Source organism: Rhinolophus ferrumequinum, chromosome 7, assembly GCF_004115265.2.
Source record: "Rhinolophus ferrumequinum isolate MPI-CBG mRhiFer1 chromosome 7, mRhiFer1_v1.p, whole genome shotgun sequence".
Classification (NCBI taxonomy): domain Eukaryota; kingdom Metazoa; phylum Chordata; class Mammalia; order Chiroptera; family Rhinolophidae; genus Rhinolophus; species Rhinolophus ferrumequinum.
In genome coordinates this window covers 65799788-65871876 of record NC_046290.1, presented here as the reverse complement: position 1 = coordinate 65871876, position 72089 = coordinate 65799788, and the positions used below count along the sequence as shown (strand labels likewise).

Genomic DNA, 72089 nt, shown 5'->3' with positions numbered 1-72089 from the left:
GTGTAAATGCGTTATCACACGAAAAACAACAACGGCAACAATAAATACCCATAACGTTGATTGCTTTCACATATACAGTCGAACCTGCAGGTTTCATTTAGCTCTGGAGCATTTCCTCATGTTTTGTTTTAGCATTTAGGTGGAGCCAAAGTTTACACAATAATGTATCATTGATTTCATTCTCTGAAGAATGAAAACGAAAAAATAAAGCATGTGCAAAAAGTCAAACTCAGCAATGCAATAATTTAAACCACAGTTTTGTCTCCTGAGAAAAATTTACACAGTATTTTCAACATAAAAACTTTTGGGGTTTTGGTCTTGAACTGTTAGATCCTGGCAATTCACTAGAAAAACACAACATAATACTAAAAATACTATCTTCACTGATATTTTTGGTGTCATTGTGAAGTGTTTTGATTTCATCTCTTTCAAAAACTCCACAAAGCTGTGGGATGTAACAGCAGAGTCGTTTATTTATGCACTATTCTTCACATAACATGAAGAAAGGAGCTATAGTCATCACCACAATTAAATTATTATTAATAATCTTCACAATTTCATTCAGTGCTAAATCATGATTGAATGTCATATTTTCTACATAACTGTTCTCTGTGAATAAAGCAGTGTGTACACCAGCATTAATGTATAAAGTATTTGCAATATACCTTTTTTCCTTCCTTCACATCAGTTAGAGCATTTTGAGACATATATTTATAGTCGATATCAGGGGATCAGCAAACTTTTCTGTAAATGGCAGAGAGTTAATACTTTAGGCTTTGCACGCCCTACAGTCTCTGCTGCAACAAAGTAGCAATAAATAATACATAAATGAATGTGCCCGTGTTAAAAAAAACAAACTTTATGTATGAATACTGAATTTTAAAATTCATCTAATTTTCACATATCAGAATATTTACTCTTTAAAATGTGTTTTTAATCATTTAAAAATAAAAAAGCTGTTGTTAACTGGTGGACTAACAGATGATGGGTCAGATTTGGCCTATGGGCCATAGTTTTCGAAGCCGTGGCCCATGTTATGGCTCAAAAAAGAAAACCAATTAACAAAAGGAGAAGTCTACTCTCATATAGTCTGGGTTTTCAGTGATAAGCAAAACATACAATAAATCATCAATACTTGTCTAATTTATATGTATTGTGTAGATACCAAAATCTGAATCATACCTTGACCATCAGTGATTAACAATGAAGTCAATTGTCTACTAGCACACAGAAGAAAATGATTGCTATCCCACATATTTATTATAAAATAATGCCATTTATATTGTATAACATAGAACAGTGTGATTTGAAAAAGGAATTTTACCAATGGCTTAATTTTTATTTGTTAACTGACATGCAGATAAGAATATTAAATTGTTGGTATTCAAGTTTCATAATAAATTTGTTCCATCCTAGCCCAGACACTTTTATTCTTTTGATACAAATTGTAGCCCAAAAGATGTCAGCACAAGCTCAATTGCTCTTTAAGAGAAGTGAATATTTGTGAGAATTCACGAGAGGGTGTTTAAATCTTGATTCATGTCTTTCATAAATTTTAGCAATTATTCAGTGATTATTTCTTTGAATATATCACTCGTCTATATGCTCTAGCATTTCCTTCTAGAACTCCTATTTTATATGTGATGGCCCTCACATTCTATCTGCCATGTCTCTTAAACATTCTTCTATTTTTTTTTTACTATAAACTATTGAAGTACAAAATGAAGAAATTATAGAAAACAGCATAATTCACACCAATGCGTCAACTTTGTAAAAAAATAACATTTTGCCATATATGAAGTTATACATATTTTTGAGAGATAAAATATAGATATATTTGAAATCTGCCAGATACCTTCTCTGAATCTATTTCCCTTTTTTCCTCTCCCAAGGTAATGATTCATTTTTTTTGATGTTTTTATATATAAATCTGTCCTAAAATTTCATATCAAAGTTAAATATTTCAGGTGCATCAACCTTTTCCTTCATGTAGTTTGCCTTAGGCTTTTTAAAAAACGTTTTATTAAAATATAGCTAACATACGATATTATATTAGTTTCAGGTGTACACAATAGTTATTCAACATTTATATACCTAAAGAAGTGATCACCATAAGTCCAGCAACCATCTGACACATCATACCACATTATCACAATATTATTCACTATATTCCCTATGCTGTACGTTACATCCCCATGACTTATTTGTTTTATACCTGGAAATTTGGACCTCTTATTCCCCTTCACCTTCTTCCTTTTTTAATTTTCAATTACAGTCAACATTAAATATTATATTAATTTCAGGTGTACAGCATAGTGGTTAGACATTTACATAATTTAAGAAGTGATCCCCCTGACTAGCCTAGTACCCACCTGGCACCATACATAGTTATTACCATATTGTTGACTATATTCCCTATACTTTACTTTACAACCCCATAACTATTTTGTAATTACAAATTTGTACTTCTTAATCCTTTCACCTTTTTCATCCTGTCCCCTAACCCCCTAACCATCTATCACCCCAATAAATGTAGTACCCATCTGACACCATACATAGTTATTACAATATATTAACTATATTCCTTATGCTATACCCTACATCCCCAGGACTACTTTGTAACAACCAATTTGTACTTAATCCTCTCCCCTTTTTCACCAATTCCCAACCCCCTTACCCTCTGGCATATATATGTATATATATACCACTTCTTCTTTATCCATTCATTGATCAATGAATGCACAGGCTTCCTCCACATCTTGGCCATTGTAAACAAAGCTGCAATGAACATGGATGCACACATTCCCTTGAAAGTAGCATTTTGTGTCTCTTTGGGTAATTACCCAGACGTGATTGGATTACTGGATCCTTCTTTGTCACTTGTTATAGCCTTTGTTTTAAAGTTTATTTTGTTTGGTATAAGTATTGCTGCCAAAGCTGTTTTGTTTGTTTCCATTTTCATGAAATATCTTTTTCCTATCCCTTTACTTTCACTCTGTGTGTCTTTCCATCTGAAGTGAGTCTCTTGTAGGCAGCATATGTAAGGGTCTTGTTTTCTCATGCATTCAGAGATTGTTGATAGATAATGTGGTTATTGCCATTTTGATTGATATATATATATATAAAATTATTTATACACACACACACACACACACACACACACATAGTTTTAAATAAGTCCCTCTAACGTTCTTTGTAATAATTGTTTGTTGGTGATGAACTCTTTGAGCTTTTTCTTGTCTGAGAAGCTCTTTATCTGTCCTTCGATTGTAAATGATAGCTTCGTTGGGTAGAGTAATCTTTCCTTTCTTTTTTTTTTTTAATTTTTTTATTAGGGAATATTGGGGAATAGTGTGTTCTTCCAGGGCCCATCAGCTCCAAGTCAAGTCTCTGTCCCTCAATCTAGTTGTGGAGGGTGCAGCTCAGCTCCAAGTCCAGTCGTCATTTTCAACCTTAGTTGCAGGGGGTGCAGCTCACCATCCCATGTGGGAATTGAACCAGCAACCTTGTTGTTAAGAGCTCATGCTCTCACCAACTGAGCCATCTGGCCGTGCCATGTAATCTTGATTGTAGCTCCTTGCTTTTCATCACTTTGAATATTTTCTGGTGATCCCTTCTGGTCTGCAAAGTTTCTGTTGAGAAATCAGCTGACACCCTTATGGGAGCTTCCTTGTAGGGAACTAACTGCTTTTCTCTTGCTGCTTTTAAGGTTCTTTCTTTGTCTTCAACCTTTGGCATTTTAATTATGATGTGTTTTGGTGTGGGACTGTTTGGGTTCATCTTGTTTGGGACTCTCTGCACTACCTGGGCTTCTATATCTATTTCCTTCACCAGGTTAGGGAAGTTCTCAGTCATTATTTCTTCAAATAGGTTTTCAATTCCTTGTTCTCTCTTTTCTCTGTCTGGTACCCCTATAATGCAAATGTTGGTATGCTTGATGTTGTACCAGAGGCCCCTTAAACTCTCCTGTTTTGGGATTTCTTTTTCTTTTTGCTGTTCTGCTCGAGTGTTTTCTGCTACCTTGTCTTTTAAATCATTGATTCGATCCTCTGCTTCATCTAATCTACTGCTGGTTCTTCATTCTACTAATGTATTCTTCATTTCAGTTGTTGTTGACTTTATCTCTGACTGGATCTTTTATATGTTTTCTATCTCCATTTTTATGTTTCCTATCTCTTTGTTGAATTTCTCCCTGAGATCACTGAGCATCCTTATAACCAGTGTTTGGAACTCTGCATCTGGTAGATTCCTTGTCTCCATTTTATTTTAGTTATTTTTCTGGAGCTTTGTTCTGTTCATTTTTATTTGGGAAATGTTACTTGTCTCCCCATTTTGGCTGCCTTCTTGTGTTTGTTTCTATGTAAGAATGCTATACGTTCTGGTCTTAGTAGAGTGTCCTGTGGGACCCAGTCGGGCAGTCTCCCTGGTCACCAGAGCCAGGTGCTCCAGTGTGTTCCTTGTGTGGGTTTTCTGCCTTCCTGTTGTAGTTGAGATGTGATTGTTGTTTGCACATCAATAGGAGGGCTTGATCCTCAGGCTAACTGGTTGGGAAGACTGGCTCTGACTACAGTGGAGGAGCTATTGTGCAGGGGCTGACCCTAAAGAGCAGGGTTCTCTTTAGCAGGGCTCTGGTGCCTGCCCAGTCTTCCCTTTGCATGTGTTGTCCTTGGAAGTGGCTGGCTGATGCTCTGGCTCAGTCTGAAGCTGGCCACTGAGGTGGTCAGACCTGGGGCCTCCTGGGAGGAGACTCGCCACAGACCAAGTTCAGCTGCGGTCTGTGCCCTGCCTGGGGCCACCTGGTGTGAGCCACAAAGCAATCCAGAGAAGCACACCTGTGCTGTGCTTGGAGGTACCTTGAGAGGCCAAGTCACAAACAAAGGCAGGCTGTCATTAGTGCCAGGCTTAGAGCTGCTCAGCCAGAAGTATGAGACACACCAAAGCTAGATGCTGCTTGTTAGAGTTTTGTTAACATTTGAGAGATTTTAGGAAAGTCTGCAGCATGAGCCAAGACAGGCTGTTTATACAGAAAAGCCCCTGGAAGCAGCTTGGTTGTGACTGAAAATTGAGTGGGGCAGGTTTTCCAGGAATCACTAGGGTGGGGCAGTGTTTCCAGTTTGGTGATAGCCAGTTTGATGGAGACCCAGATATGGCGTCTGCATGCATGTGTACGCCGGGAAGGGGAGAGCTCAACACAGAAACAATGGCTTCCGCCAGCTCCTCCATCTGAGAGTAAGCTTCCCCTCCAGCCCTCACCTTGAGGCTAGACAACTCAGTTCCTCTCCATATTTCCCTGGTGCCTTTTGAGCTGCTGCACTATCTGGCTCTCAGAGGGAGTGACTCCATCAGTGAGTAAGTCCATGTGCGGTCCCTTTATGCACCTGGGAATGCAGCTGCCCTCCATCTGACACAGCCAAAATCTCTCCTGATTTTCACAGCCAGAAGTTATGGAGACTTCTCTCCCCAGCACTGAAACCCTGCGCTGGGGAGGGACTGGGACCGCTCTCTTCTTGGGGGGGGGAACTGCCACAGTCAAGATATCTCTCCAGATTTTTAATGGCCACATGGGGGTGTGGGACCATCCTGTTCCAGGTCTCTGCTCCTCCTACCAGTCTTGAGGTGGCTTCTTCTGTACTCGTATATCCTTAGTTGTAGGGCTTTGCTTCAGCTAGACTTCAGGTGATTCTCAACAATGGTTGTTTTGTAGTTTGGTTGTAATTGATGTGGTTCTGAGATGAGGTGAGCACAACATTTACCTACTCCATCATCTTGACCGGAAATCTCTGCCTTTTGCTTTTAGTATATTGTTTAAGAAATTCTTAATTTAAGGTCATAAAAAAATAAATCTATATTTTCTAACATTTAAAGAGGTTTTTCTTTTGACATGTATGTCTTTAGACCATTTGAAATGTGTTTTCACGTATTTTCATGTTAATTTTTTGCATATGAATAAGCAACAGTTTAAGCACACTTTAATAAATACTTCCTTCTTTTCCCACTGATTTGAGTGATTAAGTCCATCACGTATCAAGTTCCTACGCACACTTGAATCAACTTCTGGCTATCACTCCTTTCACTAGCTTATTTTTTTGCATTCTGAGGCAGTATCACATCGTTTCATTGTTATGGTATTCTATTAGTTATTGATACCTGGTAAGACGTTGCTTGAACATGTTTTTCTTCAGAATTATTCTGCTTTCTCTCCAATATAACATATAACATTGACCTTTTTTGGTTTTAAGGGCTTCACAACAATAAAGGGTAGCACCTGCATAAATATGAATAAATATCAATCTGTAATTTGGTCATTTATCTGCTTTCAGAAAAAAATTAAGCAAATAGCATTATTTTGCATAGTTTTATAAAAATTGTGATTGATTTTACAAGAACAGTCACTATGCATAAAATCCTCTAGGGCTATCTGTCGTCATAGACAAGTGTTTTAACAGATAATGCACTGGGACTGGTGACAGTGGATCAATTTTCCAATAAAGTTCATTTATCTTATATTCATCATTGTACTTAATCACACTTTGCTTTATTGGCTGCATGTGCATAATCATTGCAGGTTTAGATGTCCTTGCTCTATCTCCTGCAAATTCACATTCTATAGTCACACTGCGTTCTGCTCCCTATTTATATTTCTACTTTTATTCTGAGCTACAGTATTTATTACCATTTTCATCCCTCCTTTTAAGGTTTAATGAACTACTTTTAAGCTATGGGTGTATTTTCTTTGAATTAGGATGATAACAACGAAAAATGCAAATTTAACAAATTTAAATGATGATGCTCAATTGACTTGAAAAGACCATGAGCAAAAGAGACAATATATCAGTTGAGTTGAATATTAAGCAAGAGTTTCTGATCAACACAGTCTAACTGTACAACCTCTAAAAGCATAGAAATTATTAGGAACTAATGAAATTTTAGCAAAAGTTATAATTAATCTTACATTTCAAATTTATGAAATATATGCAAAGTTGTAAGCTTTCAAAAATGTTTTAGGGGAAAACACTTTGGAAAGAACTGTCCTGAAGTATTTACTTCAGAGTGTAAAAACTTTGTACTGTGTTTCAGAGAAGTAGAACTTTAACAGTCTGAAGACACGTAAGTTGACGAAAGAGCTATACTAACTTCAAATGCAGACAGATCTAGATTCTGACATGTATTACCTTAAATTTCACTCTGTCATCCAGGAAATCCCCTGTGATGTCATCATACTATCCATATGCTTTCAATGAACAACAGCTATTTATCAAAGGATAGTCATTTTTGTGATCTGAGGAGTTAGTGTAGATGTTTTAATCATGTTTTTAATTTTTTGAGTAATCATGCTCCTGGTGTCAAAAATTTTAAAAGTACTAAAAGACTTAAAAACAAACAAACAAACAAAAAACCTACACACAGTTCCCATGACCCTCTCATGCCCAAATCCCACTCCCTAAAAATAACCATTTTAATATTTTAGCTTCTGTTCCTCTGGTATTTACCTCTGTATTTCTATGTACTTATTGTTTTCTCTTAAAATTGATGTTCATCAATTTTAAACATTTACTATTAAATGTTTGTAATAGCAGATAACAGTGTTTGCCCTCTTACATCCTTCCTCCGCTTCTCTTTCTGAATATAGTACAATCACAAGTTTTAGTTAAATTCATATAGTGTTTCCATTACTATATTCAAATCTTTCTCTTCCCTGGGCTAAGCATTGCACACAACTTTTCTTGTACAACTCCCCCACCCCCTCCCCCCGTGCCCACTGTAGGAATTCATTGTCTTACATTTTTATTTGCTTGGCATTCCTCAATTTTCTTTCTCCAAATTGTTTTTCAGTTTTGTCTTTCTGGAACTCCTAAGAGTGGATGTTTACAGGATTGATACTCGAAAAGAAAACAAAAAACACTTTCCTATTGTCTATCACTTCATTTTATTATCATATTTTTTGTTCTACCTCCTTGGACATTTCCTAGACTTATTTTCCAATTCTCCAAGTGATTTCTTAATTCTAGTATCATATTTTTAATTTTCCAGAGCTCCTACTTGTTCTTACAATTTAAAAAAATAGAATTGAATTCCTTTGATTGTGGATGTGACATCTTGTATGTCTGAGGATATCTTCCCTGCACTGTCCCCATTTTCTCCCTCTCTGTGTGTGTGTCTTTCTGTGTGTGTCTCTGTGGGGACAGAGTCCCAGAGAGCAATTTCCAGGCTCTCAGCCTCATGTGGAAAGATGCTGGCTTGATTATTAGATGGCCATCAGCTGTAATCAGATGGTCGGTCATCCGCTGTGGCTAGGTGGCCATCAGCTGTTACCAGTTAGCCATTAGCCACTAATATAACTGCCGTGGCTATGCTAGGGGGTGGGTTGGTTGTCAGAGAAACGGATTGTCTAGCAAGTGGGGTTGCTTGTTGGTTGTAAAGAAACGGATGGCAGATTGTGGATCGTATGGCTCCTGCTTCCTGTGTCTCCAACCCAGCCGCCAGCGAGAATATAGTGGTAGGAACCCCCTATCCATGGCTCCGTGGCTGTTCCTTTTGGGCCTCCCATATTCTGCATTCTTGTGCCGGGAGCGGGACCAGAATCCCTGCATGACAGTTTCTCTCTTTTTAAACTGGGGTGGCAGTGGGGTGGGGATAGAGGGGTGGGCCCCTTGACTTGCTGGTGATCCTAGGTCTCCCATTCACGTGTGGGTGTGGGCACTCAGAGACTCACTGAAATCTGTGTGTAGGTAGTTGGTCTTATTGACCCAGTGGGCAAGCTTCACTGTAGGGTAGTAGAGTGTTCAGTTGTCATTTTTTTTCTATTGGTTTCCCCCAATGATAGTGTCTTTACGTTGTTTCTCCGGGGCAGTTTTTGAGTGGAGACCTAGGGTCTTACTGCTTCACCTGTATCTTCCCTACGTTCAGCTGCCAGAATCACCCAGGCCTTTGTTAGCACCAGATTCCCCCCATTCCAGAGCCTTTCAGAAGGGCTACAGGGCAAATGGGCCTCTTTCCCACCATATCTTCCTTCTCCTTTGCCATCACTGAATGTTTCCTCCCTGTGACGACTCTTCCCCTATTCACGTCTGATTTACATGAGGTTCAGTGATTATGGATTTATTTTAGAATCATCATAAATTGACTTTCTGTTTCTTTACTGTTCTCAATTTTGGGCTGGTTTAAAAGTGATTAAGAAGTCAAAAGGTATTTTGTTTGCCATTTTTGTACCTGGTAGTGAGATTAGTCTTGTCTGAGCTGATAATGACTCCTTCACTCTCTGAAGTGTCCAGAGCCAAACTCAAGGGCGTAACATCAATCCAGGAGAGGAGCACTGTGCATTGGGAGTAAAGGGCTCATTCAAGTTTACCCAGCTAATTAACCCAGGTGTCCCATGATTTTCAATAATTCCAGACACTCTTCACAGCACGTTGCATTGAAAAACCTCAAAAAGAATGCTTGAAAGAATCATGGGTTCCTGGGTTCTCAGGATTTTTGGAGACTTGGATTACTTATTCTCAGGCAGCTAACAGCACTATTAACCAATGAGATGAACAACTGAGGCCATTCATCAAATGGTGGTTACCTCTCATTACATCACACGAGGTGAAAACTGTGTGACTACTGCTGCTGGTGTGTGTTGGAGCACTGTAGATGACTCAATAAAGAAGCGGGAACACATCCCTCAGAAGGCAGGAGGATGTGTACCAGGAGCCATCAAACCACTGCAAAGATTTCCCACCCAGGTGTGTTGGATTAGATCATGGAGTGTCTTAAGGTCTTCAAGAATCCAATAAACACTTTAAAATCACTTGAGTTTAAGCACCTATCTATCTGTATCTATACCTATACCTATATCTATATATCTCTATCCCTAGTTAAGTCTATATCTATTTCTGGTATATTTGACCCTATTAGAAAATAAGGATATACATGTAAGTGAATTTTCTAGTTAACTTTACTAATTAATTATTTATGGATTGCTATATATTTTCTTATTTTTCCAAAAAGATTTCATTTAGATTAAAAGACACACATTGTTGATGTAAGAAACGTCTAAATCTGTAGAGAATTTTTATGAGTTTGTTTGAGCCAAACTGATGACATATGTGGGGGAGCAAGATCTCAAATGCTCCAGGGAATAACAGGTTTGCATCATTTTTTATGCATTTGAAGTTCAGGAAGATTATATGGAGGTGAGAGAGAGCAAGGTGGGGATTGGATTACAGGATAGTTAACAAGATCATGTGCTCTCTTCAGGGGGGTTATGTTATTTCAAAAGATGTGTTGACCTAGATGCACAGAAACAATGGAAAGGGCTTGCTTAAGATAAAGATAAACCTTTCACTAAACAGTAATATGCCTGGGACCTGACTACCCACCATGACCTGCCGAGTTAGGAAAGTATGATCAGATCACCCTGTGAGGTTACTTTCCCTATTTTTGGCCACAGTATGATAATTAATCTCGCAGTGCCTCAGTTTTTAATTATCTATAAATGACCTTCCATTTATGAGAAGTGGATCGCACAGTCTGAGTCTTGAGCTTTCTGGTATCAAGGCAAGATAGGAAAGGTGATCAGTTGTATGATTCATAGAGGCCATAACTTGAAAACAAGATATGGTATTATCCTTTATGTTAAGAACAGTGAGAAACGCTTCCCCCAGGTTCTGATATCTATTATTTCCACTAAGTTTCGCAAAGTTAATGAAGCAGCAGGTTTTATTGGGCTGTGTCTCATCATCCCTTTCAGTCACATCATAAACATCCCACTGAGAGCAATCTGGCAGCAGCTAACCTGCAGACGGAAGAACACTGGGCAGTCACACGCTATCTTTATGGCCTGGCCTCGTCAAGGAGTAACTTAGAGAATGTCGTTAGGAATGAGTAGATAGCTTATCTTCCACGTCTCAGTTATCAAAAATTAAAAACAAAAGGCAGAGAATGGAAATGGAACTTGGCACACAATAAGCACTCTATGTCTATTTAATAAAAGAGTGAATGAAACCCCTTATTTCAGCCATTTTTATTGAGAAAATTCTATAATGGGCAACACGTATTCTGCCTTTTTATTTGGAGGATTTAAAATATAATTTAACCTTTCTCCTGATGACCCAGTTCCACTGTTATGAACGTCAGTGATGGCAGGGGATGTTGAGATGCATAATAAGCTTGTTTGCTCCCAACTCTAACTTAGAATGTTGTGTCTTTTATTCTGATGTATGTTTTGAAGTTCTCGCTCCTGCATCCAAAGCAGCTGTCAGGTTTATTTTTGTTGATTGCCAGTGTGCCTGCTTCTGCCAGCCTTCTTTCTTCCCTCTGCATATTTGTTGCTTTTCTTCTGATGCTGAATAAGAAGTTGGTGGATTAGCATGTAAGAATTGTATCTAAAACAGAAGTAAATAAGCCCTGCGTGATGGCCAGAGAGATTCTCCTGTGAGTAAAATGCACAAGATTTTGTGCACATGTTGTGTAAGTTTCCTTTGTTGGCTCGGATGACTTTTCATCTTCCTATTTATTCTTGGCCGTGTTCTGGGTATTGAATTTGCCAGATATATGATTTTGGGACAAATGCAATATTAATCTACATAGGGTACAATGTTATATTGAGTAAGGTGTCAATGGGAGAGCTTCTTACAAACTATTTCATGATAAAGAAATTGCAGAAGTGTTGCTGGGAAGGTCCTCTTCTTATACATTATATTGCATTGGTGCAAAAGTAATTGCGGTTTAAAAGGTTAAAAATAATGGCAAAAACCTCAATGACTTTTGCACCAACCTAATAGATTAATTAAGCAAGAGCCCCAGGTCAGTGGGGACCAGATAAACTGGGCTGTAAGACTGAGTCATCAGAGTGTTTTGCCAAGAGTCATTGAAGACCCAGGGCTTGGAGCTTGAATGTCCTAAATACCTATCTGCACCCACCTGAAACATCACTTGCCTGTCCTTGTGGAAAGATTTTGGTGGTTAGTCAAGGCCTTTTGTTACCATTTTCACTTTCCATGGGCGGAGTGAAAAGAACACTCCTTTCTTCTCTGAAATTTGAGCGTATTGCATCCAGTTTTCGTTTAGTGATTTCATTGCTTACCTTAAACTTTTTTCAGTACCTAGAGATATTTGGGAATGGCACAATACAATGCATGGACGATGTAACACTATGACCTTCAGGAGTTAATTTTTAACAACATGAGCAGAATAACTGAGGTCAGATTTGTTTTTTAAATAGATCATTGTAGCTCAGTAAACTTGAGAATCAAAGTAGTATGATTTTCAAGAGAACAAGGGATGTATCATCTGTAAAAAAGAAGCAAATCCTTGAGATTTTTCATTCTCACAACAAAAGTGTGATCCAGCATAACACAGAAAAGAATATATTGAGAGTATATTTAAATCTTATAAAGTTTAGCCTACACTCTCTATTTGGGTGTATTCTTCCCATTTTAGATTACACAATTTAATCATTTGCTAGCAATTGAGATTGTTGATGCTGCTGCCAGCTTGATTAATGAAATGGAGTGTTTGGAACACGGATCTATTTATTCTTCTAAAAAACAAATCATTTATCTTTGTTTCTGAAATTTCTTCCCACGTTCGCCACCTTGTTCCCTATAAAGTTCTTTTCAAAGATCTAAATGCATCTCTTTCCTGTAAAAAAAAAAAAGTGCTTCATATTGGGTGATCATTGCATTGTCAATCGGCTTGTTCAATTCATTTTAAGGTCATGTTAGAACGACATTATTCCAACTATAAGTAAATTGCTTAAATTGAGGTCAGAAGTAGCCCAAGGAAGTAAGCTTCTTCAAGGAGCCACCTGAGCCCCCTTCCAGAATTCATTGACCTACGTACCGAACCCATGTTCACAATGGATTCAAAGTGCCCTCCAGTCAACCAGCCTCTCATTACTTTCTTTTTAATCTCCTCATTCAGAGAGCTTGGGAGCCATCAGGACTGTCCATACTGATACATGGCAGCCAGGCTTACACCGGATAGGATCTATGATTGGGGACTGAATCTTTGCTCGTGAGATGAAGAAAGCAATGGAGCATTGTACCAAAAGGTGAGGCAGCACGAAGTTCTTGTCAGAAAAAACTGCAACCTTCTCACACACTTTTCTCTCTGCCTGATGCCAGACCTTGTATATTTACCACCTGGAATTTTCTAAGACCTCACTTAACTAACTTGTTTTTTTAAGAAGACTAAAACATACAAAGAATAAAAATTTTTGAGCATCGGGAAATATTTTGGTGTTTCCAAGCCTACCTAATGACCCTGTTTAAACAAAGAGTTGACAACAGTTTTCCCAATGTTAATTTATGTTAGTTATCATCAAAATTATTCATATTTCTCTTTTATATGGAGCATGAGGGGAAAATGTTGAGACTTTTACGATGATCTTGTCTCTATTGATGGCCAAAAAGAAATGCTTGAATCTCTTTCTAAATTAATGCAAGTTAAAAGACAGTCTACTCAAAGTCAATTCTGTATTTTGTGCAACTAATTCTGGTAGCCATTTTGGGGGAAAAAAAGCCAAAAAACAAACACAGTCAATAATAAGGGACACACAAAACCGCTGCTGAGACTAATCCTGAAGAAGAGATTATTTTTCTGTCCTTTGACATATATTGTAAATTACAGGAAGACATGATTTCTGGATTATAAACTTTGCTACGCTTAACAATATTATATAGATTATTTCAATAAATTAATTTATGTTGAATTGATGAAGAGCTGAAAGGATATGACACTCTAAGATAAGCATTTAGAATTATTACCACTGAAGACTGTGTTGAATTTATTGCTCTGGATATTAAAGACTTGTTTCTGTGCTTTCTGGGGTGTGGGTCTGTATGGTGCACATTATACCAGAAGTAGTACTTGTTTAACTATCTGAAGAAAGTTCCTTTCCAGCTGAGGCATTTCCTTCTTTCCATTAGGAAAGTGTAGATAGAATAAACTTGATAGCAGATAGATAATGCGTGAAATGATTAAAAGTTTTAATACTAGGTTAAAATAATTTGAAATGACCTTTCTATCTGTGGCAGATGGAAGGTTCCAAAGATATCTGAAGATAACTCTAATCCCACAATATCTTCTGCAGTGTGATCTTGATACTCCCTCATCAAGAAATAGAGTTTCTCTAGTTTCTTAAATTTGGATAAGTCCTGTGTCTGCTTTGACTGATAACATACAGTGGAAGCGACATTGTGCTAGTTCCTGGTGGGTCCTTAACTGTGGTTGGTTACTTATACCCCCTTGTTTTGAAGAAACTGCTTTTGAACTATGCTCACTCTTGATATGCTACGCCTCAGAACTGCCATGCTATCTATGAAAAGCCCAAGTTACGTCATAGGGAAGAGCCATATGCAGGTATCCTACCGTGTTTCCCCGAAAATAACACCGGGTTTATATATATATATATATATATATATATATATATATATATATATATATATATAATTTTTTTTCTTCTAGTTAATGTCCATCACCACAAGTGTTTAGAAAAATTATTTCTTCTTGTGATGAGACTTTTAAGATTTACTCTCTTAGCAACTTTAAAATATGCAGTTCAGTATTATTAGCCATAGTCTCTGTGTTGTACATTACATAGTGATGTTAATTTTTTTTTAAAGTTTATTGGGGTGATAATTGTTAGTAAAGTTACATAGACTTTAGGTGTACAATTCTGTAATACATCATCTATAAATCCCATTGTGTGTTCACCACCCAGCGTCAGTTCTCCCTCCATCACCAGATATTTGATCCTCTTTACCCTCATCTACCACCCCCCACCCCCCTTATACTGTGGTAACCACTAAACTGTGGTTGAGTTTTTGTTTTTGTTTGTCTGTGTCTATGAGTTTTTGTTTCTCATTTGTTGTCTTGTTCTTCTGTTGTTTTCGGTTTATATACCTCATATCAGTGAAATCATATGGTTCTCTACTTTTTCTGTCTGACTTATTTAACTTAACATAACCTCAAGATCCATCCATGTTGGCACAAATGGTCCTATTTCATCTTTTCTTACTGCCGAATAGTATTCCACTGTGCATATATACCACAACTTCTTTACGCATTCATCTATCAAAGGACATTTTGATTGTTTCCATGTCTTGGCCACTGTAAATAAAGCTGCAATGAACATTGGAGCACACTTGTCTTTGTGGATAAATGTTTTCAGATTTTTTTGGGGTAGATACCCAGGAGAGGGATTGCTGGGTCATATGGTAATTCTATTCATAATTTTTTGATGAACCTCCACACTGCCTTCCATAGCAGCTGCACCAACCTGCATTCCCACCAACAGTTTATGAGGGTTCCTTTTTCTCCACAGCCTCTCCAACACTTGTTACTCTTCATCTTGTTGATGATAGCCATTCTAACTGGGATGAGGTGATATCTCATTGTGGTTTTTATTTGCATTTCTCTGATGATTAGTGATGTTGAGCATTTTTTCATATGTCTATTTGCCATTTGTATGTCCTCCTTGGAGGAATGTCTCTTCAGGTCCTCTGCCCATTTTTCAATTGGATTGTTTGTTATTTTGTTGCTGAGTTGCATGAGTTCCTTGTATATTTGGATAGTAGCCCCTTGTTGGAGGCACTATTTGCAAAAACCTTCTCCCATTCAGTTGGTTGCCTCTTTATTTTGTTGATGGTTTCTTATACTGTTCAGAAGCTTTAAAGTTTTATATAGTCCCATTCATTTATTTTAGATTTTACTTCCCTTGCCTTTGGAGTCAAATTCATAAAATGCTCTTTGAACCCAAAGCCCATAAGTTTAGTACTTATGTTTTCTTCTATGCAGTTTATTGCTTCAGGTCTTATGCTTAAGTCTTTGATCCATTTTGAATTAATTTTGGTACATGGTGACAGATAGCAGTCCAGTTTCATTCTTTTGCACGTAGCTTTCCAATTCTGCTAGCACCATTTAATGAAGAGGCTGTCTTTTCTCCATTGCATGTTTTTTGCTTCATTGTCAAAAATTATCTGTCCATATTTATATGGGTTTCTTTCTGGGTTCTCAATTCTATTCCATTGGTTTGTGTGTCTGTTGTTGCCCTGTAGTACAAGCTGAAGTCAGGGAGTATGATACCTCCAGCATTGTTCTTTTTTCTTAGGATTGCTTTGGCTATTTGGGATCTTTTGTGGTTCCATACAAATCTGAAGATTTTTTGTTCTATTTCTTTAAAAAACGCCATTGGGATTTTGATGGCATTAAATCTGTACATTGCTTTGGGTAACACGGCCATTTTAATTACGTTGGTTCTTCCAATCCATGAGCACAGAACGTCTTTCCATTTCCTTGTGTCTTCTTCAATTTCTTTTAAAAATGTCTTATAGTTTTCAGCATATAGGTCTTTCACATCCTTGGTTAAGTTTATTCCTAAGTATTTTGCACTTTTTGTTGCAATTGCAAAAGGAATTGCTTTTTTTTACATTTTTTTTGAGATTTCATTGTTAGTAAATAGGAATGTAATGGACTTTTGAACGTTGATTTTGTAGCTGGCAACTGTACTGTATTTGTTTATTGTTTTGAATAGCTTTTCAGTGGAGTCTTTAGGATTTTCTATATATATATATATATAACATCATGTAATCTGCAGAGTGACAATTTAACTTCTTCATTCCCAGTTTGGATGCCTTTTATTTCTTTGTCTTGCCTGATTGCTCTGGCGAGGACTTCCAACACTATGTTGAAAAGCAGAGGTGACAGGAGACAGCCCTGTCGTGTTCCTGAACATAGAGCAAAGGGCTTCAGTTTTTCACCGTTAATTATGACATTAGCTGAGGGTTTGTCATGTATGGCCTTTATTATATTAAGGTATTTTCCTTCTATACCTATTTTATTAAGTGATTTAATCATAAATAGATGTTGTATCTTGTCAAATGCTTTTTCTGCATCAATTGATATAATCATATGATTTTTATCCTTTATTTTGTTTATGTGATGCATCACATTGATGGATTTGAGGATGTTGAACCATCCTTGTGCCCCAGGGATGAACCCCACTTGTTAGGGATGAATAATCTTTTTAATGTATTGTTGCATTCGATTTGCCAGAATTTTGTTTAGGATTTTTGCATCGGTATTCATCAGAGATAATGGTCTGTAGTTTTCTTTTTTGTGTGTTATCCTTATCAGGTTTTGGTATCAGGGTAATCTTGGCCTCATAAAATGATGTAGGGAGTATTGTCTCTTCTTCAATTTTTTGGAAGAGTTTGAGCAGGACAGGTATTAGATCCTCTTTGAAGGTTTGGTAGAATTCACTAGAGAAGCCGTCTGGTCCCGGACTTTTGCTTTTGGGAAGGTTTTGGATGACTGAGCACCAGTAAGGAAATTGAATCAATCTATTTAGATTTTCCAGTTCTTCATGATTCAGCCTAGGGAGGCTATATGTTTCTAAGAACTTGTCCATTTCTTCTAGGTTATTGAATTTGGTGGCATATAGTCCTTCATAGTATTCTTGGATGATCCTTTGTATTTCTGTGGCATCCGTGATAACGTCCCCTCTTTCATTTCTGATTTTGTTTGTGTCTTTTCTCTGTTTATCTTAGTCAGTGTAGCCAAGGGTTTGTCAATTTTATTAATCTTTTCAAAAAAACAGCACTTCGTCATGTTAATTTTTTCTATTGTCTTTTTGTTCTCTATTTCATTTAGTTCTCCTCTGATTTTCATTATTTCCTTTCTTCTGCTGATCCTGGGTTTCATTTGTTCTTTTTCTAGTTCTTTAAGGTACAATGTGAGGTTATTTATTTGGGATTTTTCTTGTTTCTTGAGATAGGCCTGTAATGATCTAAATTTCCCTCTTAAAACTGCTTTTGCTGCATCCCCCAAATTTTGGTAGGATGTATTTTCATTCTCATTTGTTTCTATGTATCTTTTGATCTCTTATTTCTTCTTTGACACGGTTGTTCTTTAAAAGTATGTTGTTTAATGTCCACGTATTTGTAGTTTTTCCTGCTTTCCTTTTGCAGTTGATATCCAATTTCAAATCCTTGTGATCAGAGAATATGCTTGGTATGATTTCAGTCTTCTTAAATTTGCTGAGGCTGGTTTTATGTCCCATTATATGATCTATCCTTGAGAATGTTCTATGTACACTAGAAAAAAATGTATAGTCTGATGTTTTAGGGTGAAGTGCTCTGTATGTGTCAATTATGTCCATTTCATCTAATGTGACATTTAGGGCTGCTATTTCTTTCCTTATTTTCTGTTTGGATGATCTATCCATAGCTGTCAATGACGTATTCAGGTCCCCCTACTATAATTCTGTTCTGATCAATTTCTCCCTTTAGTTCTGTTAGTAGTTACTTGGTATATTGCGGTGCTCCCTGATTGGGGGCATAAATATTGATGACTGTTATTTTTCTTGTTGTATAATCCCCTTTATCATTATGAAATGTCCATCTTTGTCTCTTGTTACCATTTTATCCTGAAGTCTTTTTCGTCTGATATCAGTATATGGCTACACCTGATTTTCTCTGGGTACCATTTGCTTGGAGTGTCAATTTCCACCATTTCCCTTTGAGTTTATGTTTGTCCTTGTAGCTGAGATGTGTCTCTTGGAGGCAGCATATGGTTGGGTTTAGTTTTTTTATCCAATCTTCGACTTTGTGCCTTTTTATTGGCGAATTCAGTCCATTTACATTTAGGGTGATTATTGACATGTGAGGATTTCCTATCATTCTATCTTTGGTTTTCTGCTAAGACTGGGTCTCCATTGTTTCTTTGCATTTTTGTTGTTGTCTATTATTTCTCTGTGTGGTATTCTATGATGTTTCCCTCTGTTTCTTCTTTTATTATGTTATATATTTCTGTTCTGGATTTTTTTTTTGAGTAGTTACCATTAAGTCTATGTAAAAGAAAGTTTGATATTTAGAGTATTCCCTTTTATTCAGAACGCTTACTTTCTCCATCCCCATATTCCAGTTCAGACCTTTACTCTCCCTCATTTTATGTTTTAGTTGCCACAATTATCCCTATTGATGCTGGTTGAATATCCTCCTTCAGTATTTCTTGTTGTGCATGTCATGTGTTAGAAAATTCCCTCAACTTCTGTAGGACTGGAAAGGTCTTTATTCCTCCTTTATATCTAAAGGTTGTCTTTGCTGGACATATTATTCTTGGCTCATAATTTCTCTCTTTCAATAGTTTGAATATTTGGTTCCACTCCCTCCTGGCTTGTAGAGTTTCTGCTGAAAAATCTGATGATATTCCAATGGGCTTTCCATTGAAGGTTACTGTCTTCTTTAACCTTGCTGCCTTGAGAATGCTTTCTTTGTCGTTGATTTTTGACAGCTTCAATACAATGTGCCTTGGAGTAGGCCTGTTGGGGTTGAGGTAATTAGGTATTCTATTTGCTTCTTGGATTCGAGGATCCAGTTCTTTCCATAAGTTTGGGAATTTCTGATTGACTGTTTGTTTGAATATACTCTCTTTCTTCTCCTTCTGGTATGCCCATTATTCTTATATTGCTCTTTCTGATGGAGTCAGAAAGTTCTTGTAGAGTTCTTTCAATTCTTTTAAGTCTCAAGTCTCTACTTCCATCTGTGTCATTTCCAGATTTCTATCTTTGATGTCACTGATTCTTTCCTCCATCTGGTCAACTTTAATACCTAAGCTGGCTATTTCATTCTTAATTTCTTCTATTGAGTTCTTAATCTCCAGAAATTCTATTTGGTTGTTTTTAAAAATTTCAATCTCTTTGGTAATACATTCATGTTGTTCTTTCATTGTGTTTCTGAGTTCATTAAACTGCCTTTCTGTGATTTCTTGCATCTTGTTGAGGTTTTTCAGAACTGCAATCTTTTATTCTCTGTCATTTAAGTCACATATTTCCATATTTTAAAGTTCATTTTCTGGAGACTTTTCATTTTCTTCTGAGCTGTGTTATTGCCTTGATTATTCATGGCAATTAATGATTTATCAGTTCTCTTCCTAGACATCTCCAGGAGTGGGTTCTGTAACAGTTTGATGGAAAGAGGTCTTTCTTTTGTTTTCCAGTAGGTGTTGGTAGAATGTTTTATTTTCTCTCCGAGTGCAGCCTTTTATTCTCTCTCACAGTGTAGTGTTATGTTTTCTCTGCACTATTCCAGCTTCTCACACAATGGGGGGATTCCCTGGAATGCGGGCTTCTCCTCTGTGAACAGTTCACCTGGGTCATATGGCATCACCTCCATGGGGGGATATGGAGAACTTGTGAAGTTCCAAAGCAATTCCTGCACCAGATTCAGAGCCCATGTGTTTCAGCAGTTCTGTTTACTCCTGCAGGGATCCACCCAGATAGGTGGGGATAGGGGAGGGGTGGGTTGTGAGAGATGGCCCAGAGCAATGGAGGCGACCACCACCACAGCCAGTCCTGCTTCCACAGCTCCCTCCCCTTTTCCGGAACTAGTTGGGCTGCAAATATTTGTCTGTGGACCACAGTTTTCAGAACTGCAAATATTCTGTTCTTTTGATCTGACACCACTACTGTTCCGCTTCTAGCACTGGACAGGTGGGGGCGGGGTGAGCTCTGGGAGGGTAGGGAGGGGGCGGCTAGTCTCAGTGCCTACAGCTTCTGTTCTCTGCTTGGCAGCGAGGGCTTAAACCACTGTTTTCAGCCTTCTTCCCTCAGTCTTTGCTCCGAGGTCTCTGCCATGAGCGTTGGGTTCAGCCGTGTTATATGCTGTTCCCTCAGCCCTGTGGGCCATAAGCAGAGCACTAGCAGTCTGAGTTCTTCCCTCTCCTACAGCTGCGGTAGTTCCAGAATGCAGTGAGCTCAGAGCACTGAGGTAGGATACATCCTGCGACCGCGCGGCCCTGTGTACGTACTTCTCGGTTCCCTCCTCCTGTGCTCATGCAATTTGCCCACCTTTAGGTGATTTCAGTAGTGTGCCTCTTAGTCTTGCCTGTCTGCTGCGCCGGGAGTCCTTTGTGGAGTTATAGTTGTTCAATTTGTTGTAAATTGCAGGAGAGAGCTCAAAAAGCTCACCTCACACCGCCATTTTTATCCGGGTCTTATATTAATTTTCTCTCCAAAAGACACATTAGGGCTTATGTCCAGGGGATGTCATCCTGAAAAATCATGCTAGGGCTTATTTTCTGGTTATGTCTTATTTTCGAGGAAACACGGTAGTTCACAGCCCTAGCAGACCTCCTAGCAACAGTCACCATTGACTGTCAGACATTTGAGTGAGCCTTTTTAGATGTCCAGCCCAAATGATCCTTCAGGTCACTGCATACCCAAGTGACTTGTGACCACCACGGCATGACAGATCCCAAGGAAGAACCACCCAGCTAAACTCAGCCAATCCATGGAACCATGAAAAAGTACTTTATTATTGAAATCGTGGATAGATACTATAGAATGAATTACACTTGATATATGAAAACCATATTAGCCCATTTAAAAACATTTCCTTTCAGAGTTGAGCATTGAGGGTTGACTATATGCTAGACAATAAATTCCTCTGGGTAAGGAAATATGACTATTCAGCTTTGTATCTCTAACATCCAATAGTGTTTGGTGCTTAGAAGGTACTCAATAGACAGTTATTAAATGAATACATTTTCCCTTTCATATTGCATTCAGTCCAGTTTTCCTACTCATTGAAATCCCTGTTCAAAAAACTCATAGACACAGACAATAGTTTAGTGGTTACCAGAGGGTAAGGGGGCAGTAAGTGGGGTGGTAGAAGAGGGTAAATGGGATCAAATATATGGTGATGGAAAGAGAACTGACTCTGGATGGTGAACACACAATGTGATATATAGACAATGTGTTACAGAATTGTACACCTGAATCCTATGTATCTTTACTAACCATTGTCATCCCAATAAACTTTAATTAAAACAAAAGAAAGCAAAAAAACAAACAAACCCCTGTTCAATTGCAATGAGTTATTTTATAAATTGAATCCATAATCTTATCCCATGATTGCCAAAGAATGCAGTTCTGATAAGTTCACAAGTTTCAGTACATATTTGGGAGGTGATTAGTAATGTTGAAATGTATATAAGGTTTTATCAATGTTTTATATATGTATATATACATATATGTATATGTATATGTATATATACATATATGTATATGTTTATATAAGTATTTATACATAAAACAGATTAAACATTCTTCAATGTTTGACCCCACTGACTCAAACAAGGATAATGAGGTTTATTTTTATAACAACTAAACAGAGTTTGTTAAGTAAGATTACAGATGCACTATTTACCTTTTTATGACAATATTCTCAAATATTTTAAACGCCTGTTAGTAAACAATTAAAATGGTAATTTGTAGTATTTACTCATTCATAAAAGAAAGTCTGTTTAGTAGGGCTATTTATCCAGACTTTGTTAGCATTTTTTTTTTCCAATTTTGTACTCTAATGTAAACCATACAGCAATAGTAAAACATTACTGAGCTGGAGAATAATTTCACATAGCAAGCATGACTTTTACAAGTCCCAGTGAGCCTTGATTTAATGTAAGCTCCACCCCTCACTGCTTGATGATCACAGTCTACCTCTCTGCTCAATTTCCAAACTCAAATCTCAGAGATTGTAAGGTGCCTGCATTGTATCTGGGACATAATAGATGATCAATAAATATTAAATCCCTTTGCTTCCCCTCTGTTGGATGCAGGGTCAGTCCAGTTCTAGAATCAACTCATTTCCTTGCACACAGCTTCCATTTTATTTATTTATGTATTTATTTAATTTTTTATTAAATATTAGGGTGACATTGGTTAGTTAAATTATATAGGTTTCAAGTGTACATTTCTATAATACATCATCTATATATTGCATTGTGTGTTCACCACCCAGAGTCAGTTCTCCTTCCATCACCATATTTGACCCCAAGAAAACTCTTCTACCACCATTTTAATAATGCTAATAGATGTGTCAGAAAAAGTGGCTATCCTAAGCTTGAAGTCTTCCTGATTATAGTAATCACCTCTGTCAGCTTATTCTTGACTCTTCCATTATTCCTTCTAGTTTCAGTCCTAATTCTATGGATTCATCACTAAGTTAAATTTCAGCTTCTTTCCTTCCTTCCTCCCTCCCACAAATATTCTATTTATACACAGTAGGCACCATTGTCTTCTCTGGAGACAAAAGAGTAAATAGAAAAAAAGGAACCTCCGCCCTTATGGAGTTTACATCCTAGCAGGGAAGACAGGTAATAAGCAGATAAACATGAAATGCAATATATTGTAAGATAGTGAAGAAACAAATAAAGCAGGGTTTGGGGGTAGAAGGAGAGAGAGGGGATATCACTTTTGAGTGGGTGGTCATGGTAGGCCTCTCACAGCCTGAATAAAGTGGGACACACCACCAATGCCCTGGAGTTCTAAAGAGCCAAAACTTCCCAAAGGCCAGTGGTGAGGTGAGGAAGATGTCCGCTGCCCATTTTGTGTTATGCTCGCTTCTCTGGCCTACGCTGGGCCAGAGAGTCTCCCCACCCCACCAGGGATGTGAACTCCCTGTAGGTTTATGGAATCGTAACTCTGCAAGGTGGCCATGTACCACCAAGTACCAGCGAGATAGAGAAATTAGCCTGCAGAGTGAGAGAAAAAAGTGCTTGTACAGTCCAAAGCAGATAAGCGACTTTAAAAACTCTCCAGACTCTGTTTCCAGCCTGTGGGCCTGGCTCCATTCCTGCTCTTGGGTTCCATAAGATAAACTCTGTAACTTTTCAATCACTTTCCTTTCCCTCTTTGGGTTTAAGGTAGTTCAAATTGGACTGGATGAAATAAAATCGTCTTGACCAACTATTACCCCTTCAATGCCTGAGGGATGCATAATAAATTTTTAAAAAGCAAATATATAAAAGGAGAATGTGGTGGTTAATTTTATGTGTCAATCTGACTGGGCTAAGGGATGCCCAGATAGCTGATGTAAATTTCCGGTGTGTCTATGGGAGTGTTTCTGAAAGAGATTAGCTTTTGATTCAGTAGACTGAGTAAAAAGATCTGCCTTCACCAATGTGTGTGGGAATCATCTAATTGATCTGATGGGGGCCTGAATGGAACAAAGGGCGTGGAAGGGCAAAGTCTCTGTCTTCTTGAACTGGCATGTCCACCTTCTCCTGCTCTCAGATAGCTCCTGGTTCTCGGGCCTTCAGACTCTGGAACTTAAATGAGTAGCCTGTAACAAGTCTTGTTTCAGGTTTTGGCTCACGGGGTTATGGAGACCAAATATATACATATGTATTCTATTGGTTCTGCTTCTCTGGAGGACCCTAGCACAGCAGAGATCTGATTTCTCCATGCCACTGCTTTTCTCCGTAAATACCTCAAGCGCTGCCTGCATTTTTGTATCTCCATTCCATGTTTATTAGCTGTATATGACTTTTCTCAGACATCCCTCCTTCACCTTTTACTTCTTTCTCCTTCCCATTTCTATTATTTTTGTAGTCTTTTTCAACATCTTTTCTTTTTTTTGAATTTTTTTTCCACGTTGACTTTTTATTGAGTCTCTGACAATTTCTCACAACTCCTCTCCTGTTACCGCTTAACATTTGGAAAAAAATCTCAAAATCAGAGAGTAAAAGAATTTTCCTCCTAAGACTGTCAGCCACCACAGTTAGGCCTCTCCTCTTTTCTTTCTCCATTTTCTATTACCAGCAATTCTGAGTGGATAGGAATGTTATAACTGGCCTAGTCTGAACAGCTAGAAGGGATCTGCGGCTGGAGATAAGGTTATGATGTGAGCACGAGCGACCATTTCCAAACCTTCTACATGCAATCCAATCTATAAAAACGTTTCATAATGTCCTTTCCCAAAGCTGGATACTCTCTTCATTGGGACTCTTGTTCACTGAGGTATGTAATAGATGATCAGAAATCTCTAGCAATAGTTGCACTGGTAGCAGCTTTCCTTCAGAGTTCTTCCTGTCCCCAGGCCACCTATAATCTCTGAAGTTCTGTCCAAGGCAAATGGTTGCTCACAAGTCAGTATTACTCTCTTCGTAGGGGCCTTAAACAGTTTATGCTGAGATTCCTGGGGTGGCTGCAGGGAGGAAGGAGGCAGGAGGCAGCTGGTATGCACAGCGTGTGCATTTGGTGTTACCCATTCTCCTAGGAGCCACACACAAAGTTCGTCATCCTTATGGATGTGTCTAAACTCAGGTCACTACAGAGCTGTGACCCAACCCTAAGTTCTGGAATGTCCACAATGGCATAAATGCGAATTTAGTTCTAGGAATAGTTCATGGGTTTGCCAGTTCCAAAACAATGAGCATACATACAGTTCTCCCTCGGTCTATACTCGGTAGTGTACTAAGAACTTGAGATGTGGTAACACATTTAACTCTGACAATGAATGTTGGAGGTGTGAAGTTTTATTAGGATCTCTGTTTTAAAGAGGAGGCTGTGGCTTGGCATGTCTAAGCCTGCACAACTAGAAAAGTGGGTGGGTGTGAACTCAGAACCATGCAATTCCATAATCAGTCGTTTTGCCCACTATGCTATGCTGCCTCCTCTAAGGTAGGCTATGTAAAATATTTACACACAAATGAACCCTTAAAAATGGTCCTGTGACCCAAAATGTAATCGGTATACACCTCATAGCTGTCATTCTGGTTCGTGAGCTCTTCCCATCCTGTTGCCACCTTTTCTCCCAGCTCCCCGGATGCACTTTCACTTCTTTCCCGACCTCTAAATGTCACCCAAATTTCCAATTTGATAGGATGGATACTGAAAATCTTCCATTTTGTGCCGCCCCGTGTTATTTCATGAGTCTTTGCTTTTCCTTTCCAAGAAGCAATGTTAACACTCTTACGCTGACTCCAGCCCAGAACCCGTCACTTGTACTTAGAGCGAGGTGATCAATAGCTCGCCCCCAGTCCTCACTGCACCAACCAACACACATTAATGGCATTGCTATTTGGCAGCTCAAAAGAAGGTCTCACTAGAAAATAAATGTACTGTCCCCCTTGGTGCGCCCCTCAGTGACGGCTACCTTACTGCTTCCTGTTATAAGGCTTTGGAAGCCCTTTGCACCATCCAATGGCACCATTTCCCTTGGCGGTGCTCCGTTCTTGAGATAATCCTGTTTCTTTAAAATGCCTTTTATGGCAAGTGCAATTCCTACTTGGTTAATTCGTGTGTGGTTTGGTTTTGCATATGCAACCTGGTAGCAGAATCCTTCCTTTTTTTTCTTCTTCTGGAGTTGGAGTTTTCATTATTGAAATAAAAAATGGGTCATGAAACTGTCACCCACGAAGAACTGTCAATTAGAAAACATTGCCCTGTTGCCTTCTTCCTGGAGTTTGGACTGGCTTTAATATTCTAGTTGACAGGACTGGTTTGCCCAGTTGGTTTGGCCAAGGGTGGACAACCCATCTCTGTAGGATCTGTGAGTACAGCCTCTTGGGCACTAGATGCCCCAGTCTCCTTGTAAATGTGCACAACCAGCAGGAGACACAAAGATATCCCGACTTCAAGCATGTATCTCACCGACATCACATGGTGGGTATAAGCGACTGTCTATTCTATTATTTAGTTGATGGTGGCAAACATCTTGCTTACTAGAGGTACTTGGGGGAAAAGCAGTAAACTCAGAGGAAAATGCCATCTAGATCATAATGGTACGGGCATGACTTGCCCATTTGGAAGACACACAGAAAATGGAGGGAAGCAGAAAGAACAAGGTGAACTAGGAAGTGAAGTAACTGTGAACTGCTTCCTCTTCAATGTCTTGATTATATTTCCTATGGGGAGGTGGTGTTCCTTGGTTCACATACAAGTAGATATTCAAGGGAACAGGTTGGAGGGGGGCGGTAGTCAAGTTCTCTTTGTCATAAAGGGCTGAAGCAACCCGAGACTGTGTTATTACAGCTGATTGCAGGCCATAGGGTGCTGCGAACTGCCTCCTCCCCCTAGCAGTTTTTGGACAGTTAGTTGCTCAAGTTTCAACCTTTGAAAAGATGGAGGTCTGGACGTAGTGTGTTAAAGAAATTTTGCCTTTTAATCCTAAATTTCATTGTGATGTAGATTGTTTCTTAGAGTTCACTCCGTACAGACGTATGTACTAGGTACTCAGTGGCTGTATTGTGTGGTTCAACTGACAATTTCCCTGTTTTGTTTGTTCTGAACTGCTAGGCACAAACACTGCGTGCGAGGTTTAAGCTTTCCAGTTAAGAAATGATTGCATGTATGTGTCCCCCAATCAGTATTCACCCCATGTAGTATTTTACCTCGTAGCAGTAACAGTGCTTTCTTGTGCCTTTATTTTTGGTTTAATTCTTTTTCAAGCTTTTCTATTCTTTGGCATGTTTCTTAAAGACCAACTTGTAATCTTGTGATAACTCTTTTAAGAACACCCAAGAAGCAGGGATACACAAAAGTTCGAAAGCCAGAAAATCAGCCCCCCAAGATCTTCCCCACCAGGAATAAGTTGTTACAGTTCATGCTGCCTGAAAAGGACAGAAGTGTAGGTCCCATGTCTGCAAGGGACCAAAGCTATTACTAAGGACACACTTTTGGGATAACACCAGGGAACCAGTCTCACAGATACTGATTTATTTACAATTGCTTAAAAAAGGGAAAAAAACTGTGATATAGTTTAGAAAATAAGTGAGTTTGTCGGCAGGTGGTATGACTTGTCAGTAACCACAAAGGATTTTGCATGAACACCCTCACTTCCTTTCTTCTGCTCCTGTGTTTCTCAGCTCTTCCAGCAGATGTCACTATAATCACAGAACAAACATTCCACAGCATGGTATGTAACTTTATTTTTCTAGCATAATAATTTAAAGTATTTACACACTGCACACTCACTGTTTTACATAGATACTTATTCATATACCTATGAACCACATCTAAAAGGTTTCTTTGCAAAGATTTGACACACTGTGAAGTTTCCAAGCATAACAAAGAGGACAAAAAAATGTTTTGAGTCTTTTAAAGACAGCCATGTGGAGCATCTGTGAAAACCAGTGTTTTCCTCCAAGTTTTATGCTCCCCCAGGAGACCTTTGAACAGCTACAGCCTATCCATGTGTCGGAATGACCCAAAACTCTTCTGGTTAAGGAGGATTTCAGAAACCAACATGTGCAAGCAGTACTTTAGAAATCCTAGAAAAGAAAGGAAATAAGCCGGCCCCTCTCTGGAGAAATACCTGTTATTTCTGAAACAGTTATCTGCGGGGATTGTGAATGTTGTCCAGGGGCACTGGTTATAAAGGGAGACTAGCTGAATACACTGGTAGCAATACTAGTGATGTTGGATGCTTTTAAGCATCCTCTCCAGTTAAATGATATGGCAAAATAACCTTCTTTTCTTTTCCCAACTATTAGTAGAGGAGGTGGTTTTGCTTTCCTTGGACAAAGGACAAAGACGTATTAATCATCTATGCTCTATACCCAGATACTGTAGAGATTTCTACGGTTGTTTTTACTTTACTTTTATACTATTTGCACAAAAACAGTGGTTAGAAGTACCCTAAATATTTTCTCTCCTTCATTCTACTCAATTCCAAAACAAAATTAGCTTATAGTTAGCTAATTAATTTTGTTTTGGAATTGAGTTTGGAATATAGTTTCTGAACCTGGCGCATGGTTCCATAGGTGAACAAAAGCAGCCACAGCTCGGAGCTGATGGGAGGTAGGCCCCTAACACAGTTTTCATAAAAGGACAACAGGTTTACTTCCAACTTCTTGGTACCGAATCTTTGCGTAAGCAGCAGGATGTCTTCATTATGTTTCCAGACCGGCCACATTATTCTCTCATACACTAGAAGATAAGAGAGGAGGTCTGCCATCTCTACATGAACCCACAGTCCTATCCTGTGACTGGACAGGTCAGCTCACTAAGAAAAAGAACTTCACAAAACGATATCGTCTTCTCATGCCAGTTTGGGCCGCTGGCATGAGTGCTACTAACCAATGAGACATGGCAAAAGGAAGAAACTCCTGGCCAACTAAAACTTTGCACAAACCTGACCCAAATCACCATGATATTTAAAGTTCACTCACTTTCGTTTACACTTATGGAAACTTCAGGTAAAGCACAAATTCTGTCACCTTTTCTTGGAGCCGAACATTTCCATTTTAGGTTTAACAATATAAAGCTACCTACCCTGGAGTTCACTTCCTCAGTCTCTGTTGCTGGTGGTGGTTTCCTTTTTCAGGGGTGCTGACGATGGACTAGAAGGGGTAAAGAGGAGATCTATTACCTTAGATGGATTTTACCAAGTTACACGAGCAACTGACTAAATAACATTCAGCTACAGATATTAGGAGGGAGGGTACCTGATAGAAGAGACCACCTGGGAAGCATCACCGCTTAAGGAGAATGTCCAGGTTAACCAGTTAGTTGCACTGAGGCAGGCAGGAAGCTTGTGTCATTACCACCCTCGTCCATTCCATCATGTGTACAGACACAGCAAACCCTGATGAAGGGTACGGAGTGAAAGGCAAGAGTGGGAAACATCGTGATGGGGTGAGGATGTCATCATCCAGTGCCTGGGCTCATAAAGTGAGGCTGAGGAGGGCTGACTGGGAATAGTGTGTTTCTGGGCCCAAGGAGAAAGGACGGGAAGCTAAGAACGTGGGCTTGCACAAACTAGAGAGAAGAGCAAGGTGTGACCACTGCACTCATCTTTGTGTTTTGCTTGTTCAATGAAGCATGGAGTTAAGAGAGGGAAAATGTTTAGTTCAGACAGGGACATGAGATGAGAAAAAGTCTGCGAGCTCTTGGAATCTAGCAAAATGCCTGGCTATCTATGACGTTGCCGTCACCAGCTCCTTCTGACCAGTTTCCTATGGATCAGCTTAACATACCGGAGGTGCTCAGATAGAACCACCCTAGTGAATAAAGGTTAGAGTGATATTCTGCGCACCCTCTGAAAAAGTGACAGCTGTTGGCTTCCTAGAGGTCAGTGTAACAGAGCCAAAAGCACCTGTCAGGGGGGAGTTAACAATTTTTCCACATCAAGTGAGTACAGAAGAGGTGAGGACTGAGCTCAAAGGAACGAGGCGGCTCCACCAGGAGGCGAGTGGCAGCTGCACACGTGGCAGGTCAGTAGCAATGGGAAAGCGGCAGGGAGCAGCCAAGACAGCCACGAGCGTCACCACTGGTCATCTTTAACGGGGGCGCTGTGTTCGGTGTCTGTGTATATGTACTATACATACTAACCAGGTACACACATAAATATTTAATATATAAAAAATAAAGTGCTTTCTAACAGGTCCCCAGGCAGGGACATTATAAAACATTTCACAAAACTGCAAAACAAAATTGATACAATCAAAGAATACTACATCCAACATACATGAAAACAGTCAAACACAATATGTACAAACTGTGGGTGTCCCAGGACAAACATCCTGTCATATACATGGTATATACATATATACTCTCTTACTCAATATATTATGACAATATATATTTTAAAATTTTGTTATAGACAAAAAATAAACAGAACAAAAGACAACCCCTACAAAAACACAATAAGGATCAAGCACATGAGTCCTAGACCGACAGACAAATGGTAGCCCGCGCGGGGCGCCCTGTGCCCGCCGCTCGGGAAAATGTGCCAGCGCTCCTTCCTGGGGTGCAGCGCCTCCACGTCCTCCAAGGCACGGTGGGCGGCAACGGTGAAGTTGGCATCACCAGTGGTGAGCAGGTCAAAGACGCAGGACTGGAAATAGATGTCCTTCACTGGCATCTTCTCGTGGCAGTGAGCGTTGGCAGTCTCCAGTGTGTAGCCAGGCCAGGCCTGTGCCAGGGAGGTGCGGGGCAGGGCGTGCCCCAGGATGGCCGACACCTGGCCCTGCCCCTCATCGATGCGCTCGCTCAGCGGGCAGCCGTTGACGCACAGCTGCAGGTCCTGGCTCTCCTCGTAGGACATGGCCAGGTCTTCGGGCATGCGGATGGCGAGGGTCAGGTAGCGACCCAGCTGCCGCACAAACACCGTGGTTCCTATGTAGCGGGCGTGCATCTCCACGTAGCGGCCGCTCTCCCTTTCCACGATTCGCAGGCTCTTGGCGTCGCCGTCCCCGCCGCTGGTGCTGCCATCCACAAAGGCAGCTGGCAAGTCATCTGTCACAGCTTGGTACACTTTCTGATCTGTACACTCACGGTGGGCTTTGAAGATGATGGTGATCTGTGGGAAGAAAGCACATAAAAGTTTAACACGATGGGAAGGGGACAGGATGCTGCGTCCCTCTGCAGCGCTCCCCTCCATTCTGGAGTTGAAAGGCTCGAGACAGAAACTCGGCCCTTTGCTCCTATCTCACCAAGGAATGCGGTCGCTGTGAGGGAAAATTAAAAAGTCCTATGTATTTAGAATGAAAATTCAACACAAATCCAGGGAATGTGCACCAGGAAAAATTTTTCTTTACTTTGCTAAACAGAACAGTGTTGCTGTTGGGACATAAGTAATTTTTATTGATAATTTTCCAAAAACAGATGAGCAGTGGTATAGCTGAGAAAAAGATTCTAAGTTATGCAGAAACTTGAAAGGGCTTAATTAAAAATATACCCACCAGCACTTTGATTCCTAAAAAGTTTCTTCATTGGATTGTAAAACCATACCCCTTGACTAATCTCTAGGAACTTACTTACAATCACTGAGGGGCCAAGCAGAGAACTGAGGCGGGGGGGGGGGGGGGGGGGGGGGGGGGGGGGGGGGGGGGTTGGAACACACATCCCAGCAGCAGCATCCAATCACGTGCCTCCAGAAAGATTTTTCTCTAAGTCTCTTCATCAAATGTTTCACATGACTGGCTAATCCCTGTGACAGGGAAATCCCTTGGCAAATGCAGCTTGCAACACTGGCAGAGAATAAATACCCTAAACCTAGTTACAGCAAATGTTTTCCCCAAACAGCACATGGCCCCTTAACTTCTCATTTTTTCCCCCAGCCAATTCTCAATTCTCCAAATTAACCAGACAATTCATGGAGAACAGACTTGATAATACACAAACTTTCCTTTAGTGAACCCCCTTTCTTTCCTCAAGTAGAACAGTTATTAAAACACAGCCTTTGAGCACCTTTGCCTCCAACACACACTCAGAATCTCTGCTCTGGGTGGTGGGAGGACAGAGGACTATGAAGAGACAGGGCTTTCTGGGTCGCACAAGGTGGAAAAACTATCCCGAAGGGGGAAAAAGCCTCCAGTTTGAGATTTGTGTTGTCAGTAACTGAGGTAACAGCTTATTTTTCTTTCTTCTTGAAGAAAAAAAAGAAAAGTATCAGGTGACTTAGTCAAGGAGGAAGGTAGACAGGCCAAACACTCTACAAATTACTCTGGATGGAGGAAACCTTCCACCTCCTGCAAGGGAACTAATCAAAACAATAGACCCTTGTTAAAAAGGCCAGAAAATGCCCTGGCCCCCCTCCTGGCCCCTCTCTCTACAAGTCCTCAGCACCACCCTCAAGTTTATGTCTGAAGTTTTTTTTTTTCTCAACTCGGCCAGCATTTGCTCACACTATTTAATTCCAAATGTTCCCACTGGTGTTACTTGACTGGAATTTTCCAGCCATTTCATTTTACTTCAGCCAGTTATAAAGCCAGATCTGAACCAGCTGCACTGTAGCAACTGGTTAAACTCATATCCGTTGTTTGCAGCTGCAACTAAAAGCCAGACAATGTACTAGGAAAATGCTTGGATTTCTCTCTTCCTAATTACCTTGAGCCACAATTTAATTTCACTACCAGCCTTCTCACATTTCAACACCTTCTTAACAACCCAAAGGAGGTGTACCAGAGATGATTTCAGGAAATTTGTTGTGCATCCAACCATAGGACCTTTCAGAGTGAACGGGATTTTGAGCTAGATATCTAATGGGACTATAAAATAGATTTATTTGGTGGCTCTAAAGACAGTTTGACAAGTTTTTTTTTTTTGTTTTTTTTTTTAAGGCAAGCTAGGATCCCTCGGAGGTGAAAAGATTAATTCAAGTAAATTCTGTACCAGAAAGAGTTGAAAGTTAATACAGATGGGTAAATAAGAGTTGGTAATAGACTTTTCATATAATCACTGTCCTCATTTTCAACTAGAACATTCACACTCAAATATTCAATGAACTCTTCTACAACACTTCAGTAATCTGTCTTTCTAGTCTAACAAACCTCTCACATTTAAACCACCTTGACATTATTTGCAATAATTAATAAGTACTATACAATAGTACAATAATTATTAAATAATTAATAATTAAGTACTTTTTTGTTCAACTTAGGAAAATCAAAGAGAAATTAGTTTTGTTGGGACAACAAAGCAGAGATCCAATTCCAAACCAGTTTCCCAAAAAGGCCAATAAGAGTCAATATTAAGAGGAGTGGAATCATTCCGTGTCTCACCAAGTCTGTTGTTCTCATTAAGCACTCCCATTCCAACCCAGGACTCATTTCACACCCTCACACACTACGTTCTTTGCTGTGCCTGTGACACTGACAGTAACTCCCACATCTTGAGAAGATCAGTTCAAGTCAAAGCTTGACCTCTACCTGAGTGTCTACCCTTACAAAATACTCCACTTTACCTAACAGATTTTTGTCTGTTGGTCCAGTTTCTTGGGAGTGATTTTCTCTACGAGCCAAGGAAGCTGACATTTCTCTTATTGTTTCTCTTCTGGGTGAAATAATTCTCCCAGAACCAATGTATAGGATTAGCCCTTGAATAAAGTGCTGAGGGTGATGAATCGACCTCAAAGCATGAGAGGGGTTTCCTGTGTGTTCCTCTGTAGTTTAAGGATGTACCCAGAGACATACATCATCAATGTAAATGTAGAACATTTTAGGTAACAGTTTCACATGACTTAAGTTTTGTAATGTAATTTCACTCCTCAGACAATTACAACACAAGCTCTTAAACAGTAAGCACTCAGCCATGAAGGGCCAGAAATCCATTTTCAGATGGTCTCCCTCTCCAGAAAAACAAAATTTATTCATTCTTAATAATCCTTACTTTTAAAAACATTCCAAATTTAATCAGAATTTTTGGAAATTCCAAACAGTTTATATTTCCAACTAGCACCTAGCAAAGCGTAGAAACAGGGTATTCAAAATTGTGTTCTAAAGCTTTCAAAAAGAGAACTTAAAAACACCAGCTATGCTGCTTACTTTCTCCCTCTATGAACTGACCCATCTGCTGTAATAACTCAATTTGGCACATCTGTTCTGTGCCACAGCATTTATTATTGATGGATGGCATTTCTGTGCATTTAAAACATCAATGCCTTTTGTTAAAGCTCCCCGACCTCAGTCCCTCTCAACCCCCACCTCAGACAAACTACTCCAGTTCTCCTCATTCATTTTTAATGTTTCACTCCCCGAGATCTTTACCACCCACCAGGTCTATTAGGAAGAGAAAGACAGCAGCTACAAATCAACCTTTGCACACATGAAAGGCAATAAGGATTTAAGGTTTGCTGTGAAGTATCAAAATTTAGAGGAATCTGTCTCTCCTTTCTACTGGGATCCTTGTCGGGGGAGGGGCGGTTAGGGAGAAGGGGAAGAAAAAAGAAAATATATTGAATGACAATGAGATAGCCAACAAAAAGGAAAACCCAAGGCACTGTCTTGCCAAGATACAGACATTTCTTCCCCAAGCTCAATAACCTTGTAAAGTGCTGCGCATAGGTTTTCAAATAGCAGAATTCCCCGAAGGATGTGCACTTAACTATTTGTGCTTATTGCATTTCAGAAGAAACATTTATAGGTGTTTAATCGGGCCATTTGGCACTGCAAGTGTAGGTCCTTACTGGAACCCTCCAATACCAGAGTGGACTTTTAGATCAAGGGACTCTTATCTCTTAAAGATGGGCCAGCAAACTAAAGTGAAATAGTCACAGAAATTAGCTTGGAACATAAGGAAACAATTTCGATGTGTACCTGGTTAAAATTCTGCTTGTGTTAAAGGAAGCTAAATTAATTTTATTTCACATAATTAGCTAATATGTCCATTTCATCAGATCCTCTGGGTGCATTATAGGTTGAAAAAATCGCTGACTCTGAGGGAGGATAGGAGATCCCTGTGCTCACTGCCGTTTTTGCTCTTACACAGGTAAGTGGTATATGTATTCAGTCCTCTGGAGTGAGCAAAAAAGAAACCATTCCAATAAGAGCACATGCTTCCGAGAAATACTCATGCTCTATCTCCAGCTCTAAAACACCTAATCTTTACCTCTGAGGGTCAATTTTTCTAAATGTTGAGAAGTCAGGGCCTAGAACACTTCGAAGCACCAAAAGGAAGGAGAGGTCTCTGAAGGCACCTTCCTTGCAGTTTTTCCCTGTCCCTAACTCCCCACCAGACAGGGAAACCTGGACCTGTGCATCTGGGCTGGGGCTGAGCCCCCATCCAGGCTGGGAGGCACCTATCCTTAGGTCACGGAAGACGGGAGAACTTGTTGTCTCCTCCCCTTTTTGGGGAGCAGGAAATAAAATATTCATTGAGAATAACTTTCTGTTTGAATTTCATACAAAACCCAGGAGAATATTTATATGGACCATATTTAATAAAAAATGTTGGGTTGGTTAGTAAGTGACATCACTGATAATTTTCCTGGAAATTGAAGGAGAAAAGTTTGGTAGGAAGGCGTGAACTCAATAAACTGGAACATCATTGTACAATTACTACTCAGCCTATATATCAAATCTCTACCTACAGGAAGGCTGAACACAACACCTACAGAAGTGTATTTTGTTAACTAATTTTATTGGACTAGGACAAGATACTCACAGGAAGACAGTACATGTATTTTAAGAAGAGGGTGGCAAGATTAAAAATCTCACCCTAGGTTCCTTTTAGGGTTTGAGTGAGACTAAGAAATCTGCTACCTTCAATGAGATAGCAAAATAGGTTTCTCTACCCTCAGTCTCTCTCCACAGAGCTCTATTCTGGGAACACTCACAGGAACCCAGAGAAATGGAATGGATCAGCCTTATTTATTCTCCAGTGTTGCCCCAGGTAATACATTCAGGAACAAGGGCTGCCTTGGCTGCTGGAGGGGCTCTTGGCAGCACAGGGAGAAAGCAGAAACCAAACCAGAAGGCAGGACACCCACCGCTGAGGCTGCTAGGGTGGTCCAGGGGAGAAGCCTCCAGCTCAGTGGCTGGAAAGAGCATGCGAGAGTGAAAGGGAAGCAGGCCAGGGATGACACACAAAAGAGACAGGCACAAAAATGTTGACTTCCAAAGAGTAATTTCTGTACACTCACAACAAGGAAGGCTGAAGTACAAACAGGCTCAGAGACAGGGAAACGGGCTAGCTTCCTCATGCAGGCAGAGCAAGGCTGCGCTGAGCGACAAGGCAAGGTAAGGTCTCGGGGGCCTTCAAGTGGCAGCCGCTCAGAGAACCCCACAGGGAACTTACTGTTTGTTTGTTGTCTTCAGACTTTGTATCACAATGAGCCCAGCAAATTCAGGAACTCACCATGCTTCCAGATGTGAAATTAGGCATGTATTATTCTGTATTATGTATTATAGACCTAGGCTGCCACTGTGGTTCAGACCAGAGGCTAAAAATAGTTTGAAAGGTGAGAGCCAGGGCCGGAGGCAATAACTCCAGGGGCAGGTAGGGCCTTTCGGGATCTCACTCCTCATGGGGGGCAGGGGCCGGGCCAAAGATCCCACGGCCCCAGCAAGACCCTGAGCCAAAGCTCTGGGCCTACGTTCAGCACAGCTGTCTGCCAAACCGATGGGGATTAGGAAATCACAGCCTCTTTGATCATTTTTCAGTTTGGGGAGGTGACTAAAAAAAGCAAAAGGGCTTGAAGGTCTTCACAATACACTCACACTCTGTCACTTCTAGGTTCAATTGCAAGTTCCCATGGCTATTAAAAAAAAAAGCCCACTCAGGAACGAGGTGGTTCCAGGCCATGACTGTGTATTTCAAGAAGCCAGTTAACTGGAATGCTACAAAACAATATCCTTCTGTCCTCATTTTCCCGACAGAGGGAGAGGGGAAGACACACCACCACGCATCGCACGCCTGTACACACGTGCATACTTACACACACCTTTGAATGGACAGGTTAAATCCTGACCCCGTTTCAAGGTTTATGAAAGCCAGCGTTTAAATTATGTCATATCAGTTCTATCCACAGTATATACATACTATGTTCCAACACTGAAAGAACCCCACCACAATTAGCCAAATGTGCTTTTGGCGCCAACTCTTAAAATAACCAGCTAATTGGGACATAAAAAACTCTTCTTGCTACAGACCCAGTTTCACTTGAAGTTCTTTCTAGATCCAACAGCACCGTGTTTTCACGGCAAGGCTGTCCAGTTACATTTTGTATCTTAGATGCATGTTGCTATTCCTGTTAGTTATCACTTACTGACAAGTCGAGCAGTTTAAAAAGTCCTTAAGTTACCCCACCCAGAAGAACACAAAATTCAAAACAGTGGAAGAGCAAGTTCTACTGCAGTCAAAACAAATAAAGACAAAATGGGTAAGGTAGCATGTTTCATTGTCCAACACTGTAGGTAAGTCTTTTTACATACCGCATTCCACACAGGCAGAAACTGTTTGGTTAGCATTAATTGAAGCCAACAAAAAAAGTACCAACCATCCAATGTTTCCTTCTCGCCCCTTCCTCTCAAAATGTTGACTCAAAGAAAATTTAACAGGGCAGAGAGAGACATTTGGAAACGTGACAGAAAAACAAGTTCTAACTCTCAGCTGTGTATCAGACTTGGCCTCATGCCTCTACTTTAAACTACGGAGGAGTGTGGATTTGTCTGAAAGCAGCAGAGGCCCACAGCACCGCACGGGAAGCCCGCCGGGCTCGGGCAGGGCAGGCACTGGGTTAATTTCACTAACAAATGGAGGCAGGTGTTGAAGGTTCCCTCTCCTTCCAAACCATTTCTGGACAGAGTGGCACAGTCCGAGAGATTCAAAATACAGGACTTAGAAGAAGCTACACAGATACAAACTTTATACAATTTAGACGGTTTCTATTAACATACTGTCTCTTCATTCCAGAGAATAGAGAGATGGTGAAAGTCTCATTACTCAGAATACTTTAATACGTACAAAGGCGTACCTTGTTTGGAAAGAACAGCACAAAGAATAACCAAGTTGGGCCCATTCATTTTACAAAATGATGTTTTACACTTATAGGTACATCATACAGCTAATAATTTCTCCTTTTCCTGCTTTCTTTCCCCACATATACTTGGAAATCCTTTTACTTCCAGCAATTTGCTGAAACAATATGAAGCATAATCTGGTATAAACAAGAGCTATGCAGGAAATAGAAAGGACAAAAATAAGAACACTACCACCTCCAATGATAGCTGATTTCTGCTCTTCTAAAAACTAGTCTTTAATGTTTCAATATTGTTTCTACAACAAATGCAGGGAGGAAAGGATATCTAAGACATGCTTTCATGAGTTTTAAAGTTGAGATGAGACGCTGAAAAATGAATTTAACTAAGAACTAGTGACTGACAAATTTTAGAAAGCTTTTTGGTATTAAATCAAAGACCAATAACCTTTCAAAAGTGGCAGCCACGGTTGCAGACCATATTAGGTTGTAGGGGAGCAAGGGGCAATCTTGATCGTGGGGGGTGGAAAGGGAGGCTGTGTCAAATCCCAGTAGTAAAAAGAGTGACCTGTGACAGCGACAGGGGGAGCAGTGTGTCCTGGGTACAGCAGCCCACCCTTCTGGCCTACATCCTGGGTCCTTTCTGATACCCGTGACAATTGCTAAGTAGCACTTGGAACCAGCTTATGAATGAGGGCCACCAACATTCTAAAAAGAAACCCTAAAAATGACTGGTTTCATACAGAAACCCCACAATTCTCCATTGGCTGCTACAAATTTTAGTCATAAGCTTAGGCTGAGGAAGAAACTGCATTCACCTGTGCATCTCCCCACACAGTAGGCTCTTTAATGCTTGATGTTTCAGATGCAGCACTAAATCAATCAGACCTTTTATCAGAGAAATGACTGTGCTTAGCAAGGAGATACAAGTGCAATGTTATTTCCCCTCTGTTCCGATATGCCTCAACTGGTTTTATAACTTTTCTGGTAAGTTTTGCAAAACAAGGAGCAAATCTTAAAAAGATGGCAAGAATTACCTACGTAACAGGTAAATCATACAAAATAAAGAACAATCTTGAATTTTAAGGACTGGTTATACTGTATCTGCAAGCTTGTACTCTATGGAAGGAAAGGGCTCTATAGTCTCAAAGAAAATGCCACATGTCCCCTCTAAATGCTGCAGGCAAGAACAGTGTCCATATATTAGAAGCACAATCCAGCTGATGGCAGGATGCAGCATCTTCTAGTCCATAGAAATGAGAATGACCACCATGGTGTCTCCATAAACATACAAAAAACATAATGGGTTACAAAAACTTGGCTACAAAAAACACACTAGGCCTGGGGTCGAGAGAGGACAGATTTCCAAACCTTGATCCAGCAACATGCTTAAAACGACAGTTGAAAGCCTTCCAATGCAAGCACGTCTGGCTGTGATCTTGTAAGCAACAGAGAATAATCCAGAACACTGGTTTACATGCCTACGTACTGTTGTGGAACACTAGCTACATGCTAAGAGGCATCCGGAAGGAGGAAGACCCAGTTCATGCTCTGGGACCCTAATCATATTTTATCTATTTAAGCCAATCATATTTTATCACAAGGGAACACCTTGGGTTCACAGTTTGAGGAAGACACTAAGCAAAAATGAACTGCATGAACTAAGTCTTCCTACGTCTCTAGTATCATCACCCAGTGGAAGTTTTCAGGAATTTCCAGAAAGTAGCTAGACTTCAAGAATTGGGAATAATTATGGATTTTTAAAAATATATAGATACCTGATAGGCAGAGCCTCCTCCCCTGGAGAGCTGAGTGACACTGCCCAGGGGATAATATGGAGCTGGTGGCCCATGGCAGCAGCGAGAACATACGAGGCACCTCAGTGCCCACTCGCCTGGCCAGCAGTCACCGGGCTTGGTCACGCACAAAGACACCTCCTTCCCAAATGCAAACTGCATTAAGGTGAGCCACCTTCTCTCACTAAAGGATGAGCACAGAAAAATCTACTGCAGGAGATCTATAAAAGGACTTGCTGTCATCCCGGGTTTCCCCTCCCACTTGTATTTCTGTTTTACTGAGATTGAAGGGTAGGATAAGAAAGCTAGACAGATGGGAAATTAAAATGGTTACATTAAAGAAAAGGAAAAATAAAGCAAAGGTAAACAAATTACTTGTGCTCTCATTTCTCTTCCTCAGTGCCTGCAGGTCTGAAGCACCCCCCACAGCCAAAGGTGGGGGAGATAGACCTAGCTGACGGGTCTCAGCCCAGGTGTCTGGGTGTGTCAGAAACCCCTGCAGCCCTTGGGGTGGAGACGAAACCAGCCCTGGCCTGGAACACACCAACCTGGCAAGGTGGTCAACCAGGCCGTCTTCTCCGAAGAGAGGGATCCTCACAGGCTGGAGGAGGGCTGAACAAAACCCCAGAGGCCCTGCCGAGAAAGCACACCGGCGCTCACCATGACAACTGGAGAAGCACCCTCCGTTCCTAGGAGCAGAGCAAGGAGAAAGGGGGAGATGGGGCCACACTCTCCAGCACTGCAGGCCTAGCTGCCCTAAACTCACTGCTTCCACGTGGAAAAGGGATGAACTAGTAAGTGGCCCCTTGAGCACAGATGACTTCATTTTCTTTGTTTAAATTTTCTCCCCTAAGCTGTGTCTTTTTGTAGAGCTCACCAAGATAGGCTTGCAAATGGCTTGCTCAAGAAGCCAAGTGTCCAGGACAAGGAGCTGTCTTAGGGACGCCACTGACCGAACACCCAGGTCTAGTGCTTTAGTTCAAAGGGCCTGACCACCAGGACAGCACAGTACCCGCAATGGTGCATCCAACAGCTGGAGGTACGTGTTCCGGGTCTCTCACAAAAACAATTTTCGGAAAGATTTTTTTTTTTTAAAGTATTGCAGTAGACATCAAGAGGAAAAAAACAGATCTTTCTTGGAACTTATTTCATAAGTGCTTTTTGCCTCATATTGTTTTTTATTTTTATTACCATCATTTTTTCATTGCTTGGAATTTTTTTAAAGGTTTTATTTTGGCTCTGGGTAGGTAAAAGGAAATTGTACTGCAAAATTTTAGGCCTTTGCTTGGTTTCATCAGCACAGGTCACACCAGCATGGAGAGGGGCCTTCAACAGTAACCTTCCAGATGCTGCTGAGGGCTTTGGAGAGAGTTACAAAAAGAAGGAAAAAACAACTACCAGAGGTCATAAAGCCACAGAGAAATGTGTTGCTGAACAGCATGGTCACCAGATGTGGGGAATACTTTCCAACAGTGCAATTAAAGACCCAGCATTCTCATCATCGGTTTGAATTTATGTCAGAAGACGATTCTCCGCCTGCCCCCTTTGGAATGGGTAAAACCTTTGATCCTTAACAAACTGAGAGAAAAAGTTGTACTTTTTATTTACTTATTTGCTAACAACTATGATAGATTCAACCACAACTGAAATGGAATGATCTAAGTACTTCAGTGTCAATTGTTCCATCGAACCAGTATTTTCCCATGCACATAGCACTTATTAATCGCAATAGTATTGTTTGAAGGTTATTCCTCCAAAACCTCAATTATTTTCACAATCGATGATTCTCTCCATTTCTAATGGAACTGCCTTCTTGAATTTCCAGTGTTATGTTTTCCCAGTGACTATTCCCAGGTTTTATGCCCTACGACTCTGATGCAATGATGGATTTTTGGCCATGATTTGTCTTGTAACTTTATATCATAGCTTACAGCAAATACGTATTTTAATATACAAAGGAAAACCATTTGCATACTTATAAAAACCAGAGTAAGAAAAGTTTATTTGAGACGTAGGTTTTAGAAAGGCCACCTTGGGTTTGTATTGGGAGTTGAAGTGTAAACTTTTTTGAGTTCCCTTAAGATGTCTGGACCATGTAATTTTTTCTAACAAGTGTCACCCCAATGAACTTTAATAAAAAAAAAAAAAATGTCTGGACCAGTGTAATAGTCTTCCTCGTTCAGATCAATGACTTCTAATCTTAGATTTGAGAGCCCAGGGTGTCAAATATAACATATCGCTGGAGGTGTTACAAAACTCCCTCCACAAAATGCCAAGGGAAATAATTTAAATTCATTTTTAAAAAAGCTTGATCCTTGTTAATTGTATTTTAGTCTAAACCAAATGATAAATAGAGAAAATAAACAAAGGAGATTAAGCAAGATGAGATAGCCTGTATGTGTGATTTTGTGGCTGGGGAGACAGGGAAGGAGCTAGTTACTTGGGACACTATTTTTGGGGAAAGCCCTTTCTGACCTCTTTATTTACAAACGACTAAATTAGCAGCAAACGTCAACTGAAAACCCAGTTCACAGCTCCTCTCCACCTACTTGCGCTAACACACTGGTGCCTTCACGTTGACTTAGAGGATTCAGTATTAGTTTCTTTAAAATCAGCCAATCAACCAACCAGAAGCACAGACACTGGTAGCTGGGCAAGGTAAGCTTAACTTACCTTTGTCAGTTTTCCCCTCAGCTTCTGACATACATTGTTATCTTGAGATTATATGGAGGGTTATACATCACTGCTCTGCAATACCCAATTCTTAACTTGCTTGGTCACCATAAGGTTAGTAACTAAAAGACCTTTGTGGGGTTTCTATTGGGCAGCTGGCTTATGGCTATTACCTTTTCAATAGCTTCCAAATTTCCAATAAAATATGTTTCCTGATGGGTTACTGCCCTCAGGCTTCACAATTTTCTTTATTCAGAACACCCATTTCAGTCATCTGATAAATCTAAACATGGATTCCCTCAAGGAGAGTCATACACATATGCACTCAAGAGACACCACGGAAAAAAGTACACATTTTTTTCATTAAACCGGCCTGCCTTTTCCCTAGAGAACTGAACTTCTCTGTTTACTTTTCATTTTTCATGATTGCTTATTTAAATTTAGATCCACATTTTACATAAGCCCTAGAATTCCAGTGAGAAATTCCTTACTAATTTTCATTTAATCCTTCATCTACCCTGTTAATTGCTTGCCAAGACCAAACAAAGTTCCTTTTAAACTAGGTCTTTTGTATCACACTTCCAAAGTTGTCTCAAGAATTAGAAACCTGAAAGGTAATAAGAAGAAAAAAAAGTATTCTTGCCTTATTTGTAGCAGTAGCACTGGATCCAGGGACCACAGGCACATTTGTCACTTGAACTGAAAGATAATTATTATCTATGAGTGGCCAGGCCCCTTCCACTTTGCACGTCTGGAAGTGATCCTTGAAAGTTCTAAGGTGAGGATCTCCGAACAAGCCACAAAAAAGGTAATTGAGAGGGTTCTGATCCCCTCCTCTGTGTTCTCTGGCTCCTGCATGGCTGTGATAGTTACAAGGGTCATGGGTCACTTCAGGGTTGGTGGAGGAGGTGGGTCCGTCCTTGGAACAGTTCCTCTGGCTCATAAGGTCACTGATACCCAACACAGCAGAATGGTATACCAAATTGCCACGGCAAGCTTTTGAAGTTCGCTGGGTGCAGCCAGCATAGGCACGTAGGGCCTTGCAAAACTCCGAGTCAAAGCCGTCAATGGCAGAGTTCAGGTGTGAAGTCAGGGACACAAAGTCTGTGGTACATTTCTGGATTCGACATTGGGCCGGCTGTTGGCAGTCACCTATGGGAAAGAAGATAAGACCACACATTTTTTTAAACGCTTCATAACTTCCTGAGCTACATGAGAAAATGACATTCTCCTCTGGGAACCGTTTGTTCTATTTCATATACTCCTATTTTAAGAAGGCCTTCGGAAATAGGGTTGCATTGTGTTTCTGTGTCTCTCACAAATTAAGCCACTGGGAGAAAAATTACATGCAGTTAACTTAAAATGTTAAAGCATGGACCATTGTAAGTGATCATGAATCCAGTCCAGGGAATGGTATATGACATGTTTTATCAACTTTGCTATTGTTATAGGTTTTGAGGAAGATTCCTTTCCTCTAAGGACAAGCAAAAGATGTGAACTTTGTTTTGATTTTGAAAACTGCATAAGTGATTTGCTTTGGAAAGTACTGCCTATGCACAGAACCAAAAGCTTCTTCCACACCTGTGACAGGTAGGAGAAAACCCTTAAATTATAGCATGACTGGTTAAAACACCTTTACCTGATTCTAGTGTAGCTACAGGGTAAGAATATCAAGAAAAAAATCCAGGCACTAAATTATTCTGCTTTTCCTGCTGGATGTTTATCAACAAACTATATAAACTAACACCTTTATCACCTGGTGTCTACAAAGTTTAAGTGTTCTTTTAAAAAAAGAAAGTGATTCATTTAACCAAGCTATATATTCACTTTTCCCTTAACATCTATGACCCTAGCCTAGGATCCAAGCTCCCAAGCAGCTCACCAATAAAAGTACATTAAAAAGGATAGAACACTGACATCACGCAGCAGAAATAGATGATTCCACCAGTTATCTTTTTTTCAGAAACACAACCGGACACAGAATTCTTAGAGTATATATAAACAAATTTTTTTCTTAAATCAACAATTCGTATAAACTTAATGATTGAAGCAAAGCTCAAATGAAGTAATGAAAAACCAAGTACTCCTGCCCTTGAATTTAAAAAGTCAATTTTCAAATGATGTTTTGCCACTAGCTTCTCACATAAAAATTTATAAAACCTCTCAAAGCACAACAAAACACAAGAATTGCCAACACTGGGTCAGTCATGTGTGCCAATCAGTTTAAAATTCTGTTCCATAAAGTAGGAACAGAACAACTGAAAAGAAAAATTCTTTATCATTCACCTCAAATTTTATAGACATGAACTGTAATATGTATTTGTATTACTTAAACATTCTTTATAGGTCTCTAAACTATGGAGGAAGTCTCAATCTCTTAGGTTCCTCATCTGAGAAACGAGGAGGCTGTTCTAAAATGAACTGTGACCTTTTTCAGGCATAAAAAAAAAGCAGTTAGTAGAGTATTATTAAATATGTAATTATTTAAAGATGTGGGCATAACGAACTTCAGGATAATATCAAGATTTAGGATTTCATCTGATAAAGACTTAAAACTAAACCTATTAAAAAAGGTTTTTAAATAAAGATAGTTAAAAAAGATATGGTAATCTTTTCAGTAGTAAACTGCTTTTAAATCTGAATTAAACAGCATATAGTCTCCTTTCTGGCTTCAACTGGGGAGAAAAGGGTAGGAGATGACCACCTCTCAAGATACTTCCCCCATTTTTACATTTTAAAGACCCAAAGGGAAAAATGTAGTCTAGATTGGATATTCACTTTAACCTGAGTAAAATAGAAGATTAAATTAATCACAAAATCATCATCATGTGTTTGGCCTATTTTGTGTGTGCACATTCCAAAAGGAGCTCCAATATTTATAGAATTCCTCTCTCCAAAGTAGATCAAGTCATTTGCAACTATTTTTACGGAAAAAAGCAAAACCAAAATCAAACAAACAAAAAAACACCCTAAAGTCATTAGAGCCATTTTACAGATGGGAAAATCAAGGCAAAAGGATTTTAAAGCCTTGTCCTGCCCGGTTCATACACCGCTAGTATGAAGCCAGGGACGTGGTACCTTTCCTCCAATCTCATTACCCTTCCTCCACATATCATGTCTCCCCTAAATTCCTGACTCTCACAATGGTACTTGATAGCTTAAAAAAAAGACTTGAGTAACTATTGTATCAATTTTGTGTTTTTGTTTTAAGTTAGATTCACAGCAAATAGAAAGCAAGGAAATAAAAACTGGGCCAAGATCACTCAGTAATAAACAGCCTTTAGAGTACAAATAAATGACAGCACAAGAACTTTCCGCTAAACTTGCAGTACCTATGTTCTTTTTATGGTCTATAAAATCTATCTGAGCACACATTTACTTATAATTATTTCAAATAGTCATAAAAATATCAAAAGTCAGAACAGCATGGAAATGAAGATGCAACTGTTCAGAAGGGATGAGAAGCAGAATTTATTTTTTAAAATATTTAAGAAATTTATTGGGGCGACATTGTCTAGTAAAATTATATAGGTTTCAAGAGTACATTTCTATAATACATCATCTATATACTGCATTGTGTTCACACCACACAGAGAATTTAGATTCGTCCTCCCTTACCTTCCTTCCTCCTCTCCTTCCCTTTTTCATAGTAGGCAGGCGTTGATTCCTTTGAGAAAGCTCATAGAACAGAACTCTTTGGGTTCTTTTGTTTTGGATGAGGTTTCTAACAGCTTTTTCAAACAGAGATGATGGGAGGAAGGAGGACTAACTAGAGGGAAAGTGCGTTTGGGTCAGCAGTTTCAGCCGATCGCAGGCTCCTGTATAATGACTCATTTGCAGCCTACACCCAGAAATATTCAGGCTTCATGAATTTCTAACGACAATGCACCCTTTGCCTGTTACAGGCGGCAAAGTAAGCCTCCTGTCAAAATGCCAAGACCATGCGGAGCAGAAACAATCTCAAGGATGTAGCCAAAAAGGCCATGCAGCGTATGAGTAAGCAAGTAACTCCCATATTGGATCTCCAGTCAGGAACTGCAGAGGTTTGCTTAAGTGGAAAAAAAAAGTAAATAAAGTACTATTTTCATTTCTCAAGAGCAGGATTCAAAACCTGCAGGTATAGATCCCTGTTTTTCAAGTCAGATCATCTATGATCAGTGTGATGGCATTTTCATTCCAGTTAATGAAAGTGCTAAAGGATTTCCGGGTCTAGAACTTTCATTAATGATTTAGACATCAAGATCTCACCATTCAAGAGTTTCCTCAAGGCCAAGACTGCACGTGTGAATTTGCAGCACAATCACCAGTTTATAATAAAAGACACAAGATATGTTGAAGCGGAATTAGTGAAATGTGGAACCATATGGGGTGCTGAGGCAAATTACATGGATCCAGGCATAGAACATATGGTAGGCCATCCGCAAAGAGCACTCTGCTAGGTTCCCGGCACTGAGAAACAACTTCTGCATTTCAATAGCACCGTTCTTCAAAGAAATCTCTCAAAAGGAGCCCTCTTTTCTATAACCAGATTAACTGCTCCACTCCGACAAGTTGTCACCACACCAATTCTGGCTACAATACAATGGGACTTCCGCGAGGAGACATTAGGATACTGAGTGAAATTTGACATTCCAAGTTCTTGAACTAAGGCACCCTAATTTTTTAAACCTTTCAACCAACTTCTTCGGTCATTAATGGACCAGCAAAGAAATCTTCAAGGACCACATTCCAATCCTGTCATAAGAACCTATGGCAATTAAGAAACAACATCCAAGAAGTCAACAGTCCTATCTAGCACTTCAATTTCCATTTTAAGAAACCTACAGTCTGACATTATGGACACGTATTTTTCGCAGAAAACACTCCTGAATATATCTTTTGATATGTCGTGAAAATTTTCCCATGTGACTTTAAGTAGATTGACATTATTTTCTAAGGTTCTAAAGTCATCGATGTAAAGCCTTAATCGTTCTAAAACTTGCCATTACACTCTTAGACTTCAGTTTATGTTTTCCCAAGTGACAGTGTTAAAATGCAGCTGTTACATCACAATGCAAAGCTACGCCAACTTACGCAAGGTAAATTAAGCCATCTCTTTAAAAGCCATATTTTCCCCTATTATTTAAAAGACCGCCCAGATATTTAGCACAAGCTGGTATGACTTAATAGATAGATACAAATGACTCCCCACATTTGGGTAGCATTACAGTTCAGGAATCTCCAGATCAGAGCATTGTAACTGCTGCCATACAAATACAGGACAAAAAAAATCTTGCAGAAAAAATTCATTTTACGTTTTAGTTGTTTTCAAACTAAAAATAATTTCTTTTAATTTGGCATTTTAAAAATTCTTTGTCTGGACAAACTCCTAGAAGTGGTCGTATTTGTAAACAGCGTCCTAGATCCATCCACCCCCTAACTTTCCTGAGAGTGCATAACGCTGACATTTAACGTTGTGTTAATGAAACGGAAAAGAAAAATAGTATCACAGGCTAGAAGGCTCATCCGCAGGCACACTTCGCTAGGAACAGATTCCTCACTGTTGCTTCGCAGGGAAAGCGCCGACCTCCAGAAAGCAGCGTATCTGTCAACCCCTCGGGGTACACGCGGCTAGCCACAAAGCACGAGTATTTTCCGAAGAGTTTGAAAGCTGAATTACAAGCAGCTTTCGTAAATACGAAAGAAATCCCTGTTTAAAACAGTTTAAGTTACTCCGACATTAACCTCCAAGTTTACAAACTCTGGTGAAAATCTTTCCATGTGGTGCGTTTTCTTCGCCTCGCCGCCACCCCCCAACTCCAGAGCAGCAGCACAAGGCTCCTTGTCTCCTCTCCGAGGAGAGGCGGCGGCGGCGGCGGCGGAAACCTGATCCCAGCCTGACTTTCAGTAAACACCAATGCAAAGAGCAATAAAGCATCCGGAGCATTTGTCTCGGGCGCACAGCCCCTACCGCCCCCGCCCGCTAAATCTTTGATAAGAGGCTGTTGGAGGGGAGATTTATCAACGATCCGAGCGAAGGCGGGGAAGGCCGGAGCGAGGGAGGGGAAAAGGCCTCTCTCCTCAGCGCCCAGGGCGCGCCGCACCGTCGGCGGGTGTGTTCCTGACCCCGCGCTGCGAGCCCGGCTAAGGTGCATGTCAGGGGTTCGTGAGGCCTCTCCCGTCCCGCCACGCCGCCCTTCCGCCCCAAGCGAGCGCCTTCGGAACCCGGAGTGTTTGGGAACAAAGCACTCGGCCCTAGGGCTGACTCCCTCGCGCACGCGCCTCGTACCTGCGTGGAGCAGCCCGAGGCTGAGCAGCAGCAACAGCAGCAGCGCCAGGGGCGGCGGGCAGAGCCGGGGGCGGCGGCGCTGCTCAGCCCCGGCGGCGGCAGCGGAGGCGGCGGCGGCGGCGCAGGAAGGTGCTGCTCTCAAGCCCATGCCCGTCCATGCAGGTCTCGTGGGCTCCGGCGAGGGCGGCGGCGCTGGCGCCGTGGCGGGTCCGGGGCCGTGGCTGCGGCATGGGCCGGGGGACTCTCCTCGCTTCCTCTTCTTCCTCCTTCAGGCCCGCGTCGAAGACGGGCCGCCGCCACCACCGCAGCGAGCAGCGCGCCGCGGGCGGAGCGAGTCGGCGGCGACAGCAACGGGGCGCAGCGGCATCGTAGCGGCCAGAGGCGGGGGGCGGAGGGAGAGGGGGCGGGAGAGAAGACACAAAGACTGTGAGCGAGTGCGGAGGTCGGTCCCAAGCACACGGGCGCCCGGGCCCCAGCCAGCGTGGGCTCTGCGGGTGTGGAGCGCGGGCGTGGACCCACAGGAGGCGCGCCCAGCCCCAGCTAGCAACCGCAGGCCGCCCAGATATCTCTGCGCGGAGGCCCCCGCGGGCAATCAATCTCAGCCCCTCACTGCCGCCCCGCCCACCCGATAGTCACCAATCCCCGTCGCCCACACCCCGGCACGCCCCGCCCTCTCGCCCCATTGGCTGAGAGTGCGGGTCCTCTGGACTCAGCCCGCCACTAGCAGGGCCCAAAGCACCCACCCCCGCGCCTCCTCCTACCTCCTCCCGCCTCCTGCCTGCTCCGTGTAATTCGAGTTCCGCGTCCGCCCGCTGCGGGTCTGGTCCGCAGAGCCCGGGCCGGGTTTCCTCTAGCTACCTCCTCTCCTCTCTCATCTACCTTTTACTGCGATTTACTGTTTCCTCGAACCCAATAGAAACAGGCGATATTCACTCTGCCTTGCTATCGTTACAAAGGAACTGGCCTTTGACCTCTCCTTGAATTAATGTGATTGGGTTCAACTTCCCTCCAATTTTTTTTTTTTTTTTTAATCACCCCATTCTGTCCCTCCACTTCCAGCTGCAGCTCCGGCTCTGGAGAAAACGAGCGCTTTTACCCAGCGCCGTCCGGCAAATCCCTTCGCAGCCAATCACATCTGCGGAACCGCATGTCGAGCCCATTGCGGACCTTTGGTAACGCTAGCACCCCGCCGCGTTGGAAATCCGCAAGTGACCCGCGGTCCGGAACAGATCAGATGGGCTGGGAGGGTACCCGCCAGCTCCCGGTGGAATTGGCAGACAGCTGTGCGCGGCCCAGGTGTTCTTGTTCCTTTGACATTTCCCTTCCTGAAAGCAGCCGGGGGGAGGGGTCTGAGAGTGGGCGAATTTCAACGTGTTCGGTTACAGTGTAATTAGATTAATGAGGATAGTCAGTTTTTAATGCAGTGTAGAGTAATTATGGCATGATTTGCTGTTGCTCAGTGGCATTTTCATAGCCTATTAGATTAATTCAGTGGCAAGTCAGTTTCTACTTTGGCGATTGGATGGCTCCAAAACGAGGGGGGAAACCAATTGTCTGCCGGAAAAGAGGCTGCTAAGCGGAGACATAGGAAAGTTTGTCATGAGGTTGATAATAGGTTCCAATTTGTTATCAGTAGGTGTGAAGTGGTATCTAATCTCAAGAATGGCCTCAAAGGCTGGGAGCCACTTAGTACTGCCCTCGCCTTTGCCGCTCCTCAGACAGCTCAGAGCTGCCATTTTACATTCACTTAGTATATCCAAATCGAGGTTTGCAACACTACCCGCTACATTACCTCTAATTAGGAATTTAGTATCAACCATGGACCTGTTAATACTCCACGTTACAATGTGCTAATCAATGGGCCAGGATAATTGGGGGCAAACCTTGTTTCACTCTAGTTTACTTATTAGACACATTAAGAATTGTACGAATCACTAGGTCCCTTATGAAGGATGCCTATCTTTTTACTACAAGTTTTTATTACTTATTACATATCATGATGACTCAAGTGGTAAATACACCTTTCACTACCGAAGATATAATCCAAGCTTTGTGTCCATCCATAATATGCTTAATAACAGCTTCAGAATTGCCTGGAGAAATGACTTTTGGGGGGGAGTTATCTGATACAATTTTTAGATAATACTATGGAGTAAGTACTGTTAGGCCAAAATTTTACTCTCTTGCAATTACTACATATTATCAATGAAATAAAGTTAACGAAATACTGCTTAACGAAAAACGTCTTTTAAAAGTAATCCAATGTGAACACTTTTTCATAGTATTTTGCTAACAAGGACTAACGGTAAAATGTTTCTTTTTCTTTGACCCAAGATTTGAAACCGCTATGAAAGAAACATCCCACTTTATTGAACATATTTAAAAACACACAATTAAGAGTTAAGGATCAAATTCAGGGTAGTTTGGGCCTTTTCGCCAGTGACCTTCTATGATTTTTTCTGCCTTTCTCACCTTTCCCCCACCCCCCAATCCTGTTCCTTAAGTACAGGGGTGCTCTCGGTTTTCTTATCAATAGAGGGCGCCATCGAGTCACTGCAAATCCTAGTGTGAAATGGAACTGCTCTTAGAGGAAAAACTTCGTTTCTTCTAAGGTGCTTTATTGCTCCTCTGTTGTAAAATTTGACGGGCTCAAGATTTATAAGCCTAACAATTCACTTTTTATTGCTGCATAAGTGTTCAGCCGGCTAGAGGAAAATGTTAATTTTCACAATTAGACCGCAAGTTGGTTCCTATTTTCAAGACTTTAGGTCAGTTGACGCACTCTCTGGGTAAATTCCGCCTGCTACTAGCAAGATCCCGAATCGGCTTGGAAAGCAAGACCGTGGTGAATGATCGCTTGTAGCGTATTTACTTCTCCAGCTCGTATGCTGCTGGATTTTAAGACTCCACAAAGAAAAAATGGGGGAGGAAGTTAGAACACACTTAAAATCGATGACTTATAAAAGTTTTACGTTTTAATCAGAAAAAATATTGTGAAGTGACAGTTTGTACAACTCACAAATCCACCCTGTTTCTTGCCACTTGTACCCTTTCTCCTTTCGTCTTTTTTTCAAGAAGGAACGTTAAGACCAGAACAGTACAATTAGGGGACCCAGCAAAGCAAGTGGATAAGAATTAAAACACATGTCAGCAACATTAGTGGATTCTAAACAAGATGCGGTTTCTTTCCCTGTTCCCCTGTTAATATACCTTTGTTTCCAGAAATCTAACACGAGAATCTGTCTGCTTAACAGCTCAACTGGGGAAGAGGAGCCAGGAATCAGTCCCGGGGTTGCTATTTGTGTAACCCATTCTAGAGTAAGGGCTCCCCGGCTGCTCCCAGTCCACTGAGTACGCAAAACCTGGGCTGAAACAGCCCAGGAATCGGACAGCTCAGCGGCAAGCAGCTCTTGGATTGTACTTACATCATTCTTAACCCTTCCGCTCCTGGAGGGGGCTTGGCGGGATCAGGGGGCCACCGAGCTCCGGAACACGCAGGACCTGGGTGTGAGAGAAGAGCCCCAGAGCCCGGCGTGAGCGCTGCGCCCCCGGAAGGAGAGGGCCGCGGGCGTGCGTGAGGCTCATCACCCGAGCGTACACCACCAGTCTCCGTGATCCCTGCGGGCTCCACCGCGGCTCGCACTGCTCAAAGCGGCAGGTGCAAAAAGCATTTGGGAGCCGCTTGCCAGCACGCGGAGGTAATGCGCTTCCTGTCCATTTATCTCAGGAAACCAGCGCAGCCTTCCCTTCGAAACAAAATTAACCTCTCATTAGCCAGCCACTCACTCCCGAGAAGGCCTTAAAAGCTTTACCAGCTCGCTAATGTATTTAGGCTTTTCTTCCAGGCAAACGCAGCCATGGCGGTGACTGCCATCAGCGTCACGGGTTCCTCTGGGTTCCCCGGGAGCCAACCGCCCTCCTCCCCGCAGCCTCAAATCTGAGAAACTCTGGCCAACCCGGATCCCAGTGTGCAGTACTGGGCAGAACCTACACCCTTGAACAGACTTCATGTCAGAAGCAACCAAAACAAGCTCCTGCTAATTCCACGAGGGACCCTTATACCAAAATCTCAGCTCCCCTGTCCTCAAGGGAAGACACTTCCATGGCCAGCTGTCCCCCGGGTCCTGGGCGCTGACTGCCCTTAGGAGCGTCAGACCTGTCCCCAGCGAGTGCGGAAAGCAATGGTCAGGGACATCGGAGTTGTGTAACCTAGGATCTAGCTGATTCCAGGAGTGAAGAATCAAATGTGATTCTAGATCTGCAAGTGACTAAAGGGGACCTTTTGGAGCAGCTGGGGTTTTCTCACCCTGGCTCCCTGCCGCCCTGAGGCTGGCAGATTTATACCACACAGGTGGACGGAGACCTAAACAAAACAGTCCCGGCCGCTGCCTGCCGCTCGCCCCCCACGTCCCCCTGGCCCACCGCAAACTTCAACAAAATAAACAACTCACCACAGGCATTCCCTTGTCTGCAGCGCGACGCTTGCCAGCTGGGAAAATAAGCCGCAAGCCACGCGGCCGGGGCGCAGAGGGAGGGCAGCGCAGCTCCCGCCTCTCACCCCCAGGTGGGGGCAGTGGTACCCGGGGGCAGGAGCGAGGCTCCGCCTCGGGGGCTGTTCTCCCAGCTCCGCGACTGCGGAGTGAGCACTGTGCGAGGGGCTACACGCTTCCAGCCAGCGCGATCTCTCTGCTACCTAGGGGAGGGGGCGGGGAGGCAAATCCCTCAATTCCCTCCTGCTGTATCCCCCACCTCCAGTGTCAAAGAAGACCAAACCTGGGGACCTCCACCCCACCCCTACAGTACTACACTGCCCCCTGCCGGCACTACCGGGATCTTTCTAGCGCGGCTGAAGAGTGGCGACTAACCGAGTCCCAGAACCCCAGCCGCCTGGTCCTGGCTCAGCCCTCGCCTCTCTCATCACTCCTTCACTCCAAGTCCTGCACAAAGACGCCTTTCACGCTGCCAGCGCCACCCTCTGCGCCGCCCTTCAGGCCCACCGCGTTGCCTTAGCCCACTCGCCGCACCACCAACCGATTCCGGGTTGGTGATTGTGCCAGCCGTCGCCGGGGCAGAATGGCAGCGGACGCGTGCAGGTTGTTCCCATTCTGCGCCTCGGTACAGGCATGGATGTGGTCCCCCGCCCCACTTTCCACCACGTTCTCTAGCTGCCCACCAGCGGTCACAAAATGCACCCCTTCCTCTCCATAAATGATCTCTGCGGGTCTTCCTAGTGAGTCTAACTGGGGGGGGGGGGCGGGGGGGGCAGAAATGATCATGTGGACTTTCGCCGAAATAAGGAAACCAGCGATCTTTCCTGTCCAACTAAGGTGCCAGTATAGCTTGAGTTGACAGTTTAAAGAAGCCCAGAATGACCGTTTGGGAATTACGAGGGGAGAGACGATTGAGACACCTAAGACACACGTGAGGAAGTGTGTTATATGCGTAAAAAACAGGCCCACGAAATGTTCGGGGAAAGATAGGCACTTGGATATGTAGAATGTGTGCAGGATGAACAGGGAAGCGATTAGCTTTCTTCCCTAGACCGATCTTCCAAAGTTGAAAATAAGCATCACGGGCATTCAGTGGTAGCTATCGTTCTGTGCGTTCATTGCCCGGGACAAGCAGGCTGCTTCTCTTTATCCAGGCTAATGTTGAAGTATCTTGACTTAGGTTTCACTCTTTGCCTTTTTAGGAGTGAGTACTCTGACCCTCTACCTTTTCTTCCCTTACTCCCGACCCCAGTCCTCCTTAGAGCTTCTTGGTCTAACGCTAGAGGCAGCATAAGGCAGTGTAAAGAGCGCGCACTGGGAGTACAGCAAGGCGAGGTCTCCTACTGACACTCTGAGTAGGAGTCTTAGGCAACTGATTTAATGTCTTGGGACCTTAAGGTCACTGTCAAGAAAGGGTGTGTTATGGGCAATGGCTGGATTCCTTCCGGTTCTGAAATTCTACAAAAGAGGCCACCTCGCACCCTCTGCAGATTCCCTTTTAAAGTGTTTCCCCCACCTTGCTTATCTTCTCTAAGTGCCAATCAAATTGAAAAAAAAAATACTGCGGATGTTTTAGGGTAAATGTAAGATACGTTGAAAAATGCTCTGTTTTTTTGCTACTGAGAATTAAATAAAGAAGAAACCCTCAGCTCCTGGTCCACAGAAACAAGGTATTGTAAAGTCCCCACGTGCTTTGCTTTTGAAAAGCCACTCCAGCAATGGGGGAGCAGTGCTTTGATTTAGAACCTAAAGGCAGTCTCCTGTGTTTTTCTTTTCCATTCCACCAATACAAAAACAAGCTGCCACATAAAATAATGATGAACAAGAGTTCAAAGCAAGCCTAGAAAGCCGGCCCAGAGGATGTTTTCTAATGCAGCCTCAGTCCTTCACCACTGCCCCACTAAGCTGGCTTTGGACAGTACATAAATAGTAAGAATAAGCTACCAGAATCTTCTTTCTTCACACCCCTTCCCATAAATATTGGGCACCTGGATTATAAGTGGAACCTGGATTATAACTTGCCAATCATCATGTAAATATATTAATCAAATCAATACATTAAATTTTTCCTTAGCATCATACTTTCCAGGATTTTCACTTCACTACTCACTTTGGAACCTCCAGCCTTAGTTTTCCCTCTGGGCAACCTTCACTGTTTCCTGTAGAATCTTTTTGGAAACCAGACAAAAATGTTGATATTTTATAATGAAGTATTAATTTTTAAACTATAAATCTTGGGCTTCTTCAATTTCAACAAAACAATTTCAGAAATGCTTAGCTTTCATAGCAATGTACATTTTAAAAATTGTTCATTAAAGAAAATTCTTAAATACACTTTCATTTGGAAAAAAAAGTTTCTTTAAACAATAGTGGTGGAAAAATATTTTGAGCTTGTCTAATTCTGTTGCTTTTATTTGTAATAATCTGTGCCCCTCCCCAATTGGACACGCTGTCCAACTGATGTATGCTAAAAATGTTTATATTTCAAATTAGGCCCTGGATGTTCCATTTGTAAAAAGACATTTGGCTAATTTTTTTCTCCCAAAATTCTTTATCTTGCTCAATGTTCCACAATGTTTTTCTCTTCTCTCATTTTAATCTTTCTTTTTTTGTCATCCTACCCAAATAAACCAAATATGGGAATAGAAAACGAACAAGAAATCACTTTTCCGTAAAATTGACTTAGTTTTTCTTTTTTGATTGAAAAAACCCTTCTGCCGATACAATGTATATTCGCACCATCTTCTGAATTTCCACTTAAAGGTGATAGCTTTTACAATGTTCAGCGAATATATACATCCAACTCTCCAGTTGTCAAGGTCAGAGTTTGCTTACTTTTGATGTTTCTAAATTTCTTCTTTTGCAAATTGGGGGAGTCATCTCAGTTATCAAGCAGCATAGGGATCTGTTTTCTAGGATTTCTTTTGTTTTTCTGGCATGTTTTGTTGAAATTCTTCTTTAGCTTCAGATTGATGCCCATTTAATAATTCCTTTATTTACTCATAATGTTTGAAATTACTATTATTTCTAACAAATCGCACGAGTTTAAATATTAGTAGCACTAATAATCAGATTTGTGAAAAATGAAGTATTTATAAAATAATACAAGGAGAAAATGCTGCTTTCTGCATGTGATTAATAAAAATATTTTATTCAGTTAAATGCAATTAAAGTTCATCAAGATCTTTTTTTTGTTATATAGGTCAGCGTTTAAACTGAGTAAAAACATAAAGGATCTAAGACCTACTTCCACTTTTTAAAGGGTGAGAAATTGCTTTGCTTTCTTACCCTCTATACAAAAATGTAAGACAGCTGTCTTGAACCATCAGCTCATATGATGATTAATGTAAAGAATTCTGGTGTGTTGTAAATTTTAAAAATGAAACCTCTGGATGTTTTGTTTATAGCTAATAAATGAAGAACATTTAAAAATGTATATATATATTCTTCAGAAAATGAAAACTATTACATTCTATCAGCAATGCAAGCCTGACTTTCTGGAGAAATCCTGAAATTCTAAAGTATTCCTACATATGTACAAAATAAAATAGGTAAATGAATGCATATTAAATTAATAAAGTCAATATTCATGAAAAAATATGTGATAAAAAATAGACAATAATCTACCTGAAGTGTCAGGCGAAAAGCTTTTTTTTGTTTGTTTTTTTAATGTCTGCTTACTATTAGAAACGCTCTCGTCTTGAGTCTTGTAGCCATCATGACAGCGTAAAATAGTAGATCATGAAACATCGAGACTGGCCTTTTCCCTACTTGTTGATTATTTCAATTGCAGTCATTATAGACATATACACACTATCTTTTCTAGATCTTGTAATGTAAGTCTTAAGAGACAAACTATATATCCCTGAAATAGTCATTCTTTTACATTACATTTGCTCTTTAAGAAATATACTTCAAGAAACTGGAAAATAATCTTTTTAGAAAATAGCTGTGAAGTTACTCTTTTGTGAACCAATTTAGACCTACCATGGTAATTTATAGTTTCTCTTAGAAGCAAAATCTCTATCCGCACGGTCATCTGTATACACAGTGGCAAGAACATTATTAAAACATGACAGATCCTCGTACACTACAATCCTTAAAAGTCCTTGAAATCTAGGATATTTGGGAAATTGGATACCCTCTATTCTAATAGCCAATGAATACTACCAATTAACAGTTTAAATATTAAAAAAAACAAAAACAAACAAAGAAACAAAAAAACCAAACAGGTGTAGTCTAATATACAGATGATATGTATGTTTACACCTTACCAATATTAGAGAAAATTCCAAGGAGATACATTTTAACTCAACTTAATAAATGGAAACAATAATGGGACCAAAGAAATCAGTATTCAAATAATCGCAAGTACAGAAATAATAAGTATTCTTTTTTATCTAGTTTCATATTTCATCATCCCATCATTTCAAATTGTCGAAGCCACATAAAGAGGCTCAGGTAGAATTTATGCCAAAAGCAAAGTTAGACTGGAGTCTGAGAATGAACCCAGAGATGAAAACAATGCATGTTCATCAGAAGTTTGAGTGAAATAAATCTGGCTGAATTCAGGAGTGGGACTTGGTTCAGAAGAAGAGTAATATAGTTTAGGACTAGGAAAGGATTCTGAGGTCAGGCTCTTGCTGTTGAGTTGCTAATGTGCTCTTTAGCTGTCCCAGCTGGGACTGTCCATCAACAAAGAATGTGAGGAATGCATGACTGGTGCAGGGATCTCTGTGAAATAGATGAAGTTTCCCTTTCCCCTGTCCCCTGTGGGGGTGCCCCCCTGAGGGGATGGGGTGCACGCTCCCAGGCTTCCTGGTAAGCAATCAGCTTCCAAGAAACTGGCTTCTTCTTAAAGAAAGGACTTATTATCAAGTACAAATCCTTTCTTTTAATTCTCTCATTAAGCAAATGATTTTTGAGCAACCACTAATGATCCTGGCAATCTTCTCAGTCCTGCGGATATAGCTGTAGAGAATTCAGACACAGTTCTTAAAAATGTACATTCTGGTAGTCGGAGAATAAATAGGTCAACAAGTCAATAAACAAAATAAATAATAATGCGATAGAGTTAAACAATAGGGGACTATGGTAGAGAGAGTAGAGAAGGAACAACCATAAATGGAAAGGACTTTCTGAGATACCATGCTAATAAGGCGTGTAATGAAACGGGGGAAAGAATTCCAGGCAGAGCTCAAAGTGTCCAGGTGTTGTCAACAGTTCAGAAATAAACAGAAGTAAAACCAATGAATTGCTGAAGTAGTAATTGGTAAACATTTGTTGTCTGTACACCAAAAAAGACAGTTTGCAAACCGGGAACACTCAAATCAAAACATGCAAGGAGTCTGAGAGGTATATTGTCATAAAGTACCTTCTAGGGTATGGAGGCAGTGACTGCTTGTTCTTCACAGTGCTTAGTTACAATATTAGAATTTTCTTAAATGAGAGTGAATTTGTTAGTGATTACCTTACATCAATTTTGGGGAATAATTTAAATTTCTACTTTTTATAGTCAGAGATATAAGCAAGAAATAATCCAGGTCAAGTTAGCCTTGCTTATCTTGCAAAATAAGCTAAATTAAGTTTTGCTTGTATGACTAAACTGGTTTTGTCTGCTTAGGGTATTTTCAAGTCTGGTCTCCTGTTTTGATTTTTAACAGTATGAACAATATTGGAGTGTTCAAGAAAGCGAGAAGATTATGACAGAAAGCAACTGCCCGGAGAATTTTTAGCAATTAGGCATAGTTCTTTAATTCCCAGTTGGCATTTGAATGAAAGAGACTTCTTGGTGTTCCCAAACCTCAGGAAGATAAGAAACAGAAGTAGCATTTATTTAATTACTATTAGGAGTGACGCCTTGTGTCTGGCTCTGGGGGACTCTAACTGCACCCTCACAACCTCTCTCTGAAGCACAGGTTGTTGTTCTCATTTTATAGAAAAGGTTGAAAGATTTAAAAACCTGCTCAAAGATACATAAACAATGGTTGATGCAGGATTTGAACCAAGTCGTTCTTATTCTAAAGTCCTGTTGTTTCTTAGACTACATTGCTCTATATTATTTAATGGAAAGGCCTGGTGTTGGAATGCAGAGATTCATCATAAAAGCTGAGTCACTGACAAATAAAATGAGTGTAATAGGGGAACTGAAAATGAACTGGTTGGAAAAAAAAAGAATAACCTTAAGAATTATTTTTAGAAATTGTACATTAAATCTGTGGTTCTCTTCTAGCCCAATCAAGAGTCTCTTCAGTACAAAGAGCTGAAGAGTTTCTTATTTCCTCAACTTACATTCTGCCACTCTGTACAGCTCTTGTCGAGACTCGAATGGAAATTTTTGGCTTGGTGAAATGCCCGGTAGCCTATGGTTTGATCTTGGGAGTCCACTCCTTCCAGGGGAGGCCCCCAAGTTTCTAAGGAATTCACAAGCAGAATTATCTTATGGTCATATTCTTACCTGTTTCACAACTTAGATTGTGCCATTTCCTTATTATTTCCTTATTTAGGGCTGTGTGACTATAGTCATGAATAAGTGGTTTCCATGGTGCCAGGTACACAGTAACACTGGTGATTTCCTACCACATTTAGAGCCTGGAAAGAGAACTAGGAGTAATAATGTGGTAGACGTCCAATAGAATCATACTGGAAAATAATCCTGATCATCAGTGTGCAGCTTCACTACTGCACTCATCATTACTTTAAACAGATAGCTTGTGTCGTTATGTCCTCTTACTCATTGTTGGTCAGTCCGTTAGTTATTTGGCCAGTCGTCAATCTTTCAACAAATATTTATCGAACTAGCTACTAGGTGCCAATACTCTTCTAGGTACCAGGGTCATATCAAAGAAAAAGAGTTAGGAACTAAGAAATACATCAGTGAATAAAACATAAAGTTCCTTCTCCCTCCTTGAGGGAGAGACAGCCAATAGACACAAACACGGAAACATTCTAGAGCATACTAAAAGGAGTAAAGTCCTCTGGGAAAGATAGAGCATGACAGTGAGATGTGGAATGCTGGTTCGTATGTACAATTTTTAATAGGTGGGCTTTACTGAAAAGGTGACATTTGGAGGAGTGGATTGAGTAATCTATGTAGCTCTCTGAAGGAAGGTTGTTCAGGCAGAGGCAACAGCAAGTGCACAGCTGTTGAGGCAGGAGCATGGCCGCCATATTCATGAAAGAAGGGGCCATTTTGTCAGAATGAAGTGAGCAGGGGACAGTGGTAGGTTATGAGTTTAGAAACATTATAGGGACCCTGATCTCAGAGAACTTTGAGGCCATCGTAAGGATTCTGATGGAATTTGGGGCCTTTTGGGGAATTTTGAGCAGAAAAATGGCATCTGAATTTTAGGACTTCACTCCTGTTGTTTGTTGAGAATATGCTATAGCCAGGGAAGGGTGAAAGCTGAGAATACAATGGGATGGTTATTTCAATAATCTATGTAAGAGATGACAGTGACTCAGACCAATGGTGGTAGCAGAGTAATTGTTAGCAGTGGTTAGATTCTGGATATGTTTTGATGTTTGAATCAAAAGGATTTCTTGATAGATTAAATGGGGGTGTTGAGAGGAAGAGTCAAAGATCACTGTAAGGCTTCTGGCCTGAGCCATCATCCAGATGGATTATCATCAATAGAGCTAAATTGGACCAGGTTTCTGGTGTGTGACAGACAAAATGCAACAGACAATTAGGGAGATGATTTTATTCAGTCTGTTGTAATAGGGAGGAAGTTCATTAATGAAGACTATCTCAAAGGAAAAGAAAGGGGCTTTGGGAGAGAGGCAAGTAGGCAAGGGAGACATCAGGTATGTTATGGGAATCCTGGGGAAGAATGGACAGGTCTCTTATCTGCTTTGTGGTTCTTTCTTTTAACACAAAAGGATGGGAGCAGAGGGCTCAGGAAAGGTAAATCTTATATGGGGGAAAAAGCAAAAGTTTAGTGTTGGACTTAATTAGGTTTAGGTTTGAACTGTTAAACTTCCTAGTGAAAATCCCTTCAACATTTCTTTGCCTGACATCAAGATGTTTGCTGTATCCAGTCCCAAATTCTCACATTGCATGTAAAAAATATGAGATCTGAAGAAACAATTTCATTTATTTGCGGATCAAGTCTGGGTTACTTTCTTTTTTTATGTACATATTTTTGTTTTTAACAGCTTGTATATTACTAAATGATCCATTTTTAATAAAATAAAGCCAGGTTTTCTTCATCTGACACTTCTGATAGTCCATGTCTCGGTGATAGGATTCATGAAACATGAAAGACGCTGAGTGCTTGCTGTTAGTTGATTTCATATTCATACCTACCCAGGTATATGATATGTTCTCTCTCCTTTAGGCATATAGATGTCCAGTGAATTAGAAAAACCATACCTTTCTTTAGTAAATTTGCCTAAAGCTACATGAAAACCTTTTTGATAGCCATACTGGGGGTGCCAAAAAAAATGTATACACATGACCTGTATTCATCTTTTGTTATTGGTATATATTGAGTATTACAATTTGAATACAGTTTTTTCCTTTCTTAAAATGTGTACACATTTTTTTTTTTGGCAACCTCTGTATACAGTAAAATACATGAAATGGTGCATTTATAGTTTTATAGGTTATCGGTCTACCTTTTCCTCAAGTGTCCTACCAACACCTCTCAGAGTGCCTCACGTTTCATCTGTAAATTTGGACAGCCAAAGTTTGATCAAAGCAGTCAGAGGAGTGGTAAGTAATGTAGGCCTTTTAGGGAAGAGACTAGAAAAAAGAAGTCTGCAAATTAGATGTATGTGGCATGAGAAAAGAGTGAGAATACAGATATGTTAGGTAGGAAAGGGCATGTTGAGTTTAGAAATATTAGAAGTTAAATTTAAGGCACAAAAGATAAAAAGAGTGAGAGCAAACTGTAGTTTTGTCCAAGGACAAAAGGTACTTGTGAAATGTAATAACATTATAAACAAGCTCTGTTTGCAGGTCTGGGAATCTGATTTAGACTATTCCCTTAATTTTGGGGAAAGGATGACTTGGCTTTAGAACAATCCATAGTTGGAATCTATTTTAGTATTATTATTACCTGTTTTAGGCTTTAGAAAGGCATAATTGCAAGCAAATTCTCTTAACTGACGCAGGAAATGAGCTCAGAAACAATGTAAACTGCACTATTTCTCACTTAATTCTCATGGCAATCCTATAATCCCAGATAGTCTTATTTTCTGCATTGTGCAGATGAAAAAATTTAGAAGGTGAGGTAATTTACCAAGTCGTACTTTGTGTCTGTGTGTGTATACAGAAGGAAGAGGTAGGATTCAAACTCATGTCTGTGACTCTAAGGTCTCTTAACCATTACACCTAGTACGACTTTCCATTTATGTATTATACAAGAGTTCCATCATTCTTTGCTTTGTCTTCTTTTTTTCTGGATTAACAATTTTCCTGTAACTTTTGTAGTGAAGGGATTTCTTTTTAAACCTTTTATTAATTCTTCTATTCTCTTCTGAATGATATAATTTGTGTCTCTTTTATTACATAATGCTACCCAAATGAACTTCACTTGGTACTAAATGAAAACAGTGAAATGCAATTCACTCATGCACTCCTGTGTAGTTCTATGAAATTTTATTATGTGCAGAGATTTGTATAACTTTTGCCAGTCAAGATACAGAATTGCTCCATCACTACAAAGAAATTCCCTGATGATACTCCTTTATATTTGCACAACTTCCCCCTACACAGTCCTCTTCCCTGTACCCTGGCAACCACTAATGTTCTTCATCTCTGTAATTTTTCAAATGGAATCATATAGTATGTAACCTTTTCAGATTGCTTTGTTAAATTCAGCATAGTATCTTGAGATCAACCCAAGTTGTTTCAGGTATCAACAGTATGTTCTTTTTTACATCTTAGTAGTCTTCCTTTTTATGGATGTACCACCGTTTGTTTATTCATTCACCTGTTGAGGGACATTTGAATTGTTTCCACTTTTGAGCTATTACAAATAAAACTACTATGAACGTTTTGCAAAAAATGCTATATGTAATGAAGAATGAAATGTATAGAATTTTTGTATTAGTGATACATTATTGATATCTTTAATTTTTCTCATGCTCTACAGTAGTCTCTTCTCATTAGCATTTTATAGCACTCACTGTTTTCAGAAACATTGTGATTCTCCTAATGATTTATAAATTTAATTATTATTAAAATCTTCACTCCAAGCTTTTAATGAAGACGTTGAATGACACTGGCTTCTAAAGGACTTCTGTGGAATTATAGGTAGCATTTTCTCCCAATCAGTTTATCTTAACATTTCTAATTTACTGTCTGGGCTTGGATTTTTGCCAAATGGCATGTTTGATTTTTTTGTTTCTTTTTTACTTTTTTTTTTTTTAAAGCAATGTTGTCCAATCAGTAATTTCAGTTTTTCCCATCTCTTGTCACAGAATAAATTATACACACTTAATATTGGTTTAAGTAACAATTTCTAGATATAGCTATTTTGGTTACAGGAGCTTTAGGTCATTTTGCCTTCCCAGGTTCCCAAATTCTAATTGTCCCCAAAGGTTGCCTACAAGGGCTAACTCATTTAATCAGACTGGGTGCACCTGCAATACATATAAACCTGGTGACTTCAGGAATGCAGTTGCAGCCTTGGATCCTGGAGCTGGTCAATACTGGGTAATCCAGTAAATGAGTCAATAAAAAAATTACGAAGCCAGTTGCATGCTGTAGCTAAATCTTTGAGAAAAAGACAATTCAAAATTTAGCATATCATTGAATTCACTGTCCAAATTTACCTTTCTAACTTTTATCACCAGGAATCTGAATCTTGACATATCCTTTGGCTTTTCTATACTTCTTTGCAAGGTACTCCATGTTCTCACTGATTTTTCTTAAACTGTCAAGACTGATGTCAAGAAAGATGTCAATCAAATACCATTTTCCAATGTGAAACTTCTAGCCTCTGTTTGAGTTTCTGCCAGAACAGATTTATTATGAGTAAGTCTCCAAATCAATCTTTCTCTTCTATTTTCTTAAAAATAACACAATGAAATGGAGCTTGAAGGAAACTTTTTCTTTCTTTTTCGGTTATCCTTCAAAGGATGTTTCTAGTCAGGAGGGTTAAAAACTAAAGTAATTTGACATTTTAAATTGAACAGGAGAAAGAACTCTGTTATGTACCTTTTATTACTCTCCTTTGTTCGAGAATAATAGGTAACTGATAGAACACTTGGAGTTTTCCAATCATCTATCCTCCCATGTCTGGTTTGACAAGTGTGCAGTTTGCATCGTCATACTATAATTTAGAGCTGTAAGAATCCATGCTGTTCTGAAGTGAATTATGGCACAATTGTTTTAGGATTTTTTTTTTGTTGTTTAAACTTTTGATTATATTATAACCATATGAATTCTTAACTGATTCATAAAGAGTGCTAAGCTTGCTACTTTTTTATATGCACATTAGAGACAGTTAATCATATATTATTTGTGGCTGCTGGACATCAACAAAATACTTATTGAATAAACAAGTATTTATATAGGGAAAATAGAGACTTTCTGGTTTATTATTTTAAACACATATTATTAACAAAACTACAGAGGGTACGTTTTAAAAAAGGAAAAAAACTATTAAAATTGTAATACTCAATATATACTGATAACAAAAGAAGAATACAAGTCACGTTTGACTTCTGCAATTACAAGAGGTGCTCAAAGTGGTTACCATCAGCATCCGGATACTTCTGATTATGGCGAACTACTGCTTGAGCAGCGTTGACCAGTGTCCACTTGCGTACATTTTTTTGGAACCCTTGGTATTTAAGTAATCTTTTCTCGAATAACACACACAGAAAAAGGAAATAAATGATGTCACATCAGAAATATATATAACTAATGAAGTGTAATATATCTGCCAACTTTTTGGTATGTAGATGAGCCTGAAGGAAAAACATTATTCAGAAAAATGCTTACTGAGAAAGCCTTGGTACTGGAAGAGCAATTCACTTTATGTCTCTTTATAGTGGTCAACTCTCCCCACTTTTGTAGCATATATTTTTATTAGTTTGCAATACAGGAAAGATAATAAATAAGAAAATTAACAAGTAATCAAGATAATTACAGATCACAGTAGTTTTTGTTTTAGAAAGGTACTAGGAGAGACTGAGTATATAGGGAAGGCACTGCAACTGAGGAGACACGGAAGTTGGAGCTCCACTCATGGAAAAAGCCAAGAGGGAAGCACTTTAGGCAGAAGGAACAGAAGGCAAATTCGCTTTCAGATAAGAAAACTCTCAGTGATCAAGGAACATAAAGGGACAACAATGGCTGGAGACGGTGAGAAATGAGAGGAGCAAAGAATAAGAGCTGAGATGGGAGAGACAGCATCAGATCATGTAGGGACTTGGTAAAGGCTTGGATTTCTTTCCACGTGCAATGGCAAGTGACAGGCATGGGAGTGATAAAATCTGATTTATGTTTAAAAAGATCATTCTGGCTGCCTAAACGTTACAAATTCCTATAATCATTTCTCACAGGAGTGATTTGCGTTGTTTCGCTTGGTCCCACCCCACTCACTAAACATGCTCTAGTTTTTCTACATTCTTCTCCAGAAGGGAGCCCAGAGCTGAAGGCAGTGCTTCGGGTGTGATCTACAATCACGTAGAATAAGGTGAAAGAATCACCTCTCTTACCTGGGATGGTCTTCTATTAATGTAGCTGAAGATTGAGATTTCCGGCAAGGTTGGAAATCATATAAAGAAGCTTGTTAGAAACAAATGTTAATAAACTCTGTTCGAGGGCTTAAAGCAGTGGCTCTCAACCTTGCCTGCCCATTAGAATCACCAGGGGAGTTTTGAAAAATCCCTGGTAACCAGACAACATCCCAGACCAGTTAAATCAGAATATCCTTTAAACATCCCCAGGTGGCTTTATTATGCACCCAAGGCTGAAAACTATGACAGAACAGTGAGCCATGCGTTCCCAAACTTAAATATACAGATGAATCACCTGAAGATCTTGTAAAAATGCATATTCTGATTCCATGGGTCTGGGGTATTGCCCAAGAATCTGAATTTCTTAGTACCTTCGGGTGATACCTTTGCTGCTGATTTAAGAACCACACTTTAAGTAGAAAGGGGCTAGTCCAAAAATTCTCATAACATATACCAAAATCATTTGGAAGGCTTGTTAAAACATAGGTTTCTGGACCCCACCCTCAGAGATTCTGATTCAGTAGGTCCAGGGCTAGAGTGAGGCCTGAGAATGTGCATTTCTATAAAGTTCTCAGATGATGCTGGTCCAGGGAGTCCATGGGGCTCTCCAATGAGGAGGAATCACGTGAACTATCGGCTCCGATATTTAGAGCACAGACTTTATAATTTTGACTTTCATTACCCAGAAAACTTTTCATCTCTTTTTGTTCTTCCCCCAATTTTTTCTAGGCACACTGTTATGTATATTCTCCACAGGAAAATGCTATTTTGAATTATGTCTTTCTTACAGAATATGAGTTTTATGAGGACCGAAACCTTATTGGTCTTAGTCATTACTATATTCCCAGTACCCAGCACAAAACCAGGAGTAAATAATGATTCATTGAATGAATAAAAAATGAAAAAAAGAGAAGACTTTGGGTACCATGAGAATTATTTTGGGCAAACACTGTGTCATGCAGGGTCTCTGGTCCCACTCCCTGCAAAAGAACGCAGGATATGGTGAGGCAAAAAGGAACACCCATGGAGCCATAGATATGGGAGTCATACCGCTATATTCTCGCTGGCGGCTGGGTTGGAGACATAGGAAGCAGGAGCCACACGATGTGCAATCTGCCATCCTATTCTCTGCCAACCAACCCACCCCGCTTGCTAGCTGCAATCCACTCTTCTCTGCCAACCAACAACTTACCAACCAACTAGTATAGCCACAGTAGTTATATCAGTGGCTAATGGCTAACCAGTAACAGCTGATGACCATCTACTACAAGAGCCAGCACCTTTCCAGGTGAGGCCGAGAACCTGGAAACTGCTTTCTGGGACTCTGTCCCCACACACTGTAACCAAAAAGGGAACATTGCAAGGGGACAAATAGATAATAGATTCACAAAATTGAAAGAAGCCATAGGCAGTCAGAGGAAGAAGCAATTTGTAAGTGGATGGGTACAAGTCTCAGCTGGAGGGAATTTGGCAGGGTTGTCAATGAGGTGACTTGAGCATTCGGAAGGTGTTTGGCTTCAATAATCACTGATGTCCTACTCAATCTCATGACTCTAAGAGAATGAAAATAGAGGAGGGTGGCTAAGGACAGGTGCACTGTCAATAATGAGAAGAGAGCAGACAGCACCACAGCAACGGAGAAAGGCAGAAATCTTAAAAGTTAGGCACAAGACCTGAAAAGGACAACAAGAGAGCCTGGTTTTTGTGTGTGTGTTAGAGCAAACAGCTCTATGCTCATCAATTGGTCTTAAGGTCACCACTGTATCATTGCATAATATCACAATTAACATTTTCATAATCACATTTATATTTTTCTTTCTTAAAAGTGCGACATGTTCATTGTCATTTTATAATATTTTGTAAAAATATTGTAAATGTTTCATATTTATTTATCTACACTATTTAACGTCTTTTGAGTGTATATTATATAAGTAATCATTTATGAAACCAATTTTATGGGAACATCCTTGTAGTCAAATCTTTATGCATCTTTTGATCATGTGATAAAGATAAATTCCTAGTCATGAAAATATTAGTTGAAAGAATATTCAAGTATTGTAGGCTTTAATAACGTTATTTATAATGATAACCTGGAGTCATTAATATTCTTTGTTTAAAGAGTCAGGCAAGTAAGTGATTTATTCTGGAAAGAATTCCACCCAAGATAATTAAGATTATGTAAAATTATGAAATCAACTTTCAAAAAAAAAAAAGTTGGTCATCCAGAAATATCAATTCACCAAAATTCCCATAGTCAAGATGCTTTACCCTTTGCCTAAATCTCTGAACATGCATTTATATTGCTCGAATAAAATTGTGGTTAATAGTATAGATAAGCTCCATATTACCTCATTAGCCATATTGGCACTATCCACTCCAGCAGTGAAAACGTATTGTCATAATTAAGCTTAACTCTTTTCTAGTAATGAAAAAAAGAAAGAAAGAAAGAGATTGGTGGGTTAAGATCTCATTCATTAATGTGTACAGTATCCATGTATTGAACGGATGCTTCAACCTCCATTTCATTTAATATTTAGACTTATTCCTGAGGTTTCCAGTCAGCAAATCTCATCAGAAGGGTTCAGCAGACATTCCATAGGAAGGCCTGGGACCCTAAGTAATTAGTGACAGAATTGTACCAACTAAATACTAAGGTAGTTTCTTCTGTAAGATAGCTCTACCTCACTTTGGATATTCAGCTGTTTCTTTGTTGTTGTTGCTGTGTGTTATCATTAAATTGTTTATCGATGAGCTTAATGCTTACAGCTAATTTGGGCAATTAATTACTTGAATGGCTGTTGGAGACTCTAACAGAGAATCAAAGTCTGACTAATCAACATGTTCACAGCAGTTCAATTATACAGTTTACTATTGCTACTTCCAGTTACATTATTAGAAATTTGGAGGAGGATTTCTTACCCAGCTGATAACATGGTCTGTGCTTCTTTTCTGGGTCATGATGAAATCATCAGTGATCTCTCTGAGTCCTCAAATCTTCTAGTTTACATTTAATTATCTGTGTTCTTCACTCCATCTATTTAGTCTTTTGCCAAAATTTGTTTTTACTTGCCGTTATTTCCTAAATTTGCTTTTGTTTCCCTGTCACTATAGTCCTCTATCACATTCTCATTACCTCTTGCTTGAATTATCAACTTATACAATGTTTGTTGGGAATGGAGTTGAAAAACACTGATTATTGAGGACTTTCTTGTAAGCTAGGCATCACGTAGATATATTTCAAACCTTATTTAATTTTCACCAAAATCATAAAATTTATGTTACTATTTCTATTTTACATATGGGGACACTGAGATGCCAAGATGGTCTATACAGTAGACAGGTAGCTAGTGTGAACCTAGTTGTGCTTGCTTTCTAGCTCTCTCCACCATCCCACACACACTGCCTCTACAATTAGTTTTAGTACCTTCTATGTTCCAGAAATGAAATTGACTAGACTCTGTGATATGAAATAAATAAGACATAATCTCTTTCCTGGGAGAGCTCTTATTTCAGAAGGAAAAAAGGCCTCCACACAAATAAGACAATTCTGTAACACAAGGACATTTGGAAAGCAGTAGAATGAGTAGACTCAGAGAAAATAAGGCAGATGGTTTGAAGACCAGGAATAATTCATGCATGAGTAAAGAAAAGAGGAAGAGGTATATCAATAAGATCTGGCAAGAGCAGAGAAAATTAAACACTGTGTGATATGGAAAAAAAAATACTATGATTCCCTTTGCCGAAAGCTGTGTTTCAAAATAACACTGAATGGCAGACATATGGTCTGGCTGGATATAGGGACTCAGTCAATGCCAACTGGAGCTGGAGTTTCTCTAACTCTCATCTCTACATTGTTCTTGGTTGACTTTGACTTCCAGGAGGACTCACCCCTTATGAAACCAAGAGAGCCTGGTTTTTGTGGTCTGTCTTCAAACTCCGTGCAAAAGAGTGAGAACCTTTGTCTTTGGATTCCTAGAAGTATCTGTCTCTAATTGGGTGAGGTGCCCATCAATGAACCAATCAATATGGCTCAGGGTAATGTGCCATGCTGATTGGCTGAGGTCTGTGTCGCACATGCCCTGAGCTATCTGTGGAGGCTCACCTGAGACACATGTGCTGAGGGGGTGGAGAACCAGCATCAGGGCACTATTACCAAGAGGAACAGGAGTGGGTGCTGAGTGCTGAAAACAGACATTCACGGATGTCATTGTTCTCCACACATGTGGCTTTTGTAGTGTTCCCTTTTCATTTCAGGTCCAGTTAAATGCACCAATGCCTTCTTAGTTCAATTCCATCCAACAATCAAGTACTGAGTACTTGTTTTATGCCTGGACCTGTGTTAGTCCCTGGGGAAATAGAGCTGAAAAGACGTGGATCCCACTTTCAAAAAGCTCATAGGCAAGGCGGCGGGACGGTTCAGTTGGTTAGAGCACAAGCTCTGAACAACACGGCTGTGGGTTAGATTCCCACTATGGCCAGTGAGCAGCGCCCTCCACAACTAGATTGAAGGACAATGACTTGGAGCTGATGGGCCCTGGAGAAGCACACTGTTCCCCAATAAAGTTTATTAAAAAAAAAAAAAAAGCTCATAGGCAACAAAACATTTCAACTTTCTTTTCTATAACTAACTTACATTTTCTTGCATTTTCTTGACATAATTGAATCCTTTGGCCTCATCAGTATTGTCTGCCTTAGGTGTTAGGTTTATAGGACAACCTGCTCTTTTTAGCTTGTTTTGTACAAGTTCTTAGCTTTTCAGACAACTGCTTTCAGCAAAGAGTCCTCCAATGGACATTGCTTTTTCAAGGGCAAAAAAGATATTGAGAATTCATGAATTTATCTGTTTAGCCTCAAGTAGTGTCACATACATTGGTGACAGGTAGAAGTAATGGGAAAGAACTCAACAACCTTCATGAACTGCATCACTATTTAACTACCTCTATTCTTAAAGCACCAAAGTACCTTCATAAATTTTTCTTTAACTTGTCATATAAACTGTCAGATTTTACATATTTTTGTGATGCAGCTCATTTTGTCTTCAAAATTTGAAAAAAGCTTCCACCAAACCAAGTGCCTTGTGGCATGATCTCCTGACACAATCCAATCAAAATTTGTTTTTTATAAAAAGAGATTTCAGGAGATACTTTAAAGCCAAGGATCATGTCTGTTTTAATGTTGATAACTTGTTCACTTGTGAAAGTCAAAAATGTTACTTGCTATTTACAATGTGACTTAAATAATGCAAACTCCCAAAGAAAAAAACATTATTTTTGTTTTTGTTTAACTTCATGATTATTTGTAGCTCCTTGTATCCAGATCTTTGTAACTAGTGTTTTGTTTTGTTTTTTCCTTCTTTCCAATGTCCATCATGACTTTGGTAGTTCCTTGTCCTTCCTCCTGATCTATCCATCTCCTTCTTTGTAGGCCTCTTTAACTGATGGTACCTCAATTTTTATGGTGGATCTTTTTCATTTATTTTGTTTTTCCTTCTTTTTCTCTCATTTTGTGTCTGTTAGTATCACATGTATAAATATATAAATATATATATATATATATACATATATATATATACATGCATATACATATATATGTATGTCAGTATGTATTTGTCTATTAAGCTTTATCTAGTTAAAACAAAAACATTGCATTTAGTAATACAAGGATGAATATCACCATTTCATAAAGAGGGAGCAGAATTTAACTGATTGATGTGAAGTCTCATAATTAGTCAGTTCCCCAGATGGCAGTAGAAAGAAGTTTTTCTTGATATGTATTTCTAATAAAAGTAATTAAAATTTCTTGCTTTTTATGTTTATGCCCGTGCTATTAGGTACATACAAGTTCATGAATATTATTTCTTCTTAGTGGGTTCTTCCTTATATCATTATATAGATTTCTTCTTTGTCTTGGTTAATGACTTCTCATCTCATTTTGTCTAACAGTAGTATTGTTACTCAAGCTTTTTACAAGATTAATATTTTGATAGTATCTCTGTTCCTTTCCCTTTATTTTCAATTTTCCAATTGGCTTGGTTTTAGTGAGGTTTTTTGAAAGCAGAGCATAGGTTGAAATTAATAAAAAAATTAGTTGATAACGCTATAATTTGAATTATTAAAGTTTTGGGGTAGCAATTCATATATTTGGGCTATTTCTACTATCTTTGTATTCTGTGGTTGTTCTTTTTTCTTTTCACCTT

General features: G+C 40.1%; 1 protein-coding gene across 2 annotated transcripts; it reads right to left on the bottom strand.

Moving 5' to 3' along the window:
• Positions 1 to 27740: 27740 nt before the first annotated feature.
• Positions 27741 to 53479, bottom strand: RGMB (repulsive guidance molecule BMP co-receptor b). 2 transcript variants are annotated; one of them, XM_033110493.1, is made up of 5 exons: positions 53159 to 53479; positions 52133 to 52453; positions 48708 to 48973; positions 43083 to 43591; positions 27741 to 31073 (listed from the first exon to the last, which is right to left on the bottom strand). In XM_033110493.1, the coding sequence occupies exons 2-5, from the start codon at positions 52135 to 52137 to the stop codon at positions 30405 to 30407; spliced, it is 1449 nt and encodes a 482-aa protein (XP_032966384.1). In that variant the 5' UTR covers positions 52138 to 52453; positions 53159 to 53479; the 3' UTR covers positions 27741 to 30404. The 2 variants fall into 2 exon arrangements, with proteins under 2 accessions (XP_032966384.1, XP_032966383.1); XM_033110492.1 differs by having other exon boundaries at positions 52133 to 52208.
• Between the last annotated feature and the right edge of the window lie 18610 nt (positions 53480 to 72089).

Coding starts and splice junctions, on each gene's coding strand:
- RGMB (XM_033110493.1), bottom strand. Junction 43,592..48,707: donor CCTCGGGCTGCTCCACGCAG/GTACGAGGCGCG, acceptor TCTTTCCCATAG/GTGACTGCCAACAGCCGGCC. Junction 31,074..43,082: donor GTGCTACTGCTACAAATAAG/GCAAGAATACTT, acceptor TTCTTCCCACAG/ATCACCATCATCTTCAAAGC.